Genomic DNA, 72,089 nt, shown 5'->3' on the forward strand with positions numbered 1-72,089 from the left:
TTCCATTTCCAAGTTATTTATATGATCAATCGTTCAGGAAACAGTAACATTTATTCAGCATGTACTGCAAGTGGGTTATTGCTCTTGAGGCTGGAGGGGAGAAGAAAGATAAAGACAGAAGACACACATCTCTTTTTTTTAGGTGTATGTGGAATCTGTAATAGATTTTTAGTGCAGTGGAATGTAAGTTTCCAAATATTTGAGGATTGCACAGTCTAGCCAAGAACAGTTTCTGTTTAGTGTTTGATACAGTTCAAAAGCCACCTTTAATTTAAATCCTGGTTTTTACTTCTCCTAAAACGTAAAATCCAATGGACATGATTTAATGTTTTCTGAGGGCTCTGGGTCTCCTACCTGGAGTCACCTGAAATGAGTGATGATGGTATTCTTGCAGGAGACATTCGTTTGTGGAATATTACCGTGAACGGAGCGCTGCTGCTGCTTGGGATTCAGAGAGAGGAGGCGGGGGAGAATGTGGCATGAGACGCAAAGCTGGAGAAAGCTCAGGGCTCTGGGAAGACAGTTGCCGATGATGTGAGAACATGTGGGAGCACCAGCTGAGACTTTCTCACTTTTCAAACTCGTGCTGAAGCCTGGGAAGTCACCTTGACCTGACTCACTTGCTCAGACACCTCTCTGCCTGGATCTGAAGGGCTGTCTGTTGACACCCTTTCCCCCTACCTGGGACCCATACTCTGGACCCCATTCCAGCCTAAAAAATGAAATAGTCTCCTTTGATCAAGACTAGTTCAGCAATTTCCTGATGGTTCCCAACCTAGCCCACTGTCACTGGAGTTATTGTTTAATTTTTTATAATTTTTTATTCTTATGTTAATCCCCATACATTACATCATTAGTTGTCGATGTCGTGTTCCATGATTCGTTGTTTGTGCGTAACACCCAGTGCTCCATGCAGAGCATGCCCTCCTCAATACCCATCTAGGCCTCCGTTCTTCCACTTAACCCCCTGCAATGATTCTCCACCGTCTAGATAAATTGAAGCCCCTGAATGTGACACAGGATGCTCCAGATCACCAGGACAATCTTCTGCCACCTTCCCCGACCTCCTCCCCGGTCTATGCCCCATGACCTTGAAGTACTGGCACCTGTGTGAGCTGTGCCCTCTGGAAGCCCCCCAACTTTGCTCCTGCCATTCCGTCCCCCTCCCCTCAGGGGCCTGGGGCCAGGCACCACTTCAACCAAATATCTCACCAGTCAGGCAGTTCCCAACTCCTGCCCAGAGATCCGGATCTCAGCGCCAGAGGGACTGACTCCCAAACATCCAAGCTCTGTTCCTGATTCCTTCTCCACCCCAGGGTGGATGTTGCTCCCTGAAGGTCTGGCTTCTGTGACTCTCAGCATTTCCTGCTTGTCTTTCCAATCCTCTACTACCTGGAAGTCTTCATGTTAGGTTCTCTCTGCTGTGGTACCTGTTTCCTGACCAGAACTTGGCTGATTTACAAATTATCACCAGGAGTGGCCTCAGGAAACAGACACTCAAAATGGTATTTGGGGATTCTTTTTATCAGATCAGTCCTTAGATTTGGATGCATGGCTGCATTTCTTGCAAATGGGAAATAGGAGCCTCGCTCCAAAGCATGCACTGGCATCATTATTAATTATCAGTTGCAATACATGGATATGAAGTGGTTACTGAAATAGCAGGTGACCTGGGGGACTCTAGCGTCATTAAGGTTGTCTACTGGGTGTCTTCCTGAGTGCTGGCAAGTGCTGCTAGAAAGCATGTGACAAAGTCTCCGATGAAGTTGTGGTCGGAACTCCCCCGGGAAACGAATAGGAAGCTCCCACTCCTTGTTGCAGGGTGGACCTCCCTGATAATCAGAGACTATAGGAGCTGTGTAGGCTGCAGAATGACCGAGCAAGTTGAATTCATAGCCTCAGCAAGTCGGGGCATGGATGAGGCAGAAGCAGACCCCAAGACTGGGAATGGGAGGTGCATGGGCAGACAAAATGCAGCTGAGTAGGTTGAATCCATAACCTCAAGACTCCTCTGTCAGCAAAAGCATTCCACCTTTCCTACCACATGTCTAAGATGCCACCATCCTTTGATTAAATACCCAGGAGTATCCTAATCTAGGAGAGTTACCAAGAGCGTACCCGGGGGTCCTACCATGACCAGCTCGTGCTGCCCCCAGACTCGTAAGTAGACAGGATCTCAGCATGTGCCTGGGAGAGTACAGCCTGGCTCAGGAAGAGGCAGCTTATCCTCTAAAGGGAAGTTAAATTTGTGTTAATTTATATTTCAGAAACCCAAGATATGTGTATAGAAGTGGGTTCTAAGATACCAGCTCAAAGAGGGTGGCCTACCACCCCATAGTGGGCAGATCGTTTCATATGAGGCTGTTTACCAGAGAGGCTGCCCAGGATGAGTTAGCTTGTGTGGTTGAATGTGGCTTGAACAGTTTACTGGTTTATTAACAGAAATGTGAATCAACAGCAGCCTGCATTCAGTGGATGTTAGAACTGCCCTGGTGTTTTTGGGACGCCCGGGTGGCTCAGTCGGTGAAGCGTCCAACTTTGATTTTAGTTCAACCCATGATCTCAAGGTGATGGGATTGAGCCCTGCCTCAGTCTCTGGGCTCAGCGGGGAGTCTGCTGAAGACTCTCTCTCTCCCTCCCTTCTGACCCTCACCCCACCCCTCTGCATGTGCACGCACACACGCACTCGCACACTCTCTCTCTCAAATTAATTAATCAATTAATAAAAAAAAGAACTCTCCTGATATTTTATATATACGTATGTGGATCAAAAGTTTTAGAGGGTAAAAAGATTGGGAGGGATTTCTTTATGTGCATTCTGCACAACCATACATCTGAACTAAGCCCTCTGAGAGGACTCTATTAAAGCATCGAGAAATGCCTCCGTGAGGGAAGCAGCATGGTCCAGGCTGTCCTCGTAGGCTGGGAACGACAGTGGGAAGTGTTCTCCTTGAGCCCTGCTTCCTTTCTCCCTTGGGGGCGGGGTCCTGAGCAGCGGAGGCCAAGCGCTGTGCTGAGCTCCAGAAACGAGGAGGCTGAGCCTGCTGGAATGGGCTTCAGGCACAAAGTGGCCATCAGAGTGTTTTAACCCACGGGGTGCTGTGGCAGTGTGGTGTCCCTGGGAATGGAGTGGAGAAGAAGCTCACTGCAATGTTACCTGATTTATATCCACATAACAGGAAGACCCCCAGGCTGGTGGCCAGAAGCCAAGTGGAGCTGCTCTATGGAGAAGTACATGCAGTTTCTAGAACTAAGCCGGTTCACAGAAGCAGCAACATTGAGGACGGGGGGAGTGCACCTGAGGAGGGACCCCACACGGCGGCCACACCGTGGCCACCAGAAATCTTCCTCGTGGCTTGTCCTACATGGACCTGTAATCCTTAACTAAGGTGACCGTGTTCTGGGGGGAAAATGCCCAGTTGTTTCAGGACTTTCTAGATGATGTCTAAAAATTCATACCATTCTTAGAGATGCCCTCCTCCCCCACAGAAAAACTCTGTGATCTTACCATGTACAAAGTGGTTAATGGTGGTCATGTGATAAGCAGTGTTTTGGCCCAAGTTGGAATCATTACGGGCCCAGTGGATTGTATACCGCCCAAGATGATTTTCCCAAGTTCTAGATTTGGAACTAGAATGGACATACTTGACAGTGGAAGTATCCCCATCCCAGCCCCTGACCCATGAAGCCATGGCGATTATGACAGAGATGGACACGTGGAAGACCCTCAAAATCCCCCATTTACTAGAATATTTAACAGAAGCAATGGACATCCTTGGGGGGATTATAGATTAGATCCATCACCTGGGACTTGAGGGATGTGGAGTGGTCCCAGCATCCTGCACTTGTACAACTCTCTGTTTTTACCTCTGCAGAAGCGGGCAGAGCTCAGAGAATAACCCTGTGTTATTACAGACCCCACTGGACGGTGCCTTGAATCGCAGCTACTGCTCAAGGAGGTTCTCTTTCCTGGATGAAACCAACACAGCCTGGGACATGGCTGGTGGCGGTTGTTTTCTCTCTGTACCTGTTTGCAGTTGCACTCCCCCAGAAGGCTTGTGTTACCCAGCAGGGACACCCACACACCCGGTGAGTCCTGGCTCAGAGCTCCGTCTCTTCTCCTGTTCTCTGCCAGAAGGTCGACCTTGGCCACCTGATTACCTGACATTCCAAAGGACATCACGCTGGTTCATCAGGTGGTAAAATTACACTAAGGGGACCCGGTGAACAGGAAGAGGTGAATATTTTTGATGCCTCAGGAAGACGAGAGGTGAGAGAAAACCCCATGGGAGTTTAGAGGGGCACCACACGCTGAAGTTTCTGGAAGTCTGGAGCGTGCGAGGAGCCTCCACCGGAAGGAAGCATGATTCCAGTGAGACTGCTTTGGATTCTAGAGGCAGCAGCACAACACACAGAAGGGAAGTCCACCCTACACCCCGCACTCTCAGCCGCTCACTGAACGGCATGTACGACTGTGGGTTTGAGAGGGGGCAACACAGTGATTTGGAGGAGCGTCCAGGCTCTGGCGCAGATGGGGCTGCTGGAAACGGTAAAGCACAGCAGGTCTGCAGCACACAGGACTGCGATCTAGGACCCTGCCACGCACAGATCGGAGCCTCAGAGCTGGGGACCTCTTAGGCAGTGTTTGTAAGTCGCAGCAAGTGTGAAAATCACCTAGAAGGCCCTTTTGAACACACGGTGCCTGGGTTCCTCCCCAGAGTTTCTGATTCAGTGATCTTAGGTGGGGCCAAGAATTTGCATTTCCCACAAGCTTCCAGAAGCTGCTGCTGCCGCCAGTGCCAGATCGACATGCCAAGACCCCGCTCTGGTGATGTACGGTAGAGATACTCTTTCTTTTGAAGGTAACCGTTCTCCTTTGGATAAATGCTCTCGGTTTTGTAGGACTGCCTTAACAAGGGACAACAAACGGGGGGCTTAAAACAAGAGGCGTTTATTGTCTCATAGTCTGGAGGCCAGAAGTAAGAAATCGAGGCAGCAGGAGGGCTGTCCTCCTTCTGAAACCCACAGGGGAATCCTGCCTGCCTTATCCCAGCTCCAGAACAACTTGTATGTTCCTTGGCTTGCAGCTGCACGGCTCCAGCCTCAGCCTTCCTTCTCCCTGTGCACGGCTCCCTCTCCACATGGCGGTCTTCTTACCAGGACAGGACAGCAGTGATAGTAGATTCGGGCCCAGCCCACCCACTCTAGTATGACCGCATCTCAACTGACTACTTCCACTCCTCTGTGTCCAGTAAGGTCACATTCTGACACACTGCGAGTTAAGACTTCAGCACGTCCGGGGCACTTGGGTGGCTCAGTCGTTAAGCGTCTGCCTTCCGCTCAGGTCGTGATCCCGGAGTCCTGGGATCGAGCCCTGCGTCAGGCTCTCTGCTCCGCGGAAAGCCTGCTTCTCCCTCTCCCACTCCCCCTGCTTGTGTTCCCTCTCTTGCTGTGTCTCTCTCTGTCAAATAAATAAATAAAATCTTAAAAAATATATTAAAAAAAAAGAAGACTTCAGCATGTCCTTTTGGGGGGAAGAGTTATGCAGGGGTAGATAATTCAACCGTGACCTTGCCTCACCATGGGGCATTGAGGGCCATGTGATCTTAGTGGCACATTATATGCTATCTGATTCATATTCCGCTACAACATAAGAGACGGACATGGGAAATGGGGTCCACGAGACCAAGCTGGTACAGGTCCAGAAGGTGAGACGAACCTGCATGGAAAGATGGCTCAGGCTTCTTCAATACCTACTCTTGACTGTATTTCTTCCTTTAAGTTGACACAAATAGCTCATGGGAGTGTCTTATAACCAGGTGATTGAGGAAGGAGAGCTCATCCCTAGTTTATAGATGGTCCTGCAACCCAGAAGAGGACTGCCTTACACACCATCTTCTCTCTATATAAATTTACACACAGGATTTACAGTCTGCAAGACATGGTGCCGGAGACCCTCCCAGTGTGCAGACATTTGAGCTCACTGAGTATTGACTCAGAGCTGTTGAGAAGTACGACTCAGCAGTCAGTCATCATGGGCGCTTGCTAAAGGTTTTCCCAGATGGCCCTGGATTTAGAAAGACTAGAATTGGAATATTGGTGACAAGGAATTATGGGGAAGAGGCATTGGGCTGCTATTCTGGGAAAAGACACAGAGTATAAAGATATTTGTGTCCCAAGTGCATGCTCACAAAAGTGTATCCACTGCAGAATTGGCTAATAGTAATTAAGTAGGTGACGTGATTCATTCTGCAGATCTTAGGGGCCAAAATACTACTCTACAGTGATCATGGTGACAGTGACGGGGGCTAAGACTGGGCCCAAGAACATGGCTGAACCCTGCTCAGGATGCCCTGGCCAGTGCTGCTGGTGAGTGCCTAACTTGCCAACAGCCCTCACAGCGCACCAGCTCTTGGGGTGGTTGCACATTGACTATAGTAAACCACCTCTATGTTAGACAGTTAGAAATTGTCCTCACCAATACAGACACATCTTCTGGATTTGGGTTTGCCTTCCCTGACTGCCACGTTTTCTCCAGCGCCCCCAAGTGTGCTGTACTCACCACCACAGTTTCTGCATAAATTTACTTCTTGCCGGGCGCCTGGGTGGCTCAGTTGGTTGGGCATCTGCCTTCAGCTCAGGTCATGATCCTGGAGTCCCGGGATCGAGTCCCGCATCGGGCTCCCTGCTCAGCGGGGAGTCTGCTTCTCCCTCTCCCGCTCCCCCCTCTCGTGCTCACTCTCTCTCTCAAATAAATAAATAAAATCTTTAAAAAAACAAAAATATTTACTTCCGGCCTGTGAACTCATTGTGACAATGGCCTCCTGTCCCTGGCATTCAGATGGTTTACCACACATGTCATCACCCAGAAGAGTTGGGTCTATTAGAAAGATTCAGTGAGCAACAAAAAACTCAAAGCACTATTTCCTAGACAGTGTCTTGAACTGATGGAGTTTTGTTTTACGCACTTATATGTATAATGGTATATATACATCATACTTGTATATATAATGGCAGGTGGAACCATTTCTCCCATAGCCAACATACATTGGTGCAAGAATCCAGCAGTGGAAGTAGAAATTGCTCCTTTTGCTGTTATATCTATTAAACTACCTGTAGATTTTTTTTTTTCTACTTGTCCCTGCAAATCTGAGTTCTGCTGGTTTGGAAGGAAATCTTGAATCCCCTTGATGAGAAAGCTGCTCTCAGGGAATGTAACCGTGGTTCCATTGAGTTGGAAGTCGAGACTGCCACCTGCCCATTTGGGACTTCCTACAACATCAACACAACAGGCAACACTGAGAATACTCCCCAAGTTGAGCTGGTTGATACCATCACAGCGGGGAGATTGGGTTGGCTGGTGCAGGGCGTGTTACACCTGGAATGCAGGGACTTTCATGGGGCCCCTGTTAGTACTTAGTTCTACAGAACAGCAGAAGTTAATGGCAAACTGCAACACGGAAGATGATGCTGAAGAATTAATGAGTAGAGCGGCTGAACATTCACACTCTTCAGGAATGAAGGTTTGCTTCCCCTGATGGAATAGAGCTCACACCTCCCAGGTAGTTGATGGGGTGGGAGAGTCATGGAAGGGGGGATGGAAGAAGGAAGAAATAACAATAAACTGTGGCCTCAATCACAGAAAGGAGGATGGTCGACTAGACATCACGTCACCTCTTCTTCTGTAATCAAGCCTCCTTCTATCGCTCTCTTAGAAGGACCCTTGTGACAATATTGGGCCTGCCTGGATAATCCACAATAAGCTCCCCATCCCAAGATTCTTAACTCAGTCACATCTGCAAAGTCCCTTTGCTGGTAAAGAAACATGCGCAGGTTTCAGGGATTGGCTCGTGGACCTCTTCAGGGCAGTTATCTTACTGACCACACGTACTCTGAGCCCTAGTCAGCATGATGTGAAAAAGGAATGGAGGTGGCTTCTAAAACTTAAGAAAGGCAAGGAAGCTGGGGCGCCTGGGTGGCTCAGTTGGTTAAGCATCTGCCTTTGGCTCAGGTTGTGATCCCAGAGTCCTGGGATCGAGTCCCACGTTGGGCTCCTGCTCAGCAGGGAGCCTGCTTCTCCCTCTCCCTCTACCTCTCCACTCCCCGCCCCCACCATTCATGTTCTCTCTCAAATAATAAAATCTTAAAAAAAAAAAAAAAGAAAGGCAAGGAAGCAGATCTTTTTCTGAGTCTTCCAGAGGAAGGCAGCCTTGCCCACAACTTGATTTTAGACTTCTGACCCCCAGAACTGTAAGGGAAAATTATATTGCTTTAAGCCACTAAGTTTGTGGTTGTTTGCTTCACAGAAGACCATTTAGACAGATGGTGTGAATGTCTCCCCAGTGATTCCTAGGACTCTGTGTCCCCTCATTTTGGGACCAGAATAAGAGCACCTTTGTTTGTGTGAAGGTTGGTCATATTTAGTGGGAGAAGCTCCCCATTGCTGATGCTCTATGGAGGTTCAAATAACACATATAAGAGTAAGTGTACTGAACGGTCAAGGGGTGGACTGTGCTGGTTATCAGTTTATGTTCTCCCAGCTTCAAGTGCACTTCTAAACTGTGCTTTGTGAAGCCCCAGCTGGGACCCTGCAGATCACCTTTCTCCTTTGCCAGCTGGTCCCCCTGGGCACTGAATATGGGGCCATCTGGGATCTGCAGGCAGGAGGGAAACAAGATGTGGCACTTCCCATTGTGCTTCCTGTTGTTGCCAGGCCAGCTCAGCCCCGACCCTCCTCCCTGGCAATGGCAGCTGGTTCCATTATCGACAATTGGGCCTAGTTTGCTTGTACTATTCCCTCACTCCCAGAGCCATCCTCACATGCAGAGATCCCAGCCCCACAGACAGTCCCTCCTCAGTTGTCAGGGACTCAGAAACTCAGCACCAGCTGAATGGCACCCACTCTCTGAATATCATCTCCATGGACTTCTCCAAAGTTCTGCGTTTGATGAACCCGGCATCTTCCCTTCATTCTCCCAGCTCTTGCTGCCTCGTTAGCCTACCCTCTGTGACACCTCAGTTTCATTTTTGCGTTTTCAGTTCTCCAAAATCTAGTTTAAGATACTTATTTTATTATTTTTTTTGAGAGAGAAGGGGGGGCATAGGAAAAGAGAGGATCTTAAGCAGACTCCATGCCCAGCACAGAGTGTGACACAGAGCTCAATCTCATGACCTGAGCCGAAGTCAAGAGTCGGATGCTTAACCGACTGAACCACCCAGGAGCCCCTAAAAGTAATTTATCTCTACTAAATAATGGTGCGGCTCCTGTTTTAGGACTAGATCCTGACTGAGACACTCAGTTTTCTACAGTGTCTGTAGTAATGCAGAAGGTCACTGGCAGAGAGCCCATGGGGATGCTGAGTTGGAACACAATTTTCCGAGCAGCATGTCCCATGGCCATGACAGCTGAAGGCTGTTAACAGCCCACGTTCATACTAGAGCTTCAAGTCAACATCAGCTGTTGCTAGCACTGCTACCAAAGGGCATGAATCGTGCCTCGCTGGCCGCCGCTTGAGGACCCCAAGCCAACTGCCCATGCGAAGAGTCCTAGGTACAGTGACAGTCATCCAGGATACTGACACACACAGCAGACAGTTTGATCGAAGGGAATGGGAGACACAGTGCTGCATGAGAGAAGACGTGGAAATTGTCTTTTGTTCAGTCACGACCAAGAGCAGAGTTAGGCAGGGACAACCACTCATTTTTTGCTTCTGAGCTCAGCTGCAGTTTTCAAAACACACTGATACCTAACACAGACCACAGCCAGCTTTTCATCCTACGGCAAATGTGTGGGTTCAGTATCCAACAACCCCAAGAACAATCAGATATTTAGTGCCACTTTCAAAAGCAAAGGGAAGTACGTTATTATACGAAACACATTCAGGATTCAACTCTCACCATTTAATAAAATGAAACAATTTCCATTAGGTCACAGGCTGTTGATACCGTATAAATATCCTTATACCTGCCAGATGCAACAATGGATGACCACTTTCTGGGAAGAGATAGAGTGTCTTTGAAAGAACGTCTCGTGGGACAAGAACACCCAGGTCCAGTGACACAAACTGTCTGTTGGGTGCAAAGTCTTCAGAGCTGCTTAATATTCTTATAAACTGCAGGGAAGAAAGTCTCCTGAGTTTGTAAGAGATGAACTTGAGAAATTCCCATGTTATATCAAAGAAAATGATCCCTTACCTCCTTCAACTGGGGAGGTAGAATTCTCCGAGTATATGTTTATTCTCAAGTCATAACTGGATTATTTGTACCAATTTAAATACAGCCTAAAATTTAACACTCCACAGATGCATCCCTTTAGAAATCATTTTTTCTACTTCCATGAGCATGACATGAGACCGAGCGTGCATTAAACATGTATTCCATTCTCTTCTTCACTTTGATGTTGCTCTGCCCCAGAGAGAAATAGCCCAGTAGATCTGGAGGAAGAGCCCAGGGGATGGGCTTCTTGCTAGACCACTGGGCTCATCAATGGGAGTTTTATGTCCTTTGAAAACCAGGCCGCAAGCTTTAAAGGTGCAGCCGATTTCCCTCCATAAACACGTATCTACTGCAGATAAGCTTCTCTCTCCAGATGGATGATGTTTTGCCTTTATCTAAACAGTCTCTATTTAGAAATCTCTTCTATTCATTTTACTAAGCCACACAGTGTGACTCCCATGCAGGAATGCCAAAGTAAAACCTAAAGTGGAAAACAGTTATCAATGTCCACAGGGACACACTGTGCTAATCGCATTTTGTTGAGAACCTCTGGGAGAGACATGACATTTTACAGAATTAGCAACCATTAGTAGCATATTAATTAGAAAGTTAAGGAACGTGTGCCATTGAGTTAGAAAAAACGAGGGTGGTCCTAGACTGAATTCTGATTTGCACGTCTGGATGTATCGAGTTCCAAGAGCCACGATTCCTATTCCTACTGACTGGACATTAAACACCGCACCTGCTGTCAGGAATGTTAAACAGCCTTATTCTTTACATCCATAGCGTTTACCTTCCCTCAACCTCCTTGTAACACCGAAGTGCATCTCTTACACTGGGGAGAAGGGTGGAGAGATTTGTAGGGAACGGTCATCATTTACTTGTTCATTTTTATAGTTTCTTTAATGAGCACATTGTCTTGGTAATGTTGCCTTGATGTTTTCCTCTCCTGTATGGGAACCCGTTGTCTTAGATACGAAAACACTGAAGCTGATAAATCTCACTTCACATCTAAAACAATCTAAATTTCTGGCAGAGTGAAGATTTATATAATGTTCTTTGCCACAGGTGAAACTTTTTTCTAAGGGATTTGAAGATTCTTTTTTTTCTCCCTGTAAAAAAGGAAGTTTTGATCCATTTCAAATTATCCTTAACTGAGGTGTCTGACTTCACAATTTTTCAGGAAACCTTAGTGTCGTATTACTCCAGCAGACTGAGTGACTTACCACCTGCTTCCCCACTTAGTCTGGTCCCTTGGGGTCCTGGTGAGCCAATTCCTCAGTTTGACAGAGAGGCATGGCTATCTCAAGCATGGTTGAGCAGAGGTGGGCAGATGACACGACAGTGTGGGAAAGGCTCCTGGCTTGCATCCCAGCTAATGCTACCTTGTCTTTCCACTTGGGCATTTGCTCAGATAATTCCACCGACATCAGGTTTTGGCGGAGAACCTATTTTCACCTGTCGTGGACACAAAGAGTTCTTCAATGCACAGTCCTATCCTTTCCCCATGACTGTGTGGTTCTTCACCAACAGCCCCAACCACAATACTTATGGAGTCTACAAGCCCCCACCACTATGTGAGGTGCTGCATCCTGGGCCTGCGCTCAAGTCACTGAGTTCCGCACAGGCTTGATTGTCCCATGGAACGTGCACTGTTAGAAGGATGTGCCCTTTTCCCGTGCAACCATTGTCCCTGTTCATGGTGACCGCCCTGACTTCCCTCAGGTCCCTTGCTGGTCTTCGGACAGTGAGCGAGTCCTGGAGCACATTGCTGGGAGTCAGTGTTTGGACTGAGCAAGCACTGCAGCCAGGACCCTGGGGCACAGAGCCCGGGACCCGGTAGGCAGGTCTTCACGCCACCTCTTCTTGCTGGAAACACTCCATGATTCCCCACTCCTGAGCACATCGTCGCCACCCTGAACCCTTTACTTACTGTGCCATCTGCGCCTCATACACAGCAATCCTACTGTTTGTTCATCTCAGTAAATGTGCATCGACTTCTATGGTGTTTTATAGATTTTGTTTTAAAAATTATATTTAATCACTATTCAGTATTTCGCCGATGCCGCAACATGGTTCAGATAGATGTGTTTGTTTTCTTTCTGCTCCTAGGCCACTCCCTTCCAAGTGAGTGTCGCTAGGATATTGACACTATTTATTTCTTATAGCTTCCATTTCATCCCCCGAGCATAATGATAATGACCTAATTTTTATCATGAAATTTAGTAGGAGGGAAAAACAAGTTTCAAATTTCACTTACCGCTCTTGGAGACAATCATTTGTGACAAACTTCTCTACTCACAAATTGTTTTTTTCCGTGTTTTCCTATAATCAAATAGTGAGCAATTTCCCAACCCCAACAGGTTATAAGCAGCAATACTTCGGGACAATGAGTAAAGTCATTCAAAGAATCACAGAGTTACAGCCAAATAGCCCAGGTGGCCATCCATATTCATCACCTCAAGCACATTGCGGCCCGGTTTACAAGGGCATTAGCTCGCTGTCCAAGGGCTCCTTCAGGTTCACAGGACTGTAATGCCTCGAAGGTGTGTGCTGTGAGCCATAATCGCTGCCCATCTACTGTCCGGGGAAGACTATCCCTTCTTGTCACCTCAAAGAAATAGTATTACAACCGTGTAATTTTGTCCCCTGAAGCCACTTGTTGGAAAGGGGCGCTGAGGCACTTATATTTATAAGCTCAGTCATGTGCCCTGGCCCTAATGTTCATCTTAAAGACGCAGGCGGTGAGGGGCGGAGGGGCCCTTGGGTCTTACCTGGATGGATCTCGAACTCAGAGGAGGCCAGAATGGGAGAAGGGGCCTGGCCAAGGTCATCAGGAGTAGCACAGGGACTGAGGATGAAAATCTGAGGCCCGCTCTCCTCCTGGAGTGGACCCAGGTGGCCCCTGGCCAGCATGGCCCATCTTCCAGGAGGATGGCCACCAGGAAAACGAGTGCTATAACCTTCTAGATTTCCAAGTTACTCGGGAGCCAGGGGTGGAGGCAGAGGCTGGGGACCTGGGCCTGGTGCTATCTTGTTGATGTAATGTCCTTGCACAAGGCTCCCTCCCCAGAGGAGGGGACCACGGCCTGTGGGCACCACCACCTGGATACTTGCTGGGATTGGGCATGCAGAGACTGGGGTGGGCACGCCCGCCTTTGTCCCCCAGCCCCTGTGGGTACGGCCAGAGGCAGTGTGAGTGAATGCTGCTGGGCTTCCGGGAGACAAAACGGGCTGCCCAGCAGAGGCTGGGGCCATGGGCTCAGCAGTCAGACATCAGATGGAGGCCTGTCCTGGCTCTTCTGAGGGGCATCATCTGTGGAAGTGAGTTAGGCTCTCAGAGCTTCCTTTCTTGTCTGTCAGGTGCTCGGCACGGAGTCTGGCTAATTAGCTCTCAAACAACATCAATTAGCATGATGATGCTTATGTGGGAGGCTTTTCTGGTGTATTTAGGGTGTTCGGGGATTTTGGTTTTAAGAAATTGTAATGTGGATGCGGAAGAAGGGCGGGGAAGGAGGGGGAGACTGCAGGAGCAGAAAGCCAGTGGCAGCCATTCTGCACCTCCCCTGAGGGCTGTGCTCCTGGGGGAGACCTCCCCGAGCAGGAGGGGCAGGCTTCAGGGCCTCCCCCAGGGACGCTGCACGCCCCTCCCGCCTGCTGGCTCCTCGCGACAGTCCTAGAGAGGAAGGCCAGGGGAGTGTCCCTGGCTCTGCACCCCTCGTCACCTGCTCTTGGTCCCTGTCCCCTGGGGTGGCCTGGAGCAGGGTCTCCCTGACCTCTGGGTGCCTAGGGCGTTCCACTGGTTCCTAACGTTTGGCTTTAATTAATAGGCGCAATCACTAAAATATCCAGTTCTAAGGGAGAGAGAAGTTATCATCTGGTTCTTCGGCGGGTACTAAGCTAGGAAATCTAAACGTGTGAACTTAGAGTCAGAATCGAGGGAAGGAGCAGTGGGTAGAACAGAGCTTCCAGATGCAGGGTGTGCGCCCAGCTCCAAGCCCAGGGGTAGGGCCAATGGAAGATGGTACCGAGAGGGACCAAGGATGGAGGCCACCACTGCTATTTGAACCTACAGGATTTGGTGTAATGAGATGCTACGTAGGCTTTGGAGAAGAGGTATGGACAAAGAGCCCGGGAGTGCAGGGCTGCCGCAGGAAGCCGTGTCACCCTCTGGGCGGGGGAGGAAGGGAAGGAGGTGGGAGATGATGCCGTGGACATGTGGAGGAGCGACCTGCAGAGCTGATGTTCAGACCTCTCCGGAGAGGCGCCGCGCGGGTCTGCGGGGGCCTTGGAGCTCGAGGAGGGCCGTGGGGCAGGGCCGACCGGGGCTTCCAGGAGGGGTCCAGTTGGCCCGCACAGGCAATGGTAGGAAAGCAGTGACGTTGGTCCACGGGAGCGGAAGCCTGCATCCCGGTGAGCAGCATTCCTGGGTTGAGAGCCGGCCGTGGGGACGTGGGTCTGCACAGCCCGTGCGCAGCAGGAGAGAAGAGGCAGCCAAGCCGAGGGAGGACAGGTGATTATGGGTACGGCCCTCCCGTGAAGTCGCCAGTCTGAACAGTGCCCGGGGTTCCTGACAGCAGTGGGCAAATAGCCCTGCGCCCCACGCCCCCACAGCCTCGACTTCTTCACCTCAAAGAAACATCATCATCCCCTGCTTTCCTTTCTACATAGATTCCGTGCATCTGCACAATACACCTAAAGTATGCTTTTACATTTGTAGTTTGCTTTTATCTTACGGAAGAAGACAAGATGTTGAAAGGAACCTTGAGTTCGGTATTTTAATTCACTATTATCTACAATTCACCTGCGGCTGTTTCTCTTTGGCCACTGCTCACTGCTCATTCCTTGCACCCCTCCGTCCCTCTCCCTCTCTGATGAGGGTCTTCTGGTCTCATCCACCGTCATCCGTGAGGCTCTGAGGGCCAGTGTTGACCAAGTGTCCCCTGGACGTAGGACGCCAGGCAGGAGCCCTGTGGGGCAGCCGGCTGTGTGCTTCGGTTTCAGGAAATAAATGTGAGCTGTTTTCAGAGTGGTTGTGCTGACGGGCCCTTCCACCAGCATCCCGGAAGACGGCCAGGGGAGCCCCACCATCTGAAGCTCACTGAGTTCAGACGCCTCGTTTCTGCAGCGGGCTGAGCGGAAAGGCCCACGCCCTGTGGCCTGGTCAGCATCCCCCGAGCCGATGAGGGCAAGAGAGCCCCCGTGACTTGCTCCCACGGGCGTTTCCTCTTCTACTCCTTGTCCGTGCCCACTCTTGTCCTGGGTGGGTTGCGCTTTCCTTAGTGATTTGTGGGAGTTCCTGACTCACTCCTGACACCAAGCCTTTGTCAGCGTTGTGAATAATCTCTCCCAGGTTGTAAGTTGTCTTGGCTTTTCCTTATTTCAGAAATTTAAAAATCAATTCCATATGCACCATAAATTGTGCAGGGCTCATTTTGCCGGATCCTGGTTCCTGGCAGGAGAGCGGGGCGGCTGCGTGTTTCCCTGCTGCCGCCCGCGAGGTTCAGGAGCACCAGGAGCACTGAGAGCATCTGGCTCTATCACTCCCCCGTGGGTTCTCTGCAGAGGGTGGGAAGGGTAGGGAGGGAGCAGTGTCAGGAGCAGGGACACGGTAGAGGGCGAGGGGGGCAGCGGGATGGGGTCAGCATCACAGTCTGTCACTTGATGTTACACCAGGGCCTATGCTCCTGAGAATGACACTCCAGAAGCTTCCCAGGACCAGGGTGCCTCTGTGCTCACAGGAGGACGCGGGCTGCTTCAGAAGAAGGGACACACGGCCACCCACAGGCCCTTCAGGGCTCCTCAGCCCGCTCACTGGCCCCAAGGTGGAGCAGGAGGCCTAGGGGTCAGCCTCCTCCTTGGTGGTCTGGGGACAGCATTGGGGAGCCTCCTTGTGGGCTGGGTGCCTCCCTGGGAGAGTGTGCCTGTGAGTGTGTGTACATGCATGTGTGTGTGTTCACGTGTGCGCATACATGTGTATGTGGGTACACACATGTGCATGCATGTTTGCACGCATGCATTGTGTGCATGCACGTGTGTGGATGTGCAGGCTGTGCGCACGTGTTCACGTGTGCATGTGTATGCCTACATGCATGTGTGCACACACGTCATGTGTGCATTATGTGCACACGTGTGTACACGTGTGTGGACTGCATACAAATGTGTGTGTGCATGTGTGCTTGCACACACATGTGGGTACGCGCATGTGTGTGAACAAACATACTCCATATGTGGGTATGTGCACATGTGCTTACATGTGCGTGCAGGCATGAAAATATGTGCGCATGTGTACATGCCTGTGTGAGCATGTCATTCTAGATGGGAGGGGCTCCTGAGGCCAAGCTCATCCAGTTCCCAAGCATGAGGAGAAACAGCTGGAATACTGTCAAGCTGACATCAGGGACAACCCCCAGGCTGGTGACACCACAGCCCTGGACAAGCCTCACCATTGTGTTTCTACCTGCTCTGTGAAGCTAGGCAAGGCAAGGGCATTTGCTTACAGTGTGCTGAATCCACGGATGAGTGTGGACTCCCAGTGCACGCAGCCTGGGGAGCAGTAGCCCTGGGGAGCATCTGTCCTTGGGAGCACCTGCCCTCTGGAGCAAAGATCTGCAGATCCTCCTGGGGGCTGAGGAACACACACCTGGCTGGTACAGAGGGACTGGCAGCAGTCCTGCCCCTTTCCCCTGGGTCGCCTTCTGCAGAGTGCAAGCCCTGGGCTGGTTTTCTTCTGCAGCCAGTGTCCTGGGCAAGGGGATGTGGAGGGAGAGGCTTGGCCCGGAAGCACAAGCCTGGTGCTTGGGTGGATTCTGAGATTTCATAATGAAAATATAAGCCAGCCCTTAACTTAAACATCTGTCTAAATAACAGATTAAAATGATACTAAAGAAGATGTATCTAAATGATTCTTAAGCCATTATGTCTAGTAATAACTGTACCTTATGCACTGATGGGAAATCGCACAATCCCACACCCGGTGGCTACTGCCGGTTTTCATTTTTCCTTATTATTGCTTCTTGCACAGATAGTTCCCTGTGTATCACGACAGCACCAATCCAGCTGCTGCCTCTGGGCTAGTCCCCTCCTGGAAGCCCAGAAGGTGTGCGAGCCGGGGTTGGGGACACCAGTTGCCTTCAGTCTGGATTGCCTTATGAAGCCAGAAAATGTCCTGTTGAACCAAAATGACCCGGGGCCCCACTGTCCACTTGTTTCTCATAGAATTCCTCTTGTCCTTGGCAGTGAGAGAAAGTAGAAAACATCACACTATGCTCCATCACAGTGTGACCAAACCCAGATGGAGGGGGCAGAGAGCAGGGATGGGGAGGGAGGGGGTGAGCAGACCCAGATGGAGGGGGACAGAGAGCGGGGGGGGGGGGGGGGGGGGGGGCAGGCCGGGGGGGGGGGGGACAGAGAACCAGGGGGGGGGGGGGTGGGGAGAAAGGCGGGCAAAGACAGGGACAAGGGAGCCACTGTGGAGATGCTCCCAGTGTCCCAGGGAGGACTTTCTGAAAACAGAAGGAAAGCCCACTTACCGTGCCCACTGTGGCTTCCTGTTCTGACAGTGGGGTCTGCTTATCTCACTGGAAGTGGAAAATGTCCTCTAAAATGTGGGTCCCACTTGGCCTGAGTCCGTGTAGAAGCTCCTGACCACAGCATGCCGGTGCTCACGTGGCTGGGCATGGTTCGGGGTCTCTGCTCTCATCTCCACACTCAGGCTCACCTGCTCGTCTCCCGGCAGGCCCCCTGCCCTGCTGGGTGCCCCCGTGGCCCTGCCAGGCCCTTGGGCCGCAGCACCTAACACTCTCCAGCACCAGTCCTCAACTGACTGTCGACATTCTCACTGTCAAGTAGAAGCTCCACAGGGATGAGGCTCATCACATTAGCTCTGGGGTCATAGTTCCTGGAATTCTGCTTGGCACCTGGCAGGCAGCTCAATAAAGCATGTTGAATAGATGGGTGAGGGAATGGGTGAATAACTGAACACACATTCTTGCCCATATCTTACACGGGGGTAAAGGGACACACACGGTCCCACTGGTGAATTAAAGATGGGGGTCAAGCCAGTTGGAGTCGATGGTGCAGTGCACGGGGCTCTCACCACCTCCGGACCTTCTGTGGGGTTCTCTGCTTCACTGAGCTGTGCTTAGGCAGATGCCACCGGGTCAGCTGCAGAATAAAGCACAACCTATGGGGTCCTCCCAGAGTGATGGCTTACACCTGCACACTGTTCTCTAGTCGAAGGAGGGAGCTCTCGGGCTCACAGACATTGTTCTCTGGTTTAGTACTGGAGTCATGTGCTCAGCCTGGGTGTGGAGGGCTGCACGGTGTCTTTGGGCGGGTCTGACCATTCCCAGGGTGCCCAGAAGGCAGGTGTTACCGTCCAGGCCTGGAGAAGCCACAGGTGGGATGGGGCCTCTGGAAGCCCTGCTCCTCCCCACTCTGTGTAGCACCCCCAGCTGGCTCTCCCTTCCTCGGGCTGATTCATAGGTACATGTGAATGTGAATGTTCCTCCCCCTCCGCTCCCTGAGGGATCCGTGCCTGCTTGGGACAGTGACAGGTGTCAGAGGGCCAAGTCCTGGGACCAGCTCTACTACGAGGGACGAGTATGCGGGCCTGGCAGCTGTGGATCCCTCTGCCCGTTAGCGTCTGCGTTGAAAGGGGCAAATAACAGCTCAAAGAGGAAGGATTGGTTGGTGTGTCTTCAGTGGATCTCCACGTGAATCCCTGGGGAGGCCCATACTGCGAATGTATTCATTGAACAGATAATAGAAATAATCCTAAATGTGACATGGGACCCTGGCCTGGATCTTGGAACAGAAAAAGGACCTTAGGAGACAAACTGATTAAACCCACATCCCATCTGGACTTGAGTAAATGTCAGTGTCAGGGCCAACATCTTAGTTTTGACAGCTGCTCCGTGGTCACACCAGTGGTCAGCCTCAGGAGAAGCTGGGCAAGGGTATACCAGAACTCTCCGTATTATTTTTACAGTGTTCGTATAAACCCAGAATTACTCCAAAATAAGAACTCGGTTACAAATACAAGAACGTGTGAACGAGTCCACATGGTGTGAGGCCGACAGGGAGGGTGGTTTGCATGCTGCTTCTTTTTCTGGATGGAGCCCTTCCACATTGTCAGAACAGGCATCTTGAGTCTGATGGCACCTTGAGTCTGATGGCAGCTTTGTCCTGAGCCCCACACTGTGGCTGCTCACTGTCCTGGCTGGGCCAGCAGGCCCTTGCTTGTAACCTAAAGTGTGCTCAGACGCACGTGCCCACACACATGCACACACCTTTGTTCTGGTTCTCCTGGTACCGGCTGGTGGGAATGCCCTGGAAACGCAGCATCATTGGCAGGAAGAAGCCATGTCTGCTGGCTCCGTGGCAAATGTACCCAAGTCTCCCAGGGCCCCATAAGTCTTGCTAACATCACGTAAGTTCAGGGGCTCAAGGAAAATGGCCTTCCGTTAACACTCTCACCTGAGGAGTCGAGGAAAGCCTGCCACAGGCTGTGGAAGTTAGTTCAGAGCCGATCAACTTAAAATATCCCTATACCAATTTCAGCTAAACCATCATAACTTTTGCAGAAACCAATAGAAATCCCCATTGCTCTGTTTAAACTTGGTTTCTACTTATGAGTATTCCAGCTCAGGAATATTACTTCTCATATCTGCCACTGATTAAATAAAGCATTTTTAAAAGCATTTCAGGGTTTTCTTTCAAAGCTGATCTCTGGCTAACGAATGGCTGTGTTTACATAAAGTGACATTTTTGTAGGTTGGTTCTTAAACTGGACAGATGTCCGGTAGTATTGAGAACCAAGTAAATATTTGCAAGCTCTGGTTTCTGCAGAAATAGCATGAGCTAAATAAAAAACTGTATCTTGCAGATCCCAGAAAGAGACTCAAACCAATCACACTCTCTGCCTTCTCTTTATCCGCCTCTCCCGCTGCCATCAGTCAATCTGGGCCGTTTTTGGAAAAAATAAAAAGCAGAATGGGGTCAGGATATTTTTCTTGGCCAAGAGGAACTGACGGTTGTGTCTCTTTCCTCCCTGATGTTGAGGGCCAGAAGTCCAGGTTTTAGATCACTGACTCATTGTGGAGGCTGGGAAGGAAGGTTTTTGGCTTTGGGTATCAAGGCGACCCCTTGGGGTAGGCGACCACTAGAGGGAAATAGGATTATTGTCATGGCAAAGAAAATGTCTTTGTTTTCGCCTCACAAGCCGCGATCATGGGGACAGGAACAAGCCCTCTTCATCCCATCAGGGCAGATGAAAGGAAGGAGACACATAAGCAAAAAGAACTGCCAGAGCATGGCCAAGTGGCCAGAACAGTCACCTTTGATGGTAATCTTTGTCATTTTTGGTCTAGATGTGGTCTGTGGAGATACCAGCAGCTCCAAGAGGGGAGCAATAGATAGAATTACAGATCCAAGAACTGGCAGGCCCCTTGTTGCTGGGGGTCCTGGGGACCTGGACCTTTGTGTTTCCTGCTCCTCTGTGTCCTGGCTTTCCCTCCTGGTCCCCCTTCCCCTTCCTTCCTGGGGCTCCTGATGGGGCCACTGTCCTCAGCCCGTGTCTCTCTCTGCAGCTGTCATGGCTGCCGGCCCAGGGCTCGGAACCCTCGGGCTGTGGATCGATGAGCCCAGGACCCTGGCGGCCACGTCTTCAATGCCACACTGGGGTCATGAGTCAGACCGATGGGGATGTTTGGGGCTGTTTCCACTTGGCCACAATAACAACAACTAGAGCTCATCTTCCCCGGGTCTCGGGTGGTGACTGCCACCTGCAAGGAAGGACACGCTGGGGAAGAACAGGGCCACGATCTCCTGTGTGCAATTCTAAGATTCAAAAAGCTAATCTCCTTTTTTGTTGTTGTTGTTCTTCATTATGGCCCAAAACTCATTTGGCAGCAAAACCTGATCTAAGCTGATGTGAAGCCATTTGTAATCTTTACTTGCTCCTCTTAGCGTGAATATTCATGCATTCTCTGCAGTTACATCAGTACATCTGACTACACGGTGCCTCCCAGACTCTGTTGGAGGTGCTACATGATACACAGAACACGCAACTTTCCCAGCCTCAAATGTGCATCCTGACTCATCTGCAGATCAAGAAGCCAGCCTTCCACACTGGCCTGATACATGGTCAGTTTTCTTTTTTACTTAAGATGTATATAAGCAATGCAAAAAAATTTTCCTTACATGGGAAGAGAATATTTTTTAAAAGTAAGCCAGAGATAAAGATCACAGAATACCCAGCGTGGCAGGGTTAAAAATATGGCCTCACCTTAAAGGAAACAAAGGTCTTTGTAAGATTGCATGGCTCCTGGACGGGGTGTGGGGACCACTGCTGGGCCCTCTTTTAGCTAATGGACTCTGCTCATTTGCTTATCTCATCCCTCGTGGGGAAGGCACTGAGTCCTTGGTGACAGCCAGTAAACTGTAGATAATTAACTGAGGGCTGTTGGAGGAGCAAACAGATCAGGCAGCAGAGAAACGGTGTGGAGGGAAGGTGATTGATACTGTGTTTTCAGTAGCTTAACACCAAGAACCAATTTGCTAGAAAAAATACTGGGTTATGGAGTGAGAAACAACCTACAACACAGCACTTGGTTATAAGCCTTCCTTCTCAATAAATACAAGCCAAGTTTCCATGAAATCTCAAAACTCACAGCTTTCAGTTTAACACAACTTTTATATCACCTATTTAAGAAAAAAAAAGAGAAAGATCCCCAGCCCGAACACACCAAAGCACCTAGTGAGTGTTCACCAGGGTCCCCGTTATTCTGACGGAGCTCGAGGCACCATTTGGTGCCACACGTGGAGGTTTGGAGGCCAAGGCCAGCGCCCAGGGAATTAAGAATGCCTGGTGGTGAAACTCAGCGCCTGTCTTTGATGAAAAGACACGTCTTTTCAGAAAATGTAGCTCACTGTCAGGAGTGGTCCAGCGCCTTGGACGCGTCCTGACTGGATGAGAAACCTGGAGCCGGGTCAAGGCGGGAGAGGTGCGTGTGTTCTGAGAACGTGGGCAAACCACTCGGGAGCTGGGGCTGGACACCAGGGAGGATGTCCACTCCTCTGCTGCTTACGTTTTCATTCTCTCTCCATCCGAGGCTGTCCACGTGGACTGTTACCAATTTCAGGCGTACGGCGCCCGAGACCACAAGGACTCGACGGGGGCTTCACCGCATTTGCTAAGCCCAGCGTGGTGGGATAATCTATCCCTAGCTCCATGACCACAGTTTAGGGGTAATTCTACTGAAGTATTCTGAAAACAACCAGCCACTCCCTTTGCAGGGGCTCTGTCCACAAACACGTCCCTTCCCCGATGTCCCAGCTGCCTCCTGGGCACCTCTGAGCAGCCTGACAAGAGGACGGCGGGTACTGCCACGGGCAGCAGGGGACGTATTTCAGGCACGGACGCCAGCGTGAGAACATCCCAGGGATGTGTGCATGGGATCCACTCGGCACACAGTGAGGCACGTCAGCTGGAGCCCAGGTATGTGACAAGGAGGGCTGCAGGGGCATTTGGGGAAAGGGACAGAGACGTCGTATGGAGGGCTGTTCAACTGTCCTTTCCTCACATGGCAATCGGGAGCCACAGGAGAAGCGATTTAGAGGAGCGAGTTGCTTGGGCCCAGCTGTGCATTAGCACACTCCATCTGCTTTCGTGGGACAGTGGAGCATCGTGCCACCTGCTCTGGGAGGGGCTCAGAGCTGGACCTCCTGTGCCCAGGTCCCTCGCCAGCTCACAGTCTCTCTGAGGCGTTGCTGCTAGGTCAAGGTGACCACCACCGCTTGCTGGTCCCTGTGACGGGAAGTCTACACCCAGCGCCATCGGTCCGTCCATTTGACTCCAGTTTACAGGACCTTGAACTCAGAAGCAACTTTTATTTTCAGTCTTGCACATGAGCCCAAGATAAAAGGCCTTCAGTCTTCTGCTCTACCAGCTCAAACGTGATCCAATTTTTTCATTTTTATGTGTGGTGACAAATGCCAATGGTGTGACTTGAGTTACAAAAATGAAGATGTATCCTATTAATTGTAATTACTTATAGGGACAATAAAATCTTAGCACTTTTTGGACGAGTGGTATGGTTGGCATGCAGGGCTTTGGATTAAGACACAGTTTTTCTCTTTCCTCTCTCTGTCATGCTCAGGAGCACGGTGAGACTCTCCTGGTCTTCATTAAGTGCCTTCCATTTGCCCCCTCCAGCTCTGGGGAGTGATCATGGCCTGCTCAGGGAGCACACAGCCAGGAGGCCCACCAGGATCCGAGCTGGGGACAGGAGAGCCTCAGACTAACCACTGACCCACACATGGCTCTCAAGGGGGTGGGGGCCCCAGGAGAGTGAGCCGGCGTGCAGAGGCCAGCATGGGGGGCTTGCTGCAGTGGATCTGAGGTTCACAGGCTAGAGAAGGTCAGTCCACCCACCCTTCAGGCAGAGAAAGACCCAGAGATGTCTGGAGACTCAGCTGGGCTCCCCTGGGACCACCACCCGCGGTACATGGGAGCTGCGTGCAGACTAGCAGGTGAGGCCCTGTGTGAAGCTATTTGGGGCACGTTTCTCACACACCCTCCTGGAGCTGCCTGAGCCCTGTGGGGTCAGAGCCCCCCTGTGCACTCCTGGAGGCAGTCTGCTCCCCAACGCGGGTCTGAACCACAGCCGGAAGGGAGGAGGCACTGGAAAGAGGTCTGCACAGCCCCCGGCCTCCGTGCAGAACTGCATCCCTCTCTCCCGGGGGCAGGGTGCTTTCCTGCGAGCAGCATTCCTGGCCCACGGGGCCGGCCTCAGCCCTGCCAGGACTACCCTGAGGTCTCTCTCCCTGGTCTCCAGGGCGGCCAGCTCCCACTACCCCCACATTTGCCAGACAGGGGTGAGGAGTGGGAAAGACTGAGGCCCTCCCGCCAGAGGCATGGGGGATATGAAGCTGAGGGTCACTAACTCAGTCTTTGGCCTGGAAACATTCCTCGGTGATTCCTGAACCAGGCTCCACTGTGCCTTGTCGCTCCTGGGACTTTTCTAAAGGGCCTCGGCGTCCGGCAGCCCCTGAGCGGGAGGGCGGGCCTCCACACCCACCCTGCTGTGCTCCACCACCTCCTGCTTGAGGAATAGCCCAGTCGTCCAGACGTGGCCTCTGACCTCACCTGCCTCCCGGGCCTGCAGGCTGCACGGCCCAGGGGAGAGATTACCCTCCTGTAGTTCTAACCCGGGCTGTCCCCTAGAGTAGCTGTGCAGACCCCCAGCGGCCCCGCCTTGGTGCTCAGGAGGAATGTATCAGCCCCCCGACGGCCCGGTGCCTGGAACACAGAAGCCGTAGCGGTAAAGAAGCAGGACCGACCCCAGAAGCGCTCTTCCACACCGGAGAATCCCCGACACCTTTCTTCAGGAAGATTATTTTCCTGTGTGTTCCCCTGTCATCGGCTACAGTGGGGGCCCACAGGCAAGCTGAGAACAGTTGCAAGAACAAAGGACGGTCCGAGGTCTTTCGCACACCTTCCCTCCCTCTGCATAGACGGTGTTTCTCACGTGAGTTCTGAGGGTCCCGCCCCCCACACCAGCATCAGGGAGCAGCCAGGTAAATGTGCAGATTCTCGGGGTCAGCCCAGGCCAGGGCGAGGGGGATGGGGTCTGTCACTTACACCTCAGGTGGTCGGCTTACATATACACAGATGTGTGAGCCCCAGACTGCCGCACACCGCACTTGCGGGGACGGTTTCCCACACCCCATCGACAGTGCCCATGCCTGGACTATCAGAATGCTGGGGTGGAAGCTGGCATTAATCAGCACCTCGGAAACTCCCCGGGGAGGCTGGTGCGCAGCCAAGGTTGCGAATCAGCACTCCGATTCGGTGCTGCTCAGATTTAATGGGCTCGCAGAGCTCCGGCAGGTCCTGGTATGATGCAGAGCCCAGCTCAGCGGGTCTGGGTGGGGCCTGAGGATGCTCCTCCCCAAGCGCCTGGCTGCAGCTTCCTTGTGGTAAGGAGGCTGGTGGACCACGCCCCATGCAGTGGGGCCCAGTCGGCTGGCCCACCGCTTCTGACAGCAAGCTGTTCAGAGAGCCCCACCGAGGAGCTGATTATGACCCTCGGACGGGGACCATCTTTGCAAATGATCAAGGACTAGAGAGATGACAAATCAGGATGAGGTCCTCACGTCTGTGCCACAGGGTCTGAGACGGGGCCACAGAAAGGCCGTCAGGGTCGATGAGCAGAAGGGCACACCCACTCTGCACCCTCGTTTGTGTGAGGAACAGACTCTGGGGGCCCGTTGGTGGATGAAGCCGGAACCTAAGACACCCAGCTGGTGACTATCCACTCCTTTCCAGTATTCCATTCTGAGCTTTTCAGGCTCTGAAAAATCGGATTCCTACTGGGAAAGCCATTCTGATTTTAGGAAGGCAGTCAGTGGCCGGTTGTCAGACTCTGTGCATGAGGAACCTTGAATTCTCTTCTGTGCTCAGAGACCCTGCAGATGAGGCAAGTGTTTGCACACTTGCCAAGGTCTGTTCCTGGGGGCAGCCGCCTGTGAGCCCTGCAGGGAGTAGATGCACCAGTGACCAGTGGGGACTGAGGACTCTCAGGGAGCTGGGCACACTGATGTGTTCGTGAGAGGAGAAGGTGCTTCAGGAAACGGCTTCACAGCCCTTTACGCTGGCATGGACTTTTTGAACAAAGACTAGTTAGAGAGAGCAATGGATTCCATCTTTTCTGGAAACATGCTTCATTTTAATGTGACCCCCAAAGATCTGCCCGTGGGCCCGACAGGATTAACTGAGTTAAGACTCCTGCCACAACGTCATGATACTATCAGGTAAAGTGAAATTATTCTGCAGGCTGGGCTGTGAGGCGAGCGCCTTGGCCTCTCGTCACCTTTCAGAGCTGGCATGGACCCTTCTCCACCTGCGGCCGGGAGAATGGCTTCCGTCGGATTTCTCCCGGTCCCGACTGCTTGTCTTTGGAGGGACTGATCTCTGAGGGACAGCCCAGCCATGTGGAGGAGAATCTTGCCGTGAAGACCGCACGCCAGATGGTCTCACGGCCAACCTTACAGCCTGTGCAGGCCTGTCTTCAAGGGTGACGCTGGGTCTCCGGGCCGGGTAGGCTTCGCGGAAACCTCTTCCCCGACGTGTGTGCATCTGTATGTTGGGGGGTCCCATGCTGCCCCCAGGAGAACGGAGCTTCTTCCCAGATTGCGGAGCTTACAGGAAAGCCAGTGGATCTGTGGGCTGGGCTCCGCTGACGGTGACTCTGCTGGGAGGGAACCGGTCTTGCTGTCATTGTGCTCCTCTGGTTCCCCTTAAATGCTCTCCTTCAGCAGGGAGCACATGGAAGTCACCTCAAGGACGTCCTCTGTGTGAAGCACGTCCGTGCGGACCAAGCGGGAGGCCGTCCCTTGGCCTATGGTGGGAGTCGGGCCCTCGGGCACGGGGAGCTGGGCGAGCACCGGGAAGAGCTGTGTATTCACAATCGCGGCTCCTCCACGAGCCTGGGGGGTCTTGTGGGACTGACGGCCTCCGCATGGTGCCTAGAAGGTCTCTGAGTGGATGCCAGGGTGGCTCTCCAGGAGCCCCAGGGCCAGCAGCGCGTCTGAGAGCCGGCCGGGTCTGCCTGCAGCCTCTGGGAAAGACTCTTCCTGACCAACCCCGGCTGATGAGCAGCAGCGCCCTGATAGAAATTCTGTAGTCTCTCTCAGGCTGCGACCGCTCTCTGGGTTCAATTCCTCCCTAAGGCCATGTAAGCTTTGCATAACGGGGAGACAGAAATGATTTTTCAAAAGGGCATGTTCAGATTTTCTCAGTCTCTCTAGACTGGCAGAAATGATGGGAACTAAGTATGAAGTAATGAAGTATGGAGGACAACGGCTTTATGATTTTGGAGGCAGGTGCTGGACTAAACCACTTTCCCCTGCAAAGTCACAGACGTGTGACTCCTGTGACGCTTACTGACATTTCCCTTATTGGAAGGTACCTTGCTCACAGTCCCTGACCCGGAGGGACAGACCAGCGGCCATGGTGCGGGGACCCAGCCTGACCTCCGCCATGCCCTCCCCGTGTTCTCAAGGTCACATCTTTTGGGGCTCTGCTCTCTGCTGGGATTTTCGGCACTTTTCCCAGCTTTACCTGAATCAGAAATAGGAAGCAGAGACCACTTCTGGCAGCTGTTTTCTACTGGGGGGTTTAAGTCCTGAACACACCTAAGCCCAAACCAGCCGACCTGTAGTGGGATTTGGGAGATTTGTGAATGTAAGAGTCAGCTGTTTACCCATGAGCTCCCGAGGGCCGATGAGCCAGAAAGCATGGAGTCCGCTAAGTTTCATTTTATTGCTCAAAGAGTTGCTTTTCTGACATTGCACCAACACCGTTCTATTATAAATCAGCTTCGTACCCCAGGCGGTGAAGACAGTGTCTTAAGCAACTAAGTGGGGAGGAAATTTGTATACTGAAGAAGGCTTTAACACACGCTTTCACAAGACCACTCATCGTCTTCGGTAAGTGATGGTCACTATCATCCTCCAGGAGCTGACTTGTCCAGATGGCAGAGCCCAGAGAGTGTTGGACAGGGTGCTGCCCCCGTGGAACTCACATCTGATGGGGCAGCAAGGCCCTTGGCCCCGAGACCCCATGGGACACAAGCCTCCTTCGTGGGGAGGGCCCGGGGGGACCTGAGAGATACTTGGATGTCACAGGGAGTCTGAGGGACAGCTGAGCCCCCGGGGGCGCCCGGCCCCCCGGATAAGGGCTTCTGCTCAGTTAAGATTCTGTGCTGGCTTCAGAGCCCGGGACACTGAGAAGTCAGCTTCTGCGCCGACAGATGGTGCGCTTTTAGGTCCATCGTTCTGCCCCCGGCTCTCCACATCCTTTAGAGCCAGGCGTAGGCTTGTATTTCTTCCCCTGATGTTGCTAACTCCTCCTGGACGGCTCAGGTGTTTCAGCCTGAAGCCAGAGGCATTTTATTGGCATTTTTCATGGTTTCAAAGTAAACTGTTAAATTGGGGACAGAATATCCTGGGGCAGGACCGGCGCTCCCTCTGCCCTGGCTCCAAACCCGGAGCAGATGTCTAGCTGCTGGACCACGGGCTCCCGGAGCGGTGGTGGCCACTTCCCAGCCATTCCTCTCCATGGTGACCATGCTGGGCTGCATGCCCTGGGCTCACGGGCTGGGGCACCCCTTTGTTCCATAGAATTAACCCCCAGCCCGTTCTGTCCCCGGGAGACTCTCCTGCATGCTGCTCATCTGCAGAGGCCAGAGCAGGGCAGAGCCTGCTCCCCTGCGGATGTCTTGTGAGGACGGAGCTGCGGGGCGGGGGCGAGGTCAGGGAAGGACAGGGAGGGGGACAGAGGGGAGCCCCGTCCCAGTCTGACTCTAGCAATACCTACTCCTGGCCAGAGAGGCTTCTGCAGCCCGGCCCAGCCCTGCTCGCGGCACCCCCTTCCTCTCTACACTGTGTGTTGCTGCACCCGCCCCCCTCACCCCTGCTGGGGTGCCCTGGCTGCAGACTCGCCCCAAAGCCGTCCCACGCCATCCACCATGGCTCCTCTGTCTGGCCCGGGGACTCAGCACCACAGGGGGAGTCTGACTGCCGTACCCAGGGACACCTGAGATTCTCTGTACACAGGAAACTGAAGCTCAGAGTCAAACAGGCCCAGGGGATGGCTGACGTCACAGACCCTCATGCTCCTGCGTCCTCGGGCCCGCGGCTTCTGGAGAAGGACAAACCAGGGTGGGGTGACTTGCCCACGACGTTTCCATCAGTGCCGAGAGTTAGCCGTGGCAGGCACTGCATCCAGGATGTGGAAACAGGAATCTGAGGCCGAGGCCGGGTGGCCCAGGTGTGCAGAGAGTGATGGAGAACGTCTTCCCCGGGCACTTCTGCTCCTCTGTTCATCACCACTGGACAAGAGGACTGGTGGGCTCTTCCCTTCTCAGTCTTCCGAGGACCCCCTGGTCCTCTCTCCCAGGACCACCTGCCACCCTGCTCTGACACAGCTCCCACACCCCCAAACCCAGAGTTGCTGGAAGGCCAGTGCTTTGATTTGGTGAAAAGGATGCGCAGTGGCTGACCCTGCTCTCTCAGCATGACTTGTCGGTTTGCTTTCCCGTCTGCCAAATCCTTCCTCCTTAGTCGGTGACCCTGTCTCTGCAGACCAGGCTCAGCTCCTGCGCGTGGGCTGATGGTGTGCGTGAGCCTCGTGACGCCTCCCCTGGAGATATCTCTACTTTGGGACAGTTCCAGCTATGGCCACTCTCAGTGGGGTCACAGATCTCATGCTGGGTCATTGCCTTGTCACGGGCCCCCAGACACAGCTGCTGCTGACCACCCCGGACCCCTCAGACCAGGGCCATAGCAGGTCCCTGGGGGAAGGGTCCTTCTAGAGGCCTGTCCCCTGGACCCTGTGAGGCCCTCTCAGCTGTAGATGAGACGCAGCTCATGTTATGGGCTGCCAAGAGTAAATCGGAACACCGTGTGTCCATGTGTGTGCGTGTGTGTGCGTGCGTAGGACAGACATGGTGTTACGTGCGAGTAGTCCGGGTCATAGAATGTCAGAGCTGGCAGAGATCTATGTGATAACAGGGTTTTTCACAGGAAGGCACCCAGAGGGGCCTGGACAGGGCAAGAGGGACCCCCCATAGCCACACGGGGAGCCCCTTCTCGTAAATGGACACGAGGGAGTGCAGACCACAGCTTGAGCTGATTCGGATGCTCTTATTGGCCACAGGCTCCAAGCATTCAGGACCAGTCCCACGGGGGTGAGCCTAATGGCCACCCCATCCCCACGCCCCAGGCCTGACCCTGCCTCCTGCCTCAGGCTCGGTTCTCGGCTGCGCCTCCCGCCCTGGCCACACCAGCCTGGCCTGGCACATGGGGTCTGGATGCCCCAGTGGCTGGTGAACTTCCCTGTATCCGAGAATCACAAAGCCGAGCCCCAGGTAGGTCTGTGGTGGACACAGAGTGAGGGAGACCTACGTTTTTGTTGTTTGAAGCTGCAAGATCTGAACCCTGCTTGTTCCTGCTTCAGAAGTGGGCCCTTTCTGACTGAGACCCTCTCCAGACTCGCCCGTCTGGGGCTTTGGGCTCCTGAACAACTGTCTTCCTCTGAGCGCCCCGGGACAGAGACCCTGAGACCAGAGCAGCGGAGCCTGCGAGAGCCTCCTGTGTTGGGCTTGTAAGCCCCAGCCTCGAGGGGCCGAGACAGTGACTGCCCAGAACTTGGCCGGGTTGTTGACCCTTCTTCCGACGGGTACTTTCTTCAACCCACGTGATGGTTGAGACTAGACTTGTCCTTGGCGTGTGGCCGTTAGGCTGGGTGACGCAGTGCTTGGGTTTCGGGAGATTCTCCCCCTCTGCACCTCCCTTTTCTTTGGGGGGGCCTGGCAGTGAGGTGCAGGGCTGTCGGACAGACAGATCCAGCCGGCCCCCTCTCCTTCTGCACCCAGTGCACGACCCGCGGGAGCTCCCACCTGTTACAGGGACGCTGTCGCTGTGACGATCCTCACTGTGGTTTTGGCTGAATAACTGGCGCGAAGCCACCAGCGCTTGGTGAACAGAAGCGAGCCCCTCCCTCCCGCCCTCCCTCCCAGCGGGGCGGCGGCGGGTGCTGAGCTCTGTGCACGCAGCCCTGCAGGCACCCCACGGCCCAGAGCCAGCCCCTGGCGACGCGTGGGAAAGCGTGCCGAGTGCGTTTTAAAGATGGTCTGATCTTTCCAGGTTTCATTTTCATGAGGAGGGTGCCCTGGGCTCTGCTGGTGAAGCCCAGGAACTGGCGTTTCCTGTCAGACCCTTCCGGGTCTGTGTCTACACTCTGTCCTGACTCGCTCAATCTTCGTGACGTTGAGGGGGGTTCCCCGCGGCTCGGCGCCAACTGATTACTTTAGGAAATCTATTTTCCAGAAAGTCTGACCCTGAGAAAGGCAGCCAGCTGCCCAGTATTTCCACTTCAACTTTTTGCTGGGTTTCTCCTATGCCAAGGTTTTATTTGGCCAATCGGCTAGATGAAAAGCATGGTATTTTATGGGGGTTACTTTGCATTTCTTCTTCTTCTTCTTCTTTTTTTTTTTTTTTTCTGGTTAGATCTATTGACATATTCTTTGCATCCAGTCAAGTCCACTGGCTGGGGTGGAGGTCCGTGAGAGTTCATACGTGTATCCAGTCATGACCGCATCCCCCCAAATCCTCCTCTTTCCCATCGCATCAGTCTCTCTCCTCACACATCACCTTGGAAACTACTGATATCTGTCCTCACGTTCTCCCTTTCTGGAACCACCTATCCATGGACCCTATGTAATATTTTGAGTTTGGCTTCCTTCACTTTGCAAAATGTGCTTGAGGTTCACCCATGTGTTTGATTCTTCCACTGGTTCATTCCTTCTCAGTGGTGAGTCGTGTAGTGTAGGGACAGCATGCTTATCCATCCGTTTGGGCTGTTCCCTGCTGGACGTGATTACAGATAAAAACCTCTGGGAATTTCACATACAGGTTTTGTGTGAATGTGTATTTTTCATTTCTCTCGGGTAAACCTCTACAAGTGGGATTTCTGGGTCACATGGTAAGGATATGGTTAACTGTGTAAGAAACTGCCACCCACTTCTTTTTATTATAATGTTTGTGCAAACTTTTAAATTAGACACAAATTTCTCTATAATCAATAAGCTGATTTATCCCTTAAGCATCCAATGTGGTGAGATTAATAAAGACTTGGTTGTCATCCAGTTCTACCTTGGAGCTGTGTTTTGGTTCATCTTTCTCTCACCATCCCTAAGATCCCCCTTCACTCCCAACTGAGCTTCTTTCTCGGTCCCAGTCGGGGTCACGCAATCTCAGCCCTCCCCTCCTGCACCCAGCAGGCCATGACTCCAGGAAGTCATGAGCTGTAGTCTCCCTCTAAACACTACTTTAGCTGCACCCCCATGAGTCTCGGCGTGTTATGTTTTCATTCTTACTCACTGCAAAATATTTTCTAATTTCCCATGTGGTTTCTTCCTGACCCACAGGTTATTTATGAGTGTGTGACTTAATTCCCACCCCTTTGTAAATTTACTAAGTTTTCCTCTGTTATTGATTTCCATGTCCAGTCTATCATAGTAGGAAAACATATTTGTATGATTTAATTCTTTATCAATTTGTTAAGGGTTCTTTTATGTCCTGGCACATACTCTGTCTCGGAGAATCTTCCATGTGGACTTGAGATTTAATAAATTTCCTTGGATAAATGTTTCTCCATTTGCTGTATGCCCTTGGGGGCAATTCCCAGAGATTTTAAATGGTTATTTTAGAAATGATCTCCCGAATTGTGATTGTCTTACTGGGGAAAGGTTTTTCCGTTGCCCCAAACTCATTATTTATCATTCTTTGCCATAAGATCTTTCATGGCTTCCCGTTAACTATGGACATTTTAGCATGGCTTTGGACTCAGTTGCTCCTGTTAGACTTTGTTTCCAAATTCCTGATGCTCTAGAAGCTTGAGCTTGCCCCATTATACCATTTCTGTAGGTTTCATCGCGTCACACACTTTGGGGTTAGTCTCATCTCCTGGCAGTTGACAAGGAAAGCCTGAGGCTGTGCAGCAAGATTCTGCAATCATATTCCCTCTGTCTTACATAATTTATTCCCCAAACTGTGGAATAAAGCCTGGCAGAGTTGCAAGAACATAAGGTTGGATGACAAGCCCTACTCCCAGCTCTTTCCTCTAAATCTGTGTGCCGTGTGCCCATGTCCACCGCACCTGGCCTCCACGGAACGTAAGCTCCTTGCAAGAAGGGGTCCGTCTGCTTTGCTGACTGCTATATCCCAACACATAATGAGTGCCCCTTGAGGATTGACCGTGAGCATGTAGGTATAGACAGCATGGCTCATCATTTCGACATCCTAGCCTTTCAAATATTTGAGCCTTGCTGGGTAAATATCACTACGGCTCTTTGTTCTTTTGTTGCCTGGGAGCCTGAGACTCCACTGACGTCACTCTCTGGGAGTAGGCAGCAGCAGAACTCACTCGGACCTGGGTCCCCAGCTCTGAGCCCAGTACTTCCCTCATGGGTTAGCACCCTTCCACACAGGGACTGTTTGCTTGCTCAACTTCTTCCCTGGATTCTGAGGCCCTCACAATGGGAGCCTCTCACGCGGGTATATAAGAGGGAGGTCAGAGAGCATCTGATGGAAACGTAGACTCTTTTTGTGCTTGGTGTTTCCTCCCTACTCCCAACCACCCCTTTCCAGTCACTTTTCCCGTTCCTGCTGCAAATGAGCCCAGATAGAGTGCTCTCAGCATTCTGGGGGGGACACAATAATTGGACCCTGAAGACAAAGTTCCGTGGCTGTTTCCAGACGTGGCAGCTGGGCTGGAGTGGGCTGTGGGGATGAGCAATTCCCCTGCAGGTCTGCCTCTGCTCTTTTTCTCCCATCGAGGGCACCGTGAGAATCTCTGAGCTGCCTCATTTTATTCCAGCTTCCCAGGTAGCCTTGAATAAAACAAAGTTGGAGTGAATTGTGCGGAAGCTCTTTGTGTTCTTAGTCAGAAACATACCAAAGGGTTCGTTTTTGTTATTGATGAAGTCAAATTGCCTATTCCCAGTCCGTCTCTTCCTGTGAAATCCCCTCTTCCTACAACCTTTAGTGACGCCTCCCACCCATAGCTTAGTTTTCTTTCACTGTCTTCTCTTTCTGATTATACTGTTTATAGATTTTCTCAAAAATTAAGGTGTGTGCCTGTTTCGGTTTGTGGGAATGTATGCATTCATTTTATTTAATATTTTTGTAAAAGCAGTTCACCTCCTCAACCAGAAAGGTCGGTAAAGGCACGCGCCTTGTCTGATTTACCCTCAAGCCCCTAGTTCCTGGGAAGGCACCTGGTACTTAGTCACACTCCAAACACAGGAGTCAAATGAATGAATGAGCTAATTAATTACAAGTCGCATGAACACGGCAGCTGGATGTTGGCAGGAGTGACGAGGGGACTTCAAGTTTCATGTTGAGAATGGTTGAGGATGCCTACAACTTAGATAAATTAGTGCTACAGATCCTAAAATATCAGGAACTCCTCAGAAGAAAGGACTTCAGAAATGCCAAGCATCAGGACCTGTTCCAGGACAGGCTGAGTGACCTGGGGGGTGGAGACTGCACTGTAGTTAGGGAGACAGGACCTGGAGGTGACCCTGATCTATGGACAGTGGTTCATCATTGGACTTTTGTGCCTATTCTCTCCCTTCTTGAGCTGGGCTGGAGGCTTGTGAGGCCATGGGATTAAGGTGCGGTGAACCTTCCTAACGTTGCCAAAGAATTTGCCTTCAGCACCTAACACTGGGCTCCCAGGATGCTTGACCCAGAGAAAAAGCCACAATGAGATCTTGGCACCACCTTTTTGGTCTGTCCAGTGGGTGGCCCTAGTGAAAGAACCATGCACCCAACAGTCAGTATCCAGCCCGGACTGGATTCCACGTAGAAGGTAGTGCAGGATTTGTGAAGGGGATCTGCATGAGTGTTGAGCCCTCTGTGGGCAGACCGGGCAACAAGCAGGGCCCACACTGGTCTGTGGGTCACTGTGTTGTCAGGGCCCCAGGCTCCTCAGGGACCCCCACTGAGGGAGGTTCCCACACATTCCTACCTTGGATACCTGGAACCAGGTACCCTGGGAGCTGGCCTTGCCCTCCTTGGATGTGATGTGTGAATGACACCCCCGGCTTCAGCATCATCCCCATGGCTACTTTTAGACTGGAGAAAAGTAAGCAAATCCATCAGAAACGTTCTCAATACTCTCTCCCCATCAGTCCCGTGAACCCAGAGGCACAACCAACAAGATTTATTGTCCAGATCAAATATGGACCTGAAAGCTTTCCATGTAGAAAAGACTTTTTTGATCAATCACAATGCACCTGCAGCACCATAAAAATACTGTCTCTCCCAGCCGTGGAGAAGTTTTGTCAAAATGGCACAATTTATTTGATTTTTCTCTCATGTGGAAGTTACATCTCTGCCTTCCTGATTTTTTTTTTTTTTTTTTTTTGCCATATTCAACATCATTTTTTCCTGTTTCATTGTTGAGATGGCAGCTCCTTTGGCTCAGGCTCAGGGGGATGCTTATTGAATCAAACTTTTGTGTTTCATCTTCCAGTGGAATTAACCCTCCCCAGACATGTTGCTTTTAGCTGGACGTCCCCCTTGCTTCATTCAGCCTAAACGTATGGTAGATGCTGGACGGGGCTGTGCCCCTCACTGGACCCTTTGCTCTCTTGGTCCCACCAGATCCTCTCATTTCCCAGGACCCAGCCGACTCGAGGCTCTCAACCAATGACTCATGAAGGGATAAAAAAGTCAGTGACCCGATGCATGAATACATTAGAGGGAGGAGCTCCTTACATAATGATGAGGTGAATACATGCAGTCTTGGGGACATGTAGCAGAGCAAGAGACCTGGCAGAAAGCCCTGGTGGGTGACTGCGAAAACATCACAAGGAACAACAGAGACCCCTCAATATGCTGCTCAATTGAGGAGAAAATTCTGAACCCTGGTGATCCTAATGAAGAAAGAATGTTCAGAACTCTGGCCCAAAATGGTACAGAAGATCTTTCTACCTGCCTGCCTCCTCCCCGGCATACACACACGGAGAAGTCACCACCATCCTCAAGGACACCTTCCATCCTGTCTCTGAACAGCATGAAGAAAACAGGAAGTCAAGCCAGAGCTTAACCACCTCCCTGCTGCCCCCAGGCCAGGGCTGGCTCGGATGCATCTTTGTCCTCTGAAGTCATGCAGATAGTTGGCTCGTGGCAAATACTGAAGAGACCACATGGCCTACACTGAATTCTCTGAGGCTCAGCTGCATATATCAAACTATTTCCAAGTTTCATGTTCTTTGTAATGTAAGGAAAATAAAACTATTTGAGATATATTGAACACGTTATATATGCACACATCTGTGCTGTGTTCTTCACTTACATTAATTCCCACACCAACTCTGTGAGGTTGCATTTCACAGAGAGGCAACGGAGCTTAGAGAAGTCGGGTATTTCACGGCCAGTAGGAGGCCGAGATGGGGGTGGGCTCGAGGTGACCTAGTCCTGCTTATAGGACAGAAGGGCTGGTCGCCTGCCTCCAAATCTGATGGGAAAAGAAGAGCTTCACAACACATTCCCCAAACAGGCTTCCCATGCTGGGGCGACCCTCAGACAGGCTCAAGCTTTCCAGCTGGTTTCACAATGGTTTCTTTCCCAGCACCATGCACGTTTCAGAAAGCAATTCCTACACCCATGTCAAATCCCAGAGTTGAGTTGTTTCAGGACAAACTGAAGCAGAAGCAAACCAGGAGGCTTTGCTTCTGAAGAACACCTGAATGACAGCCATCTACTCACGTACCTTCCATCCTGAGAATGAACGAGAACACAGACATGAGTTACTCTGGTGCAGAGGACACAGTTGACGGGGACTCCGTCCTCGTTTTTGTTACCTTTTTAAATAAATAGACTCTACTTTGTAAAACAGTTTTAGATTTATGGACAAACCTGAGCCTATCAGAGGCCCCACACATACCACATACACAGGTTCCCCGATTACTAACATCTTGCGTTGGTACGATGCATTTGGAACAACTAATGAAAGCGTGTCAAAAATTTACTACTAATTAAATTTATTCAGATTTCCCGAGCCTTGGCCTGATGTATGCCATCATGACTCCATAATCTGCTTCGTTATTGTGTTTGATCTTGACAATTTCGAGGAGTACTGATGAGGTGTTTTTGGTGTGCCCCCTATTAGAATCTGTCTGGTATTTTTCGTGTGATTGGGCTGGGGTGATGAGTTTGGGGGGAGATCACGGAGACAAAGTACCACTTTCATCACAGCACGTTAAGGGCACATACTTTCAGCGTGATCCACGACTGTTGCTGTTGCCTGCTCCCCTGGCTGGGCTCGGGTCTGTCAGTCTTCCCACGGTAAAGTCACCTCTCCCTCCCTCCACGCTGTGCTCTTTGGGCGGAAGTCACCACGGGCAGCCTGCACTTGGGGCGGGGGGGCTGTGTCCAAGAGAAGGTCATGTGATGACAGGCAGAGGCAGATTTGCAGGTGCTGGCCTGGAAGGCTGTGGGGAGGCCACTCGCTGTCACTGGCAGCCGCCAGGAGCTGGGGGAGGCTGTCCCTGGGGCCTCTGCAGAGCGAGTGGCCCTTCCACACGGTGGTCTCAGCACAGTGGCACGGATTTCAGACTTCCAGCCTCCAGAACCGTGAGAGAATGCATTTCTCTGTTCCAAGCCACCAAGTTTGTGGTCATTTGTTACAAGGGCCACTGAAAACTGTTAATCATTTATTTACCTTGGTATGAACACATGAATATTTTATTTTATATTATGGGTTATAATCCAATACTCCTTACTTTTGCTGCCTCAATTATTCAAGCATTGGACATGGGGACCTCTTTTGCTTGGCACCTGGGTCCCTTTGGCTGACCCATTGTCTCAGTCCATTCAGGCTGCTCTAACAGGATGGCCATCTGCTGGGCAGCTCGAACTGCAGACATTTGTCTCCCACAGTGTTGGAGGCTGGGAGTCCAGGACGCAGGTGCTGCACATCTGGTGTCTGATGATGAGCCCCCTTCCTGGTGCATAGATGGTCATCTTGTTGTATCTTCACATGGTGGAAGGCAATCCACGGTTCCTTCTGTAAGAGCACTAGTCCCATCATGAGGGCTCCACCCTCATGACCTCATCACTTTCCAAATCCTACCTCCTAATAGTATTGTACTGGGGGTATTTCAACATGTGGATTTAGGGGGCATATAAGCATTTGGTCCATAACACCAGTCAATGTGAATTTTTTCCTAACCCCTCCTTACATTTGGCACTACAAGATGCTTCAGGCAGGTCCCATCTATTTCTCCAAGGAGCTCTGGTTCTTTTTAATGGATTATGTTATTAGAAATACTTGGGTTCTGGGTGTGCTCGCTGCTCCTGGAATGTCATTTCTTTTAGGGCATCCAGCTGACCGAGCAAGGAAATAGATGAATGAATACTCACTTACATGTACTCATCTACAAATATTATATACATCTGCATCCATATTATACTGAACATGTGTTCCTACTGATGTATGGAACGCTAGTCCAATACTTCCCCAACCATTCTGGCCCTACCTTTGCTTATCCTCACAGAGAGAAGCCAGGCTCCCACCACTATCACTGATTTACTTAATTGTTCAATCCCACTAGGTGCAAGTAACATCGCCTAAATTGTCAGTGAGTGTACTTGGGGACACAACCTCTTCAGGTAGAGCACAGAGCTGATGGGCAATTAGCTCCTTTGTCCGTGGTCTCACAGACTCCCTCACCCCCCGAGTCACTTATGTCCACACCTCCCTGCCCACCTTCAGGGAGCTCCTTTCCTGTATGTGCAACACAGGTAGACTCTCTAGTCCATCCCTTCCTGGGATCCCTACCTCATGGTTTTAACTTGCACACATTAAGGACACTCTTCGTCCTGTAAAGTTCTGTGAGTTTGACCCATGTACCTATTAGAGTATCATACAGAATATTTCACCACCCTCAAAATCCCGTGTTTCACTCAGTCTGCTCCCTTTCCCAAAACTCTAGCAACCATTGACATTTTTTCCTGTCTCTATAGTCTTGTCTTTTCCAGAATGTCATATAATTGGAATGGTACAAAAGGTAGCCTTTTCTTACTGACTTCTTTCACTCAGCAATATGCATTTATGGTTCCTCCATGTCTTTTTTGTGGCTTGCTAGCTCTTTTATTTTTATCAGTGAATAATATTCCATTGTCTGGATGTACATAGTTGGCTTATCCACTCACCTATTGAAAGTACATCTTGATTGCTTCCATTTTTTGACAATTATGAATTAAGTTGCTATAAACATTCACATTCCTGATTCGTTTGTTTTTTATAGCCATAAACTTACAAATTAGTAAGATAAGTACCTAAAATCATGATTACCAAATTATTTAGCAAGACTGTGTTTAGCATTGTAAGAAACTGCTCCAGCACCTTCCAACATGACTTCTGGGGTCCCTTCCACATTCCCACCAGTGACAAATGACTTCCTGGTTCTCTGCATCTTTGTCAGCATTGGATGTTGTCGGTTTTGGATATTAGACGTTCGAGGTTTAGTGGTACCTCACAGTTGTTCTAACTTGTAATTTACTAATGGCAAGTGATGTGGAACATCTTTTCATTTGCGTAGATCTTTCCCCCATGATTGGGTTGTTTTCTTATTGTTGAATTTTTAGAGTTCTTTGTATATTTTGGACCCCAGTCCTTTATTAGATATATGTTGCAAATATTTTCTCCCAGTCTGTGGCTTGTCTCTTCATTATCTTAATAGTGTCTTTCAAAGAACAGAGTTTTTGCATTTTAATAAAGTCTAACTTGTTTACTTTCATGAGTCATGCTTTTGGTGTCGTCTAAAAACTCACAGCTAAACCCAAGGTCACATAGATTTTCTTATATGTCTTACTCCATATTTTATAGTATTGCCCTTTCTATCTACCTCTATCATGCATTTTGAGTTAATTTTTGTAAAGTCATAAGGTCTACATCTAGATTCTTTTTTAAAAAAAGATTTTATTTATTTATTTGACAGAGAGAGAGAGAGAGAGAGCACAAGCAGGGGGAGTGGCAGGCAGAGGGAGAAGCAGACTTCCAGCTGAACAAGGAGCCCAACCCGGGACTCGATCCCATGACCCGGAGATCATGACCTGAGTCGAAGGCAGATGCTTAACAGACTGAGCCACCCAGGCGCCCCTAGATTCTTTTTTGACGTTTGGTTCCAGCACCGTTTGTTGAGAAGACTACCCTTTCTCTGTTGAATTGTCTTCTCTCTTTTGTCAAAGACAGGTTGACTGTATTTGTGTGGATTTGTTTCTGGGCTTTCCATTTAGTTCTGTGTCTCTGTTTTTTGCCATGCTGTGTTGATTAGTCTTGTCAGATACCTTCCCATTTTCTTCTTCCTCAGTGTTGTGTAGACTAGTGTTGATCTTTTAACTTCTCATATAAACTTTAGAACCAGTTTGTCAATATCCACAAAATAACAGGCTGGTGTCTGAATGAGACTGTGCTTTATCTATAGATCGCTTGGGGGAAGAACAGACATTATATCCGTATTGAGCCCTCTCATCCATAAACAAGGGGGATGTCTCCACTTATTTCATCTTCTCCGATTTTATTCATCAGAGTTGTTGTCTGCATACAAATGTTGTACACGTTTTGTTAACATGATTAACTTTTTGTGGGGTTTGCAACAACACACCATCTGTGCGGGACTCTTGGGGGCGGGTAGCCCAGTCTCCCTCCCCACTCCATCCTGGTTGAGACATCAACACTCTGGACAACCGCCCTCACCTGTAGGGCCTTCCCTTCTGCCCTCAGCACCTGATTCAAACCCCTGGGGGGCCTATCACCTGAGAATGTACTTACCTTTTTTTTATTTGTCCATCTAAATGATAGCCCTGGGCTTTTTGAGAAGAGGGACTTTGTCAAGTCCATTTCCATGCCCCAGTGACCACATTGATGCAGAGTGGGGGTTCACTCTGCCCTCTACAAATCTCAAAAACCTCTAGAAACTTCTGCTCCCTATCTCAGGCCACCATGGGGCATGTGCAAGAAACTCAACTAGAGCTGCCAAGAACCTCACATACACCCATGTCCTGTCTGCAACTGCCTTTGGAGAAAAATGCCTCTCCTTTCATTGCATCTTGCAAATCTCTTGCAGATGTTTCTCTTTGGATGATTCTAGTCCAGGACCCTGCAGAGAAGGAACTCCTGGGAAAGTCATGCAGTTTCTGGCTTTGTATTGCATCGCAGAGGCAATCTTTAAGAATGAATGGCAGCAATGTCACCTGGACAAGAGAACCTACACACAAGGGTCATTCTGTAAAGCCATGGCTGTGTCTCCAGAAGGTCTCTGCTGAAAGGCACACCTGTCACTTGCAAGGAGAGGCACCAAAGACTGGTAGGGCCACCAGAGCTGTGCAGGCTCTGGAAGTGAAGCTTACGGGTTGAAACAAGCCCCTTTTAGCTGCTCTCTGCCATGCATCTTCTTCCTACTGTATGCTCCACAAATGGAAATGCTGGATGGTGACATCTTACATTACGTCGTCGTAAGTGCTGTGTTTAATGGCAAAGTTTTTTCTCTGAAAATTATTACTGAAAGCTATGTATGGCACAGGCAGATTTTATGTAGAATTTTCTAAACTGTTAGACCATTGGATTTTCAGCAAAAGCAATGATTTTTAACTCTTACCCCCTTTAGAGAGCAGCGTTATTTTCATAAAGAAAAAAAAATCCCACTCGGCTTATGGATATCCCTCCTTTTATTGCCTTTTAGTTTTAACGTGGACACGTTCCTTACCTTCTAACTTGTATTGGAAATTGAGTGAATATTCGTGGTGCAATACCTAGAAATCAGGATAAAGTTGAACAAGTTCTTGGAAAACACGGTTCCCTCTGCAACACCATCGTCAGTAAGTGAGCTCAGACTTCAGAAACACTTAAAATTATAAAAGCCTCTATGCTGCTTCCCAGGTAGCTGTTCTCTAAGGAAGTCTACACTCGAGATGGAATGTGGGCTCCAGAAAATCCCGTGGAAAATCTACCTACTCTGCATAGTGCACTACGGAGACATACTTCTCCCCTCCAGGTGCACAATGGAGGACGGGGTCAGGACGGCACAAAGTTCCAGGCACTCTGCTTGGATAGTTACTGTTTTCCGTTTAGAGCTAGGGAGGCCGGTAAGGTCCTCTCACGTCGGTTGTCCGGGGAAGGCGTTTCTATCGGTGGGTTTGGAGGAAGGCTTCCGCCCCTGCGAGCCTCTGGCCTCCCCACGGCGCACCACAGGTGGCGTGACACCCGGGATCCAAACAAGCAGAACATCAGAAGCACGTTAGTGAAGTCTGATTTTAAAAATGCTTGTCGAGTTTGGAGGGCTGAGCTCCTGGTAACTTGTCCCATTGCACGGGGGGCCCTGACACCAGAGCGCGGCCAGTCTGACGGGCCCGGGCAAGAGGTCAGCGTGGAGGGTGGGCAGGCCCGGTGGGCGTGGCTCCGGCAGGATGCCGTAGACACCGCACAGGGGACAGGAGAAGGGCCAAGCCAAGAACGGGGCAGGCGTGTCCCAGCATGTCCCCTCGGCAGTGCCCCGAGCAGAGCGCTTGCCTCCCACACTCAGCCCCAGCACCGGCAGACTATGCCCTGATGCCTGCTGTCGTCTGGCACGCGGTGCCCGAGACCCCGCGGAATTGGCGGAAACATCCGGACAGAAAGTCTGCACTAGAAGAAGCAGAAGGACTAAGCCTCCCAACACCTGGTGGTCCTGTACCTGAACCAAGTCTGTGCCTCTCGGGGTTCTCCTCTGAAATCCCCGGTGCAGACAGGATGCAACCATCTGCAGAATGTCGGCTGACAAGACAATGTTTTTGAATAAATCCTCGGATAAATAGAGCTCAGTCCACTCATTCACAGACTCACTGGCCTCCCTGTGCCCAGATTCCGTCATGTTCTACGTGGAAACCGCTCTCAGAGTCTGCCCTTGCCGAGAGAGACCTCCTGGCTCTGTCACCTGTTGGGGACGTCTTGGTGTGGGGGGGGGGTCCCATCTCCCACAGTTTCTGACTTAATGTGACAGAGGCAGATGATAAGTGGGAGGTGTCAGGACTCGTGAGAGCAAACTGCTGCCCTGATCTCTCACAGTTTCTACAGCTCACACTTCCACACCCAGCTGGGCGGCCTTCCCGAGCGAGGGGTGCTTGCCAAGAACTCTCTCAGACGGGATTTGGCAATGGAGGGCGGCACTGGCCCCCCAGGACCCTGTTCACCGCACGCCCTGCGGCTGCTCCATGCCAGCAGCCCTGCTGGCCCTGGGGACCCCAAGGGCCCCACCAGCTGCTGCTTTTCTGGAAGACACTCTGTGGTTTGAGCCCCACTTCAAGCTGCTTTCCTTCCTCCTTTCACACAGAAGCTATGTTGGGATTTACTGTTTATGGTTCCTGCTCTCTCCCTCCTTAGGTATCTAAGGTATCCAACCCACGGGGGAGGGGAGAAAGGCTGGGGATTGCGTTAATCGCTAATGGCCAATGATCTCATCAGTCACGGCTATGTAATGGAACCTCTATAATAGCCCTGAACAGCAGCGTTCAGAGAGTTTCCAGCCTGGTGGACACATGGACGTGTTGGGAAGGAGGTGTGCCCAGAGGGGACGTGGAAGCTCCTCGTACCCTCGCCTTGTGCATCTCTTCCACTCGACCCCTCCTGAATTACATCCTTTCTAAGGAGAGCAGATAAAGTGCTTTCAGCTTCGGTGAGATGTTCTAGAAAATTATCGCCCCTCAGGTGGCGAGAGTGGGAACTCTCAACTTTGTAGCGGAGTGGGTGCCCCGTACGTGTGATGGGCGTCTGGTGCGGGGCAGTCTTGTGGGGCTGAACATCTGTGAACATCTCAACACACCAATGTTGAGTGTTTAGTGTCAGAACTGAATTGAATTGTAGGACCCCCAGTTGGCATCCATAGAGTTGGAGACCTGGTTGTTGGTGTGGGAAACCCCATATGCTCAGTGTCAGAAGTGTTGTGAGTGGAGGCAGTCCTCAGCTCCCCCTGTGCGTGTTCCACTGAGATAGTGGGTGGGCTGGGATGGAGACACACGGGGGCCGGGGCGTGGGCTCTGCCCCAGGCAGGCGCCTTCCCCAGAGTCACACCTGCAGCCTCAGCTCTGGAGGAAGGTCTGGGAGAGGAACACCAGGCCCCAGTGTAGACGCTGTGGGAAGACACAGGGATCCAGCCATGGAGGTGAGCCCAGCACACAGCTCTGCAGGCCTGGCAGTCATTCTAATTCAATCAAGACATTTCCTAAAGTATGAGGGGTGGTGACTCATTTCTGAAATGTAATAAATGCTGTGGAAGTTTTGAACAACGTTTCGGCAGCTGCTGACAAGCATGTCCGTCCAGTGCTCCTCCTGATGGGTTGGATGGCTAGGACGACAGCTGAGGGGGCTCTGGGTGAGTAGGCTGGGTGATTCCTGCCCAAAGAGAAGCTGCCTGGTGGGTTCCTGGACCTCGGCCAGGTGCTGGTTGTGATCCACTCTAAGGACGCTTACAGCTGGGGGCTGGAGGCCATGGAGAGGACAGGTCAGGCAGCCCAGCGCCGGGGCGAGTAAAGAATAAGTGGAAGAAACGGGGAAATCACCGTGCGTGAGCTGCTTCATCCGCAAGCACGCTCACAGCTCCTGGGCCTACGAGAGAGACGGAAAGGATGCAGGGTGCACACTTCCATCTTGGATCTAAACCCCGAAGCTCTGCAAGGCAGCTGACAGGCACTGGGGCGCAGACCTCTGTCACCTAAGCCCAGCCTCGCGCTGCCCTCAAGGGGTCCTGGAGAGAGGAGCTGTCCTACAGAAGGTGCGGGAAGGTGTGACCCCTCAGGGCTTGGGCCTCGGGAGGGAAGTGGAGGCTCTGTCCAAGGAACCTCACATTCCACCTGATGGGGCAAGAACACAATCAGTTAATTTCTCCGCGGAGGCCGGACAAGGACGCGCACACAGCTGATAACAGTTTTAAAATACAGACTTCAAAAATATGAGTTGCTGGATTTTTCTATAGTTAATCTGTAACTAAGGTTTTCTAGGCATAAAAATAATGCTTCTACTATCACTACCATTTAATTTTACTTACAGCACGTTCGTAATTCCTAGGCATCTTAATAGCATTACTTTTACAAGTCTGTGTTCATTTTTACAGCTGTGTGTGTGAAACTGCTTTGAAGCTGGAGAGCACCATATAAGATCTAAGTATTATTATTTTTTCTTTAGAAAAGAAACCTCTAATACTCCCACTTGAGGTGTGGAAGCCCAGAGACCCCCACAGTGAAGGAGGGGCCCTCATGGAGTCAGCTGCTCCGTCAAAGCCGAACAGAAAGGAAAGGAAGCAGGACGTCAAATGCTCACACCGGTCTTGGTCTGAGGTCTAGGTGTCTGCCCGGGCCTCTGTGGGTCCCCACACCTGCCCCTGGCCTTTTGACTGCAAGGCGTGTAGACTGTCAGCGGTCAACCCTGCTGCTCTAAAATGTGCATTTCTCTAAATATAAACATTCTGGAAGGTGCTTCCACTGGGTTTGGAGACCCAGCAAGGAAGAACAGCCTAAATCCCAGTGCGGGGTCCACTGGGATGAATAACACCAGACCCAATGACAAAACCTTGACAATATGAACACTTTGTCTCAACTCACTGGTTGTCTCTGAATTAACCCACCACTCAGCAAGATGACATAGCGCGGGAGGCTCCAAGGGGAGTGGAATTAGTTCTCGCATCCATGGATTGTGGGGGCAGCTGCCACCTCTCTCCCCAAATGGCCTTGCAGTGTCGATTACTTAGGGTGATCGATACGCCCCCCCCACAGGCATCGGCACATAGTGGGTGCGATAAGGCATGGGGCTGTCTGGGTGGGAGTTATTCCAATTCAGCCATTATCTTTTCTAAAAGCAAAGGCACAGTGATTCATTTCTGAAATCTAGTGGAAGACATGGGCGTTTGAATAACTTTCTGGTAACTAATGTGAGTATTAACTGTAGGAACCCATGGGGCATTGGATTTGGTGACAGATATGGGGGGGCATTAGATAAGCCCAAGGTGGCTCCATGGTCAATAAGCTTGGGGATGATGAGGGCAGGAATGCAGGCAGGGAGACTGGGAGGAGTCAAGGTCAACATGAACACGTACATCCTATCATTGGGACACAGAGGGAGCACATGGAGGTTCTGGGCCTGGGGTTCCCATTGGGTCCAAGAGGTTCCAATGGGATTGGGATATCCTGAGGTGGGAAGTGAAGGGGGTCTGGAAAAGCACGGTTTGCATAGGAAGGAATGAGAGGGGGTTCTGTGCAGACCGTGGCATGCTCCCCACGGTGGGCCCTGCGTGACTCAGGGCAGGAGGAGATGTCGTTACCAGGGGCTGACAGCCTCTCTGCACAGACCTAGTCTATGATCAAAACAGTATTGCCACATGAGCCCCGACTCCAGGGCTGACCCCGTCCCGCTTAGATTGCAATCACCTCCACTGTGGCTTGGAGGCAGACTGGTGCCTCCCCTTTCTCCCTGAGAACCGAGCTGGAACATTTCCAGACCCTGGTGCCCATGTAACTGGTTCTCGGTATTGGAGTGTGAATGACAGGAAGGTGGTCTAGTGTGTGCTGAGCTGGTTCAGCACAGGTAGACTTTGTACACTCTCTCTCTGTCCTCACCTGCTGGTGAGCACAGAGGCGGTGGTGGGGATCGCATGGCTCAAGGCCTTGAGAGCGCATGTTGGACTGTGGTTTGAATAGGAACGAAGCCTTGTGGTGTCAGTCACCGGGGTGTGGGGATGCTCCTTACTGCACTGAGCCTCTCTGACTAATGCACAAAGACACGCGTGCACACTGGTGTAGAGCTACCAAATAAAACTGCAGGTCCTGAACAAAGGTGCTCCCAGCTTTGAGGAAGACTACTCTTCTTCAGTTCTGCACGGGGACAGACCCTGAAGGAGCATATCATGTGTGACGTCTAGCGAGAGCGCTGTATCTTTGGCATGGCAGGGGTGGCAACCCCAGGCAGAGGTGGGTGTGGGGGAGGAGAGCCAGAAGCTAGGTAAGGGTGCCAAAGACAGACTTCACTTGGCACTATTGCAACAGGGGAGAGAGGCTTTAGTAGGACTGAGCTCAACTCCGAACACAGGAAACATAGCTGAGGACTGACAGTGGGCCCAGAGTGGGGTCAGTGGATGGAAAACAACTGGAAAGAGCCATCAGGGTGAGGAGAATCTCGTTGAACCAACCTAACAGGACTCTTGCTGGGGGCAGACCAAGGGCACCAAGGCTGAGGATGAGGAACCCCGTCAGATGGCAAAGGTGAGCAGACATCCAGAGTGGGGCTTCTCGCTAAATTGACTTAGCAGGATTCTTGCTAAGACAGGACTGTGCAGGCCAAGGACAGGTCTGAGGACGAGGCTCAGGTGGAAAGAGGGCTCCCAGGAGGCTGTCCAAAGTTTGGTCAAGGACAGAGTCTTTGCCATGAAACAGCCCACACGGAGGTGCTCTCCACGGGCGCCTTGTCTCAGGGAAGTGCTGCAGAGGCTTTGCCATCGGACCACAGAACTTCCAGAGAGAGCTCCTGCAACCTGCTGACAAATGCTTACCAGCAGGACGGATTACTGTTTGCCATGCAGAGTGCTGAGCCTCTGGGGAATACAGCTTCTAGTTGCAGTACCTCATTTGTGATGTGATTGAAATATGAAAATAATTTTCTCTGCATACATAGCCTCAATATATTGATATTAACTATAAAAACAAATCTCTTCCATAGGCCAAACAAGCAGATGGGTTGTGAGCATTTTAGGAATATAAAGAGGTCACTTAGCATGATAGTTCAGATAAGCACCGAGCCCGTCAGGCCGTGGAAGGCAGCCCACAGATGCTTCTCTGCTCCCTGCCCTCCTTCCGCTGCAGGCCCAGGAGCTGAGTCCTCTCTCACCTTCCCTCCGCTTACCTGGGGCCGTGGTCTCAGACCTGCATGTGCATCTGCATCTCCTGGGGGCTTGCCATGCCCCACACTGCTGCCCACCCTCCCCACTTTCTGATGCATCACTCTAGGGTGGGCCCTGGAATTTGTTTTTTTAACACACACATACACACATACACACGTACACACATACACATACAGACAGACACATACACACATATGTTTGCACAGACATACATGCACACACACATACACATACAGACAGAAAGACACACATACACACAAAAATGCACGTACACATGTATGCACACACACACACAATAAATGCATATATGTACACGCACACGCACGCACACAGATATACATATATACACACACATGTACTCACATACATATACTCAGAGACACACATGTGTACACACGTCTGAACACACATATACATGCAGACACGCAGACGCACAGAGACAGACGTACATATGTACACACACGTACACGCAGACACACACGCACACACAGATACACAGAGACACACACATACATACACATATTCACACACATACATACACACAGACACACATGTACACACACAGACTGAATTTTACATGTACTTTCAGGGGTTTGCGAATTTCCCACACCCTAGGGTAACAACTCTTAATATTCTAAAAATAAGCAAACAGGAGATGTGAACAGGTTTCTGAGATAAAAATGCACAAATAATTTGGAAGGGACTTTACCTCGAAGCTCTTTGGAGTATGTGGCAGAGAAGAAGAGAAGTGGTCGGTTTGTGGCTGATGTCGCCCTGTACTGTGGGCCATGAGGACTGGGACTGGGGCCCACGGACGGAGTGGAGCCCGTCCCCGGCCGCGGGAGGTCCCAGTGTCCTGAGGCAGGTGTCCACAGGGAGCCTGCAGGCGGGCACACAGCCGGCTTTCTGCGGGGGCTGCAGCTCTGTCTCTTGCTTCCTCCCCACAGCAAACGTGGAGCTGTGCTCCAACATGGTGGGTCTTGTCCGAAGTCCGCGGACCGCCTCCCCAGGCTGGACTGGCTTTCCCACCCAGTGCCTCCCTTCCTTGTCCAAGCCCCTGCCCCGAACCTGACGTGCCTTCTCCCTGGAGGCCAGAGTGAGGAGACCACCCCTTCCACTTCCCCTGCCTGCAGCCTTGGGGCCCTACATGTTCTCTCTTCCTCTGGCCTTGGTAACGGCTGTCCGGGGAAAGGAACAGAGATGCTGAGTGTGCAACAAATTTCCTATCTCGTCCACCTGCCAAGAGCAGCCTTGCTATTTCTGTGCCTAAGCAAAATCCACAATGGCTTTATCATTCAACAGATCTGAGACAAAATCCCACCTCTGCAAATCACCGGCTGTGCGACTGTGGACAAGTTACTCATCCTGTCTGAGAAAGAGGGGGACAAGGCTCTCTCTGAGAGTTCCTGTGAGCATTTGCTAAAATGCAAAGCAAATCACTCATCTCGGTGACTGGCATACAGTAGACGCTTAATGCACGTTCTCTTCCTTCCCCTACTGCTTTGCTCTACGTGTTGGGAATAAAGGCAAACAGCTTTGTCATCAGCCACTGTGTATGGAGGCCATGAGACTCATCATCAAGCTGTCAGATGAGATGCGTACTGTGGCTCAAATTAAAATATCTCTGTTCCTCGCATCTTTGTGCCGAAGGCATACTCAGTTGACATATGTCTGTGGTACAACATTTGCAAGTAGAATGACACTTTAAAAAACTTTGCAATAAATATTTTCTTTTTTGGTTACTGCACAGGATATATTATTCCCACTCTCTCCTGTCTGTGCTGCATCAATTATCATTAGGACAGTTCACACTAAGTGTTTCATTACACTCCAGAAGCCTTCCATGTATGATGGATGTTCCTCCATTCATTTCAAGCAGGTAGAAGGATCCCATAGGCCTCAGTGTAACCTTGGGGCCAAGAGGGGGACACTGAAGCAGAGAGGCTAATGGCCATAAATATTAATCTAACTGCCACTATGTGTTGGGCACTGTGCAGAACTGGGTGCAGGATGGAGGCGAAGGAGACAGGCCCTGGCTTCCAGATGCTCACAGCTGGTGTCAAAGGGCGCCCCCAAGGTCACTGATGGAGAGCAGTGAGCATATGATAACCTGGACCAGAGCCCCGCTGGGCACTCTCTTCCCAGGGCCACAATTAGCTGCAGACGGCACAGCCCCATGACTATGCTTCATGTGGACGTGTGCTATTCCAGCTCCTCTGAGACCACCCTTGATGGTGGGAGTGGGAGGGCAGGGTTTGGTCACAGAAGCAGGATGCTGGTCGGGACAGGGAGCAGAAGCACGTAAGGACTGGGCCCTCCATGACGGTGGCCGCAGGTGGGGAGACTGCTCAAGGCCGCGACCCTGCATCTGGTTTGGACCCTAAGGCCCTTTAGATCCTTAGGCGGGCAGTTTGGAAGGAAAGATGGACTGAAATGGGAAAAACGAGGACGAACGAGGACCCATTAGGAAGAACTGGACCCCCTCCGGCCGCCATGACACAGGCCCTGGAGGGGACGCTTGGGCCCTGTGTCTTGGATCTGCACACACACGCTCCGGACTCAGAGCAGCGGAAGAAGAGGGCCCGTGGGACTGGAGGGGTGTGTGGGCCAGGCGCTTCCTGCCCTGGCTCCCCGAGACAGCCTTCCGGGGGCTGACACAGCGGCCTCCCTCTGCCTGCGAGGCCTCGCGCAAATTTCTGCTGCGGCCGTCCTCACCTGACAGCCAGAGGACGTGTAGGACGCAGTGGGCGGTCAGCAGAGGGACAAACCCTGGTCAAACACCATGAACAGTTCCAAATACAGCTGGGAGTTTAAGCTGATAGCAGTTTGGAAAATGACTTGAAAACTGGACAAAGAACCTTGGAACATTTTATACTGCTTTACCAGTTAATTGTGCTACTGCAAATCCAGGTTAAGGAAGTAATTCTAAATAAAGAAAAACACAACTGTTTTATCAGTGCCCAATAATGGAAGAACAGTTAAATACACGAATGAACAATGCAATCCACTGAATGAAACAGGAAGGCATTGAACACATTTTTACAGAGTGCAGCGATATGAACAAAAACGCTTGTTACAGACTGAAGTCGCACACACGCACACGCACACACACACATGATCTCATGTGATGTCTGAGCACAGCTCTGTAGGAAAGAAACTACAAAAAAAAAAGAAGGTGCATTCTGGTTCCGAAAGGCTAATAGCAGAGCCTTACCCTGTCCGTCTGCACGCACTCCAAGTTCCCCCCAGTGCGGAGGAGCTCCGTGGTCCCCGTGCCAGCAGGGTGGGGCGGATCACGAGCGTGTCCACAACCTGGTGAGCGTGGAGATAAACACCCACATCCTGGAGCCCTCCCAGAGAGCGCTCGGAGCCAGGTGGACTCTGCTCGGAAGTGACATGGAGAAGCGGGTGCTCCTGCCCTAAGAAAGCCATGGTGTCCCCGGAGTCATCCCCCTGGCCCTGCCTCCTGTGAGCCTCACACACACTCTGCCAGAAACTAAGATGCGCCAAACTGAGCAGAAAGGAGTGGACAGCAGGAATACCAGTGAAGTGTCTCCGAATCCAAATACACACAGCACAATAAAGCCCTGATACAGGAGTCAGCCTGAATGAGTTATTCCCACGGAGCACAGGATGAGGACAAAGCACACGCTGAGTCAGAATGTCAGAAACTCAGAAGACAAATGGACAAAACCTGGAGATGTGTGAAATGAGAGTTGACTTAACGTGAGGTGCCATTAAAGCGAAGATGAGAGCAGTCTGCCTAAAGGTTGTGAGACAAACTCACACAGGGCCCGAGAGGGGACGCATTTGCTTTAAAAGGTAATAAGTAAGAGGTAATGGGCAAAGTCTTGAAAATAGACAAGAACAGGAATGAAAATGAACAGGAAAAAAGAGAAAAATGTCATAGTAGTAAAAGATGAGCAACAAGAAAATGCGACATACGTCTAACTGGAGTTTCTCAAGGTGACGCACAACATAAATGCAGCAGAATGGGCATTTAAGCCGGAGTCGGGAGAGGGAGAGGGCTTCCTGCTGCCGGCCCCACCCTGCACGCCCGGGACCCTTACCGGAGGCCAGCTCCAGGGCGAGTCTCCGTGACGCCCTTCCGCTTCAAGGAGAAACACACAGCTTCCCAGAGCCTCGGGGCAAGAGGACCGGGGATCTCAACTGTGAAAACAGCCCGGATAGTGTCAGAGGCCACCGCTGAACCTCGCGTTTAGAAAAGACTGCGGGGCCATGTGCGCTAAGGTGGTCCCACCAGCCAGGCACTCGGAGGAGCTTAGGAGACATCGCACCCCCGGCCTCTGGGGGCACCCATTAGGAGAGAGGCTCTACCAGCCGAGGAGTAGCTGGGGGACGACACCGAGGGGCTGACGGGGAGCGCTGAGTACGTGTGTCCACACCTGAGACCACGGGCAAAGTGGGGACACTGGTAAAATTGTGGTATATGAATGTTCGTGTTCTGAAAACATAGAAATCATATGGATCAAAAGAGACAAGGGAGAAACAAAAGGGGACAGTAAGTTCACTGATTGTCACCAAGGACGTCACTTTGAAAAGTGACCCACCAAATAGAGAAGCCTGTGTGAGGCGAAGGGGGACCCTGGGCATTAACAAGGATATTAGGGTAAAGGTTATCTCAGAAGAAAGCACAGACTGTCCTAAATACCGAAATAGGTATATTTCAAATGAAAACGAAAATTGGCCACATAAAGAAAGAAACCTGGTAAATACATCATGAGATGCTATTCATGCTTCTGAGATATGATCAAATGTGTCAATCTTTCAACAAATGCAATGGGGATTATTTCACCTACCAAGGACTTCGAAGTTGGCCACGAGACAAAAACCCAGCTCTATGTGGGACATAAACATCTACAACGTGACTCAGAAAGGCCGCACTAACCCCAGCGACAACAGGGCATGGAGAGAGAAGCGCACAGGCGGACGGAAATGGGGAGGAGCGGGAAAGCCGGCATTGCGATCCCGGGACTTGACAAGGTAGCAGTGAGGCCCCCGAGTGCAACATCACAGAGAACATTCTGCGCAGCGCAGGCTGCTATCGCAGACGGGGAGGCAGCGGCTCTCACACGGAAGGACGGCAGGTGACGGGAAGACAGACGGAAACAAGTCACAGCAGGAACGGGACAGCTCGGTCTCGGGGTCCGTGGACCGAAGGCCAGAAACTGTGCAACAACCAGCGTAACCCACCAGGAGCGTTAATGAATACACAGCCAAATGTACAAGTTGGTAACAAGAGCGCATCCTCTCCTCAGCTGCTCCTGGGAGACTGGCGACCATCGAGCTGACCTCGGGTCACAAAGGAAGCCCCCAGTGGGTCCTTGGGTGAAGGATGGCGGCGGCATTCACTGATCACGGTGTGACAGGACCAGGAATGAACGACGCACTCGTCACACGGATCCTTCCTTCTGTGTGTTTTTTACTTACTTACTTATTTGAGCGAGAGAGAGAATGAGACAGAGAGAGTGAGCATAAGTGGAGGGAGGGGCAGAAGGAGAGGGACAAGCAGACTCCACGCTGAACGCAGAGTCCCTGACGGGGGGGCTCGATCTCATGACCCTGAGCTTGATCCCACGACCCTGGGATCATGACCTGAGCCCAAACCGAGAGTCGGGACGCTTCACTGACTGAGCCACCCAGGCGCCCCATGTTTTTAAACTCTCTATAGAACAATTCCTCGGGGAAGGGAAATACAATCCAAGATTGCAGAACTTCTGAAAAATAAAGACAGTAAAATTACAGCATAGCAGACTATCTGGACTACAGTTAAAACAGTGATCAGAAGAAAATTCATCATCTTCAATGTGAATAATAAAAAAGAACAAAAATAAAATACTGGAAAGGGAATGACAAAGCTTACTGAGAGAAGGAAGTAATAAAGATAAAATTACAGATTAATAAAGTAAAAACACAAAAGCATGTAGAATTTATCAATGAAAATGCTAGTTCTTTGAGGAAAGTAACAGATAAATCTACCCTAACCTAATTTTAAAAACGACAAAGTGAAGATACGTGAAGGCAGACAGGCAGAGCTCAGGGCCCGGGCGCACAGGCGAGCCCGCTGCCCTTGCTGGCCAGGGCCCCACTTCCCGAGCCTTGTCCGCGCCCGCACCTGCGAGCAGCCCAGCTGCCCTGCCCGGGGCTCTTCCCGATGCCCTCCTGCAGGAACAGAATGAAATGCTTCTGGTCACATGAGAAAGGCAGCTGTTTTGCTCTTCCCGGGCCGAACTGTCAGGACCGAGCTGGCCAGAGGTAGAGCGGCTGTCCCTTCTCCCTGCCACGCTGTGCACCTGCAAGGTGTGGTCGCAGGTGTGAGGCTCACGTCATCAGCACTTCCTGGCGGTGGCCCCCGGGGCCGTGTGTGCTCCAGATGTATTTGCCCACGTACCCGGGGTCGTGGCACACAGACAATGGGTCTCAGCAGGTGCACGTGGCCACACTTCCCCACACTCCAGAACGCACAATAAAATATGATCTCCGGACGTCGGTGAGAGGCTGGATGAGGGTGCCCTAGCACACACACGCTGCTTTTCGCTACTCCCTTTTTAAAGCTTACAGGATTGAGACTTTCACCTTCATCAAATATACGGAAATAACATATGCACCAGGAGTGGTCATTTATGTTGAAAGACTGTTTTACCTTTTAGTGTTTCACTGAATTTTATAGAATCATAGAAATAGGCACAGCAATTATAACTAGTTGCCTGATAACCCATTAAAAATCATCTTTCTACGAGAAAGCAATTAAACCCACTTTACGGGAACATAATCTATGGAGTTTGAGATGTGCTGCATTCTGTCCGTATTTCTGGCCACGCAGGTGCTCAGAACACTGGGGGAAGGGGCTGCACACGGAGGAGCCACAGGGACCAGAAGTCAGGGGACGAGGGTCTCATCCCGGTTCCACCAGCAGCTGGTCTCAGCTCCCTGGGCCTCGGCTCTCCAGTTACAAAAGAGAGAATCTAACTAGATTTTCTCTGTAAATGTTTCCAGCTCTAATATTCTGTGCTTCTTCAAATCTCAGGGCTATGGAAGATTAGGGTAAAAGCTGGTGACTGACTTAAATAAAAATCCTGCTTTGTGGTTCCAAGCTCTGAGCAGGCAGGCTGGCCTGGAGCCCAGCTTCGGGCTGGGGAGGTGGCGACATGCGGCGTCGGAAACCTTTGGAGAGACTCAGAGACAGTGGGGTGTCAGACCCTCGCTGTTTGCGTGGACGTACCTGGCCTTAGCGAGGACAGACCCAGGTGCCGGGAGACACTGCGGCACACCAGGATGGTCGTCCCCTGGAGCCCACTGTGGGGCTCACATGGGTGTGAGCCGGTTCGTTCTACTGGATGCACATGTGTGAGCCCCCCGCACACCAAGCCCCCCTGGAGGTGCACAACTGTGTGGTCACAGTCCTCGGGGACTTTTTACCCAGGGTAGTCTTCATATTCCTGGACCGGAGGAGCGCCCCTGATGAAGGGTATGACAGGCCAAGTGGGAATGCGGACCCTCACCCCGATTATGATGGGGGCTGCACTTTCCCTTGATTGGAAACTGCCAGAAACCCAGCCTCGGGAATAAATCTGATTCTCAAGGGAGCTCTAGGTGGCACGTCACGGCGCCCACTGGAGTTACTTTGTTGAAGCATGAATCTGATCCTGTGTTCAGTTGAATGGAGCTCAAACTTCATACCACAGCCCACGGGGCTCCCAGTGCCCAGTCCCCACCTGACGCTTGGGCCTCATCCCGTTCCGCTCTGCACGAATTCTCCAGGCTCTGGCCATACCGCACACGTTTGGGAAAACACAGGACCCATCGTTGCCGTAGAGATTTTGTGCTTGCTGTCCCCTCACCTGTGTGCACCGCCAGTCCCGTCTGCTTATCTCAAGTGTGTCCCCAGTGAGTTCCCCAAGCAGCCTGCGTGGAGGGGTGTCCTCCCGCACCCTCCACCACCCGCCCCTCCGCGCACTCACCGTCTGATGCTGCGGGAGGCTCCCCATAAGCATGAGTTGAAGGGAAGAGTTTGCTTAGTCATGTCTCCAATGTGAAAACCTCTTTTCGAACCCTACTGGGTCAATCGCAATTCCCTTGCCAGGAGCATCTGCCGCCGAGGGCTGGACTAGTGTGAACCACCTGGTGATACTGTCCAGACCCTATTCGAGGGCACCCTGTCTGCCACCAAGGACTTGACCCATTCAGTACACTGTCGTTTCTGCAGAAGTAAGGATTTATAAATAATGCTATTGGTTAAGAAGAGCCCAAGACCACCAGGGCCACAAAGCACCCCCAAACGCCCACGATGCCTTCCATAGCTTACAAAACCATTTAGAAGCAGAGCAAAAGTCTCAGGAGGGGGTGACCACACCATCCACATGTGCTGAAACCCGGGGTCACAACAGCGGGCACCCAGCACTAAGGGAGCCCCCAGCTGAGCACCCAGCATCAGGTGCAGGATGTTAAGCCCTAAGCTCAGGTGTGAATTACGTTCAGGTTTATTAATGGTTAAAATACTTTTATGTGCCTAATAATGGGACCCGCTTAGTGACTGGACCCTCCTCATAAGAGGGAAAGGTTGGTAAACACTCCAACCATGCTGAGTGGCTGGGGTTAGACCTCACTCTTGGGTCTGCTCCCTTTCTCGGGCCTCAGGCTGGTCCTTGACAGGCAGCGCCCCTCTCCCCACACACGTGTCTGAGGTCACCCACCATGGCATCAGCATCAGGAGAGGCATCCTCTAAAGACCATCCTTGGACCACCATCTTTCTCAGGAGTTCCACGTTCTTCTTCCAGGCTTTGAATATACTTCCAGTGTAGCTCTTCTCCGTTGGCTGCCTATGCATAAGGACCCGCACTCAGAAGCCCTTGTGTCCATAATCACCTACCACGTGGTAGACATTGTGCTTAAGGTTGAAGAGCCCTAGTTGAATCAGATACACTCTCCTGGCCTTACGAGGGAGAGATAGCTCTTCTAGTCTGTTCTCTTCCCCCATATTTGAAAAATCCCCTTTGCCTAAGGGTGAGGGACAAAGAACAACAAAGCCGCCAAGAATGTAAGCCCTCTAGAATGTTCTGCCATCTTCTGACTTGCCCCTGTGCCCATTTATACTGCACAAAATTATCAGACCACATGGCTGCCCACTTCTGTTTCTGTGAAAGCCCCACCTCTTCCCCAGCCTGTTCTGACTCAACTCCATCCACTTTCGATCCCACTTAGAGATGCTCACTAATGATATTCTGTCACAGTGGAAATCAGATGGATGAACTCTGTGGGGGAATGACTTTTCATCATATTTCCTCTGTTTTTTTTTTTTTTTTTTTTTTTTTTTTTAGCAATGAAAGTAGGTCCTTTTCTCAATAGAGTAAAATCTGAAAAGTGAAACCATCCAAGAGTGAGTAAATCCAAGGCAGATGAGCATTCTCTCGCCTCCTCTTCTTTGCTCATGATTCCCACGGATGGGAGATATTGCATCAGGAATTTAGGTATTAACTCCAACTCAACTCGTTTCACATTGAGAGGACATAGATTTTGGCTGCATGGAATTCTACCGAGCCTTTTTTTTTTTTTTAAATGTGAGAATATTCTTGACAGTAACTTGCTTCATCCAGACATTTGAGAATAGAAACCTACAACAAATGCATTGGTAAGACATTATGTTATAAGAAGATATCCAAAAATGGTAGACACCCTCAACCCAATACCAGTTCATTTCAGTATAGACATTGAGCAAGAGTGGCACAAAGCCTAGGTCCCAGGGGGGGAATGGACACATTTCTCATTCACTCCTGGGAGGTCTGCAGGAAAGGCAGCAATTTGGGAGGGTGCCTGACAGATGTGCATGGTGTTGAAGATCAGCTCCCTGTTTCAGAGGAGTCGGGTCCCTCCAAGCCCAGGGGTGGGTGAAGCAGGAGAGCACAGGATGTGGGCAAGAAGCCTGGCACCAGGGAACCTTCGCTGAGTTATTGGGGTTGATCCTACTCGAGTCCCTCCCCTATGTTCTCTCCTGCTCATCTCCCAGTTTTGTCAGGTATTTGAACAAAGCATTTTCCTGTTACTGATCTTTTTCAATGAAAAGGGCTTTAATAAACTCCTTCTAACACCACGAGTGAATTTCTGAGAAATGCCAGAACTGATGTATGTGACCATGTATACACGAAAGACAGAACATGAGTCCCTCTGCACCCCCCACCTTGATGATGAGTGAAGGTGTGTTTTGTGTGTACCTCTAACTGTGCATGGCTTTTATTTCTACACTGTGGTATGTTTTTAATAACTTTATCTTACGTTATACCTGTCGGAAGGGGTTGGTCTGAACTAGTCCTGCAATTTGTCCTTAATACAAGCGATTCACAGACAGCCATGGAAACCAAGGCCATGCATCACCGTGCAGAAGGAGGGCTGCCCAGCCCCCAAGTCCGGCCTCTCCAGGCGTCCATCATTCCAGCGGTGATCGGACACCTGCACATCTGGCCTCTCCCTTCTCATTCCTCCCCAGGCACTGTAATGGGCCTGTGTGGAGTGGGGAGGACAAGCTGGCTCTTGCTCTTCATTCTGGTGAAGGATGTAACAAAACAAAGGTAGAAGATGAGCTGTGCCAAGCACATACTCTGTGGTCTGAAGTGCCCAAAAGACGGTCCTCTTTCGAAGGAAAGGGAGACACTGTCTGAAAGTCAACTTTGTGCTGATGCTAGAACGTGATACAGACTTGCCCCCCATGAAGCCTACTGAGCGCTGTGGGCAGACCACAGAATTGCCACTACACAAAGGGGACACAGGTTTGGAGACGTGCAGAGATATCACTGGATGGGTAGGTGTTAGAGCTGACATGAAAATCCACGCCCTTTCCCCTCTACCTACTGTGATGGGAGAGAGGGTGGAAATAATGTGCTTAAGAGCTAGTAGCCCAGGATGAGCAACCAGGAGGATTAGGAGACACAGCTCCTCCAAAGGAACTCTCTTCTAACCCAGCAGAATCACATCTGCAACAGTGAGAAAAATTTGAGGAGGTGTGCTTAACATAGAAGATACTAGAACACTCAAGATGACAAACACTGTACTGTTGAAAAGGAAAGACTGTCACTGCCAAATGCAATCAACTGTGTGAGGCCAATATCCACTCTGGGTACTACTCTACAATAAAGTTTTTAAAAGTAAGAGTTGTAATGCCTTATCAAAAAAGGATAAAATGTGTTCACTAAATAAAGTCAAACCAGATATAACTTCTTTCTTGGATGAAACGGCCACTGAACCCCTGGATCCCCAATAGGGACATGGGAGTTTACTTCACATACTGGTTGGGCATTGGTCCCCCAGTATCACCAGAATTTTTCCCTCTGAAGAGCAGATGGGGAGGACCAAGGATATATAACTAGGAAAGAGACAACTGAGGAAACTCAAAGACCTGATTTCAAAAATTGAAAATGTTGCTATCTGGAAAAAAAAAATCAATTCATCCCTCAGACCCCATTGACCAATGGATGGAAAGGACAAGGAAACAAATTTCTACCTAACTTAAGAAATAGTTTTCTAGCAAACAGCAGTTGTTTCTTGCTAACAAGGAGGTTCCCGCCATCACAGGAAATCAGCCGGATTAAAAACCATTGCTTTTCATTGATGCTTGTCAGGGAACCAAATATTTGATGGGATATTGGCCTAACCTTGAAAGCCCTTCCAAAATGTGATCTCAGACAAATAGAAGCATCCAAAAAATTACCAAATATGGGGGAACCGTGAGGACTACCTTGAGTTTCTAGGAGGAAGAGACCCCAGACCCTTCCCACTGGAAAGAGTGTCAGAGGGACTCTAAGGAGTGAGAACTCTGTTGGGCAAATGGCCCAGGGGCTTAGCAAACAGACTCTGGACCCAGACAGCTGCCCACACATTTGCTGGGTGGCACCCAGCAGATCTCTGGATCCAGGTCAGCTTTCGTCTCTGGGTGATGATGATGTTGGGAATAAGACCCTCTTCCTCGTGGATGTAAAGAACGGCAGAGTGTCTGACAATCGGTGAGCTCTTACAGACTGGAAGGGCATTGGGGGTTTAGGGAAAGGCATGAGTATGGATGAAAGAACTGAAGGTGTAGAGGCATCTTCAGCTGCCAAGATCACAGAGAAACTGCAGGAAATGTGAATAGCACCTAGAAGGTGTATGGATAGATATGTACTATTGTTCGTGGAAGAGGCTGAGGCCTACCCTAAATGCACTGCACTTCTCCTGGAAAACTGACACTCACAGCCCTGAGACTGCACAGTGGGAAGCTCAGGACGGAACTCAGAAGAGCCATCCAAAGAGAGCAGGACCCAGGCTGGGACCCCTGGGACATTCACAGTGGTGACCTCTTGTTGTCCCACAGTCTGCTGGGGTGAGGACCCACCTTCCTTCTGATCAAGGGTAGAAGCTCCTCCCTGGATGCTCCACCCACCCCAGGCCATGCGGTCAGATCTGACTATCCACTCAGCTCTGCCCAGCTGCCCCCAGAACCTGCAGGACCCACTATGCCTGGCCCTCACCCTTGCATCTTGCTGGATAACATTTCTCCACCTGCTCCCTGGGCTGTACAGGCCATGGTGGGTGCTACCTGGAGAGGACTTTGGACATTGCTGGGAAAGGCAGGGCCTCATCACTGCACAACTACATGATGAGTCTAAGTGTTGAGTTAGGTCAATGTGTTGTTGGCCTGGAAAGCTCTCCGCCTCCCACTTCCCCAGTCAGTGTCCTTTGGATATTAGTAATGAGTCCTATGATGTCTTGAATCTTGGGCCTTACTTTTTTACATTGACAAGCTATATCTATTCACTTGCTCATTCACCTACTTATCCCTCTCCTTCTCATTGTTTTTTTTTTTTTTTAATAGCATTTAACACCTGCCATACTTCATATTTCACTCACTGGTCCTTACTCTTTGTTTCCAGTCATACAGAAGCTTCCCCAGGGCAGGATCTCTGTTGATTTGTCAAGTGTGGTCTCCCCAGTGCCAAGAGCAGGGAATGGACCATGGTAGGTCTTCAATAAATCAACAGATGAATAATGGATTCATTGAGAAGCAAAACGTGTGGAAGTGGGTATGGTATACTATCAGTTGCATCGGAAGAGGGGGATATTTTAATATTTTCTTATATATGCATAACGTCTCTGGAAACATCCTGGAGAGTCATCAGTGGTGTTTGTTGCGGGGACTTGAGTGGGAGACCTGGTCATCGAGACAGGGTGGGAGCGAGCCTTCTCCTAACTACATATCCTTCTGAGTTTTCATTTTTTGACCATATGAGTCTATTACCTAACCACAAAATTACATATATTTTAAGAAGGAAAAATAAAGCTTGTTTTGGGGAAAATACATGGTTACTGATCAATGAACTATCCATTGCTTGAACGCAGAGAATTTTACAATGATACTGATGTTGACCGTTATCCTAATGGCCCTGCTTCTATCAACAAATAGCCTATTAACTTTTTGAGGACAGGGAGCGAGCCCAGAATCTATTTCTCCCAGGACCTAGCATCAAGCCCAGGCTTCTGAAACATTTGTGCTGGTAGTGATTATGAAGGCACAAAACCAATTTGTATGAAAAAGTGTACGGCCTCTTATTAGACTGTCTTGGGCTCTGAGCCACAGAACAGGGCTTGGGGCCACAGGTCAGCTGCTCTGGGACAAGCCTTCACATGGACAGCCGTGGTCTCTGGCTTGCCACCCAGGGGCCTCCCATGCCCTCTGAGGCTGGGATGCAGCTGGCTAGAAACTACAGGATTCATAGAATCTATTGTAACAGAATTCCAGGCCCTTCAAGGCGCTATCAGTTATAGCCTCCAAATAAAACCAAACCTGGATCAAAATTTATTTTATGTCAAAATTTTATCGTACTTATAAACCCTATCAGGGCTTGAAAACACTGTGACATTAAATTTATCCACACTGCAAGATGGAACATCAGGAAGGGGATGAGTCACATTTGCTGGTTTTATTTTATCACTGGTACACTGAGAAATTAAATAGCCTCCGTTTCCTAAATATGCCAGAATACACGTTTCATTTTGTCCTCTCGGGGGGCCCAGCAGGACGGTGAACTTAAATATTTTTTCCAGAGCATTTTGAGTCCTCATTCAATGGCCTAAACTTTTCTTGGTTTGGAAGTTATTTTTAAATGTGAATCCAAATTAAGAGGCTACCGATAAGCCGTCTGTCCCTAGGGGATTCTCAGCCCTGGCTACATACGGGGCTTTTAAAGAACTGATGTCTCATTTCCTTGAGCAGCAGGAACCAGACCTTTCTGAGGGGCACCAAGCATGGGGGTTTAAAAACCATCTCCCAAGTGATCCTGCCGCACAGAGAGTCTGCCACAACCACGGGCCTGAGCCAGTGCTTCTTGCAGAAAATGGGCACACGGGTCATAGGGGGACCTGGTTCCAGGGCACATTCTGGGTCAGTGAGTCAGGGTGGGGCTTGAGATTCTGCATGTCTCCCTAACCTCCAGGTGACATCCCTGTGACCCTCCAGCAAGATGCACCGAGCAGCAAGAGAGGCCTCCGCACTGACGCAGGGTCTCGTCATGCTTCCCGAGGGCACTGGAGGCCCCACATGACCTGTCCTAAGTCCTCCTCTCTCCCCTTGGCCCCAGCGTCCTGCAGACACACCAAGGGTGAGAAGGCGAGGCTCCGCCATGCCACGGAGTCCCTGTTTGAGTGTGTGTATTTCAGTGACTTTGGGATCTTGTGTATAACCAGTACCCACCAGCTGGGAAAGCTGAAAGGCAGGGTTGCAAAAATATGTAATAATGATGGTTATGACCCTGTAACATGCTGGACAAATGAACACCACCCCCCCCCCCCCACCGCCCTGGGCTTCACCAGGCTCTTCACTGGGACTCTCACATCCTGCACAAAGGACTCACTCCGGGTAACGAGCAGCTGGATGATCAGCTTGAGTACCTGATAAGAAAAATTACATCTTAGAAAGCTTCAGCCAACACATAATTACAGGGTATTTAACAACTCAGTGGTGCTGATAAAACCAGTAGCCGTGAAGCCAGTTAAACTCTGGTTGCAAGAGCAAGACCGGCTGGATACCACTATATAGAGGAAAACCACGTGTTTTCCAGTCTCACCCCACCCTGCAAGCTTTGCAAACTTCACCAAGCATTTGCAGAGAGCACTTAATTAAATAATCTCGAGAACTTATCGGCAAAATGGAGGGCAAATAAGATCAGAACCACTAGCATATCAGCTGTGTGTCCAGGGCATTATGAGTGAGAAAGCCCCGGTGTTTCGGCTGAGGACAGACAAGGATGGTGGTTGGAGGCGGGGGAGGGGACACGTGCCCCATCCTGGTCCTCCCCTGCGGGTCACACCACCTGCAGCCATGACCCCATGCTACTGCGTTGACCTCCGGCTGCCGTAGACATGCAGCCTTTCCGTCCAGCTTAAAGGCCACAGAGGGGCTTCCTCCTGCAAGAACCCTCCTCTGATTAGCAAACAACCACCGTGTGAGTTTCCAGGGAAGATAGTGACGTCGAAGATAAGGTCTTAAAAAAAGAATCAAGTACTACAAAAGCTCATTATTTTTTCATAGAAAATGTTCACCTTTTATTTCAATGTTGTCAAGGGATGAATAGCAGCAAAATAAAATAAATAATGATATGAAAATGAAACTCTTACACACACATCACCAACATGGCCATCTGAGGAGTGCATCTTCTCCCCTCTGTCTTCTCAGCGAGAAGCCCTGGAGGACGGCGGGGTTGCTGGGTCTCATCAGGCTTCCCGCAGCCCGGGGTGGGCATGTGGTCTGGGACGGGCTGAAGCAGGACAGACAGATCTCTGCCTCCTCCTGGAGAGAAGGGGGCTTTCCCAAGGGCAATTGCACAGGAGAGTCGTGGAAGGTAATGAGGACTTCTCCAGGCATAGAGAAGTGTGAAGTCATTTCCAATTTGGAGCTGTCATCCTGAGGAAGAATCTAGAACAGTGTCAGCATACAGTAGGTCCTCAGTCAGTGTTTGGGGAAAAATAAAGGAGTCATTATCATCTGGAAAATAATTTGAAGTGCGTATCATGAGCTTTTGATCAAAGAAGTCTATCCAAACGGAGGGGCAATTCCTAAAAGTCAAAGCATTTGATTCATCAAGATGTGGATAAGAGTCTTATTTATGAAGCTAAGATTTAAAAATAAATATTTGACAACGTATAATGGAAAACACATTCAGTGAAACAGGTATGGTCTTTAATAATGTTGTTTATGGAACATTTCTTATTTTCTGCTGATAGGACTGTAAATTGTGAAAAAAAAAATCAGGAGGGTAATTTGGCAACTGGCATCAAAGAACTTCAAATATATTCAAAAGCATTTCACTCTTAGGAATCTATCCTAAATATGTGATCAGTTAAGGACTTCAGACAATCTGTGCAAGTACGCTGACTACAGAATCATTGGTAATTCCAACATTGGTAGAAACTGATGTGCGGGGTGGGTTAGATAGAGAAGCAGCAAGCCTCATGGTGAAATGAGGGGCTCTGGATGCAGGCAGCCCTCTGACGGGTTTGAGACCGGGTTGAGGAATACAATGGCGCTGTGTTTCTCGTTCCTCGTCCATGCAGTGGGGCTTATGGCAGTGCCAACTTTGCAGTATTGTGATTAGATTTAATGGGGCCATGCATGGAAAGTGCTTACCAAGTGCCTGCCTTCGGGGGGCCTTATGATAGGCTGTTCCTCAGCCACAGGAGACAGACGAGGGGTTGAGATCACGCGCGTTCTAAAACAGAATGTACCTTGCAAGAGAACCCAGCGAGATATAGGCCGGTGAATAGCTTCTCCTTTTATTCCAAGGCAGACACCAGGCTTACACTTTGCAAAGGGTATGTTGGGTAATCTTCACAAGAATTCCTTTACATAGGGCTCCATTTCCAGATGAAGACTCTGAGGTCAGGAGAGGTTAAACAGCTCCCTGCATTCACACAGAAGGTGATGATCAGAGGTGGGATCTGAATCCAGGTCAGGATGCATTCATTCAACAAGTATTTACTGAAAAAATGCTTGGTACCAAAGGCTGCTATAAACCCTTGAGAAGCATGAATGCACCCAATCCTCGAGTGCTTATCTCTATCAGAAGACAGATAATGAACAACAAAAGCATTAAATATGCAAATTATAAATTATGTTAGAAGGTGACAAATCCTGGGTGGGGAGAAAAACAGAGCAAGAGAGAGAGGTTAAGTAGGAGCATGAAAGTAGATCTCATCGAGAAGCTGATTATTTGAAAAACACTTGATGGTGATAATGAACTGAGCCAAGAGATGCAAAGAGGAAGGTTATCCCAAGCAGAGGGATGCCCAGAGCAAAGGCCAAAGCTGGAGTGAGCCTGGTTTGTTTGAGAAAAAGCAGGAGGTCAATGTGGTCAGAGCCATGTGAGAAATGAGGACAGCGGTGCAGGGGGTGGCAGGGAAGTAATAGATCGCTGAAGGACCTTGTAGATGTTTGCAGACTTTGACTTTCACTTTGAGTAAAGTGAGTAGCTCTTGTAGGGCTTAAGGCATCTTAGTGACATGATTTGATTTTTGTTAAAAATCTTTCTGGCTCCTGTGTAGAGAATATATGACAGAGGGGCAAGGAGTAGCAATTGGTGTAGTAAGAAGTGACAGCTTTGTGATACATTTTGAAGAGAGAGCAAGTATAATTTGCTGATGGGTTAGATGTGGGTGTGGGAGAAAGCAAAGGGTCAAAGATGACTGCCAGGTTTTGTCCAGAGCAAGTGGAAGGGTGATGCGGCTGGGCTGAGTTTGAGCTGTCAGACACCTGAGTGGAAATGTTAAGCTGACCCTTGCGTGTAATGAGTTGGAATTAGTGTAGATGGAAGAGAGGTCTGAAGACTATGCCCTAGTGCACTCTGGTCTCAGGAGGTCAGGGACAAGAAGAAAAATCAGTAAAAGACACTGGGAGGAAGGAGCAAGGGGGGAAATCCAAGCAGAAAGACAAGGTAGCATTAGCTGGGATGTAAGCCAGGAGCCTTTCCCCCACTGTCGTGTCATCTGCCCACCTCTGCTCAACCATGCTTGAGATAGCCATGCTTCTCTGTCAAACTGGGGAATTGGCTCACCCAGACCCCAAGGGGACCAGACAAATTGGGGAGGCAGGTGGTAAGTCCTAAGTCTGCTGGAGTAATACGACACTAACGTTTCCTGAAAAATTGTGAAGTCAGACACCTCAGTTGAGGATAAATTGAAATGTATCGAAACTGCCTTTTTTACAGGGAGGAAAAAAAGAATCTTTCAATCCCTTAGAAAAAAGTTTTGCCTGTGGCAAAGAACATTATATAAATCTTCACTCTGCCAGAAATTTAGATTGTTTTAAATGTGAAATGCAATTTATCAGCTTCAGTGTTTTCGTATCCAAGACAACAGCTTCCAATACAGGAGAGGAAAACATCAAGGCAACATTACCAAGAGAATGTGCTCATTAAAGAAAGCTATAAAAGTGAATAAGTAAAGAACTATGATTAGCTACAAGTCTCTCTACCCTTATCCCCAGCATAGGAAATGCACTTAGGTATGGTAAAGAGGTTGAGTCAAAAAAAAAAAAAAATTAGTCAATGTCCATAAAATAACATGCTTGAATTTGTATTACAATTGCATTGAATCTATACATCAAGTTGGAAGAACTGACATCTTGACAATATCAAGTCTTCCCCTCCATGAATACAGAATCTCTTCCATTTAGTTCTTCTTTGATTTTGTTCATCAGTTTTATAATTTTCCTCATAAAAATTTTGTACATGTTTTGTTAGATTCATACCTAAGTATTTCATTTTTTAAAGTGCTAATGTAAATGTTGTGGTTTTAATTTCAAATTCCACATATTCATTGATGATATATAGGAAAGAAATTGACTCTTTTATGTTAACCTTGTATCCTGAAAACATGCTATAATTACTTATTAGTTCCAGGAAGGTTTTTGTTGTTGGTGTTAATTCTTCTGGATTATGTATGTGGACAGTCACGTCATCTGCAAATAAAGACAATTTTAGGTCTTTGTTCACAATCTATAATGCTTTTTTATTTCCTTGTCTTACCTTATTGCATTAGCAAGACTTCCAGTATAATGTGGAAAAGCAGTGGTGAGAGGGAGTGTTCCTGATCTTAGTGGGAGAACTCTGAGTTCCTCATCATTAAGTATGATGTTAGCTGTAGGTTGTTTTAGATATTTTTTAAATCAAGTTTAGGAAATTCCCCTCTACCCCTAGTTTACTGAGAGATTTAATAATGAATCGGTGTTAGATTACATGAAATACTTTCTCTGCATTTATTGATAAGATCATGAGCTTTTTCTTTTTTATACATGTTAATGTGATGGATTATATTTAAATGATTTTTCAGTGTTGACCCAGACCATCATACCTGTGATAAATCACACTTGGTCGTGGTGTATAGTTCTTTTTAGGCATTGTTGGATTTGATTTACTCATATTTGTTGAGGTTTTGTGTCTATGTTCATGAGAGATACTGATCTGTAATTTTTTTGTAATGTCTTTGATTTTGGTATAAGAACAGAATGAGTTAGGTAGTATTCCCTCTGTTTCTAACCTCTAAAACACACTGTAAAGAATTGGTGTAATTTCTTCCTTAGATTTTTGGTAGAATTTACTAGTGAATCCATCTGGGCCTGAAGCTTTCTGTTTTGGAAGGTAATTATTGATTCAATTTCTTTGATAGATATAGGCCCATTTAGATCATCTATTCTTCTTGTGTGAATTTTCCCAGATGTGTCTTTCAAAAAAATTGCTTCATTTCAAGTAGGTATCAAATTTGTGGGCCAGAATTTTTATAATATCCCTGCACATCATTTTAATTTCCATGGGCTCTGTAGTGATGCCCTCTCTTTTATTTTTGATACTAGTGATTTATGTCCTCTTTCTCTTTTTTTTCTTAGTCTGGCTAGAGGGTTATTGATTGTATTGATCTCTTCAATAAACCATGTCTGGTTCAGATGCTTGCTCTGACTCTTCAAATTGTGTTTTTGCTTTCTCCTGTGCCTTGTAATTTTTCTTGCTAGGAGAACATGATGTACCGGGGGGAAAGGAACTGCTGCAAATAGGCTGTTAGTGATGTGGTGGTGAGACCAGCGGGAGGGAAGTGTTCCATAGCACCATGATTAGGTCTTAGGCTTTTAGTGAGTCTCTGCGTCTCGACGGAGACCTTCACAAGTATTTCTAATTTTTTTTTTCTGGGACAGGTTGGCTAGAGTGGGCTGGACTTGGTGATTTCCCTTCCCTGGGTCAGGAAGGCTCTGGTTAACTAGTTTCTCTTGAGAGCAGGTCTTGTGGAGAACACAGTACTCTTACATTTCAGAATGGTTGCTTTTCTCCTCCTGATGCTAGAAGCCTGAGGAGATTTTCTCTGGTGTTTACTGTCAGAATCTGGTAGGACTCCTGGAGGTAACTTTCACAATATGCAGGGGCCCTCCTAGGACTGGGTCCCCCCGGAATTCTTCACTTACAGAGTTGTCTGCACTTTGCCTCCAGCAATTCATCAATCACAGTTGAGTTATTTCAGGTAATTTTAAAGTTATTTTTTTATAATTAGTACAAATTTCTTATCTACTACAACTGAAAAATGCTGCAAGCACAAATAAAGCAGAATGTGTTTCTGCCACATGTGATCAGAATATCCTCAATTGAGGGCGTGGCAGCATGTTGTTGGGGCCCAAATTTTTTCCAGGGAACTGAAGACCTTTGTCCAACATTCCAGACCACTCAGGACAGGAGTGGGGCCATGGCTTGGGCCTTGGGATGAAAATACAGTGAGATTTAGGCAGCATGAGCTGGGCTGGGCACCATATAATGCGGCTGCTGGAGATGTGGATGCAGCAGCATGTCTGGGGCTGTTTTTTAGGACCAGGGGGCTGGGCCAATAGCTCTGAGGATTTGGGGGAGATGAAGATGGGGGGAAGAGGGACAATCCTCCCAGGAGGACTCCCTGAGCAGGGTTCACTCCCCCTTGCACTACAGAAGTCCTAGGCTTTGGGATTTCAAAGTACAATCCAGTTAAAAAAAAACAGTGAGGACCCACATATTTCCAATGCTTCTGTTAAGTTTCACTGAGAGATGACATTACAAGATGGCATGCTATTATAGAAAAAATTAGATGCACCATATACGCACCATAAAATATATCATCACACAATGCAATTTTATGTATTGGTTTCTTGAAATAACTTTGTCAGGATCTATTTTGGACAGTGAAGCTGGAGTAAAGCTCAAATGTCTGATTTCCCTGGCATGTCTGGTCATTAATGTCAAAAACACAGCATCAGGTAGGTTTGTGGAGATGAGTAGATCATCTTTAACCTCATGAATGCTTTTTTCACACACTTTGGAACATACTGATGACCAGGAGATGCTCAGGAACCATAGCTCCCAGGCCTCGAGTAGATAGTGTAAGGTGGGTTCTACCCCTCTGATCCCCCTGCCCCTTATGGGGCCAGGAACAAGGCCAGGCTTGATTAGCAGGTTGCACATACAGCTAGAGAGGGCACTGGAGAGGAGCCAACGGGACCCACACCCACTAGACTGTCCCTCTCACTGAGCTGCTCCACGCTGGCCCTGGTCATCCTATATGGAATTGCCAAGACGTATCTGACAAGCACAACCCAGACCAGAGAAACTATGGAACCACTTCTCCCCCTCCGCTGTCAGACACCCTCCCCAATTCATTTGGGTTTCTTTTATCATTTTAAACATGCTGATCTTGAATGAACCAACTTTGACGCCCTTGCTGGACGTGAACCTCTGTCACCTATGTGTACAATCACAGCACCCAGAAAGATGTTCTGGACATGGACGTTGTTCAACAGCAATTTGTGGACTGAATCAAAGAGGTGAGGCTGCTCTTGGCAGCATTAGCCCCTGACCAGACTACAGGGAGGGATATTAACCCTAGCATCAGCACCCACATCTGGTGTCAGAATGTAAAAAAAGAGAAGGCAGATAATACGAAATGGTCTGTAGACCCACCCCAGGGCCATGGAAGTGGGAAACTGCCTCAGAGCCCATCCAGGTAATGGAAAAGCCCAAGACACCTGCCCAGGCACTAGGTGGCTGTGCCTGAATTGTCCCATGTGGTCGTCAAGACAGCACCTCTTCCCAGAAGGGACCTCTTAGCCGTTCACTGTCCACGCTAAACCCAGGCTGAGTCCCCACCACGCGTCAGAGTGAAGTTCCATGGAGCTCTCCTGATGCTCCCCAGACATGCCTCCCTAACTTTTGCAGCTCCTGTCAAAAACAACGAAAGAAAAAAATACTGCCTTATAAATAAATCAGTCAGAAGAATCTCAAGCTCTGTTTCGTATCCAAAGAGCTTTCTGCAACTTTTAAAAATAGACAGCTCCCTGTAATAAGAGCAATGACTATTCTACAGAAGGTTAGCAACTCCAGGCCCATAAATCCAGGGACAGCTAATGGCGCCTTGGCAAGTCTCCGTCTCAGCGAAAGCTTCCGTTCCTCCATTAGTCCGCTAACTAGGTCCCAAAGCCGCCCATCAGCCCCTGCGGCCGCTCGCTTGCCGGCTGGATCGGGAGGCTGGGAGCTTGGAATGATCGAGAGCAGCCCTGCCAGGGGGCTCATCTTCTTTCCTGGGGCAAGTTCTGGGGATGATATCTGGTGAGCCTGCCTAGGCCCACAATAAATAAGCACTTAGTAATTTTCTTTGGAAAGACAGATGTTGTAGATGCCCTTAGAGTTATTGGTGGGGGGGGGGGGGGCTTACAGTGAATGGTGCTCCGTGAATCAGTCATGCCGGGAGACAGGAACAAAGGACAGAGTGATTGTAGCTAATCCCTAATTAAATTAGAGAAGGAGAAATGCAGTTATCCTAATAGTTATTGAACACTGTTTGATGTATCTCTCTCTCTCACACACACACACACACACACACAGACACACACACACACGCTTCTCAGGAAGCCGGAGGACTCATGGAACCCACTGTCCCACTTTCCTGAGGATCCTGTGACACAGGAAGGCTGCACAGGGACGCTGGCATGGTGCAGGCAGGGAAGTCTCGCAGGGAAAGGTAAACCATCCGAATCCCATCCATGCGAGCCACCACGTGGGCAACTGTGCTCAGCCAACCTGGCTCCTGCTGCCTAGAACAGAGAGTTTGCCGATGGGTTCAGGCCAGACCTTGCTCCTGGGTAGGGCTCCTGACCCCTTCCTGACAGTCCAGCTGATGTGGGAAACAAAGGCGGAAGGAAATGGAGATAAAATTAAATGTCCTCTATAACCTGCAGCCTATTGGCAAATACTTGAGGCAGACAGCGTATAACCTTCCTCCAGGAAGCTCCTAATTGTCCTAATGTTAATGCCTCGCTAGAGGGAAAAACAACCTTAGCTTGACAATAGCCAGGCTTAAAGTATCCAGTGAGTCTCCTCTGGCAGATAAAAGTCCTTTTGGAGCTTCCCTTCTCTTACTTCCCCCAACCCCAAAGCATATAATCAGCTGCTCCTCACAGTCTGGGGAGGGGGCAGCAGCTCCTTCTGCCCACGGGTCCTGTCCCCTAGCTTTCATAAAACCACCTTTTTGCAATAAAGATGTCTCAAGAATTCTTTCTTGGCCATCAGCTCCTGAGCCCAACAGCCTCACCTACATTCCAACAACTACGTCACGGCAAGCCCCTCAAACCCAACAAGCCTACCACAGAAGGAACCCCCCAGTGCGTGGGTTCCTTCCCTTTGCCTTGCCCCCCCCCCCCTGTTGCCCCCATCAGTGCTGCCCGCTTCCACCGTGCCTCCTCAAAGTGCTCACACCACCACCCACCATGTTACTCAAGACCCAACTTTGATGTGTCCTTTGGCTCCTTCCCATCCAACAGTCCTTCAAATTGAACCAGTTGCCACATTCTGCCAATTCCTAATCCAAACAGAGGTTCATTCCAGTCCCATCCCCAGTGCAGAATGTGGCCCTGTCTTGGAGGTCATGGCAGTTGCCGTGCCGCTAGCTTTCCCTCACCCATGCCCGCCGTAGCAGCCTGGTCACACTGAACTATCACTGTGGTCACGTTGTCTCCCACACGGGATTCTCTTTACATACCGTGAGACAAAGCAAAGCTCCGTGGGCTACAGGGCTGTGCTCACCCCAAAGGTCGACATCTTGGTTATGGAGCATCCTGTGTGGGCACGCACTGATGATGCTGAGACACATCATCTCATCTGATCTGCATGACCGTCTGGTGAGAGAGGTGCCGATGATGTCACTGTTTGCAGATCGGGAGCCTCAGGATCAGGGAGATCAACACCATACTGCTCTGACTCTGTGGCCGTTCTCTGAACCAGAAGGCCCAACTCACCTGCTTCCTGTTCCAGCCTCGTGGCAGAGACACCTTG

Source organism: Neomonachus schauinslandi, chromosome 6 (assembly GCF_002201575.2).
Source record: "Neomonachus schauinslandi chromosome 6, ASM220157v2, whole genome shotgun sequence".
In the NCBI taxonomy this organism is placed as follows: domain Eukaryota; kingdom Metazoa; phylum Chordata; class Mammalia; order Carnivora; family Phocidae; genus Neomonachus; species Neomonachus schauinslandi.